Raw genomic sequence first — 72,089 nt, forward strand, 5'->3', positions numbered from 1 at the left:
CCATAATCCAGTTTTTGCTAAAGTTGACAAATTATATACCTCAAATGTGGTCATTATAGGACTAACCCCTAATGAGTGAGTACAATATAAACAGCCACAAAAGAGCACAATTTACTCTTCAGGAGACAACAGGCTCCTTGAGGGAAGAGCTGGGACATCCCATGCTTCAGGCTCACCAAGTAGCAATTGGTAGTGAGGTTGTACTTCTCAGGTATTTAGAGCCGTCGTATAGGTAGCGTGTACTCACTATGGGCATGTTTATGTGGTCTTGGTTTACCACAGTCAGTGTTTGTTGGTTCAGCTCATCCATTCAGGTTTTTTTTTCTGAGATGTGTTTATTAAGATGTATATGTGAGTACACTATCACTGTCATTACACACATCAGAAGAGGACATCCGGTCCCATTACAGATGGTTGTCAGCCAGCATATGGTGGTTAGGAATTGAACTCAGTACCTCTGGAAGAGCAGTTAGTGCTCTTAACTACCATCTCTATAGCCCCTTCCATTCAGTTTTTTACTAGTAACCTAGATTTGCTTTTAATGCTCTAAGTCTAGAGTTCAAAGTAGTATCTGAAAGGCTGACCAGGTAAAGAAAGGGACTGGTTCTTTTTCAGCATTTTATAAGCACTATCTTTGCTTGAAGTTATCTTCTGCTTTTACCTGCTTCCCTCACTGAGCTTTAAAGGAACAAGTTTAAAACTCCCCATGAGGGTTTGGGAACGTGGCTCCAGGGCAGAGTGCCTGCCCATCATATACTAGGCTTCAAGGTGGGCTGTGGTACAAGGGAAGAAAGTGAGCATTGTGTACACACTGCTTATGAAAGTATGTTTGTTTGAAGTTTTTAAGAACCACAAGGTTCTGTGAGACACCCTGCCTCAGTAACGAAAATGGAAAGCCATCTAGGAAGACACCCAAAGTCAAAAATCAGCCCTAAACACACACACACACACACACACACACACACACACACACACACACACACCATATCAGCATACACACTGCACATACATACACACATTCAGGAAAAAGGGTTCCTTTCTGCAATCCAAATGAGCACTTTAGTCTTCTGTGTGCAATCAATCGTCTTGTGTTCTAGAGATCACATTCTCTTGGGAATAAGTGGTAGTTAATACTGGAAAAGTGTGTTTCCCCAATAGATTAGAGTCTTCTCTGGTACGTAAATGACTCACTAAACCATGGATTAGGAGTTTAATGTCACAAATAGCATAGATTTCTTAAGATGTGTCGCATAAGAACTCTCCCAGCTACTAGACCTATAAAGAATATCATTGAAAGAAATTCCTGAGGCTCTCAGCCCAGCCTTTACGTAACCTGCACTGTCTTGTTGAGCTTTACTAAGTCGCTCAGGAATGCCCGATCTACAAAGAGGTTGGTACCTAAACCAACACCTCCCATTTGGTCTGCCATTCTAAAGCGGTGTGTGTGGCATTTCATACAGTTGCATGCTCTCATTCAGTCTTTGACAGCATTATCTCGGTGTTACTCTTACCTACCTAGTACTCAGGTCTGTATTTCTGTTAAAGCACAGTACCATCTTTGGAAACAAAGCCATGCTCTCTCGCTTTTCTTAGAATCAGGATGGAGGTATGGTTTGGCCACATGAGCTGTGCTGTATAGAAATGTAATTCAGGAGCTTATACAATGTAACCTGACTGGGGTCCCGCTTTCTTTGGACACTTCCTACTCTGAACTCCCACTTGCCTCTTAGGGACCCTCATTCAGCCTTAGTTCTCAAGTTAAATTTCATGTAACTTTCTTTTTAATGTTGCCCAAAGTTCTTTGAGATTGGGAATGCTCTGGCCTGTGTTGCTAAGCCTGTGAAACGCTTGTAAAGTCAAAGCCTGTTAAACTGCTAGTTACTTGTTGTTCACAGCATCCCTTACTCTCCTTCTCTTAGTGCTACAGGATATCATAGAAGAAACATCACTGCTAGTCAGAAGGTCTAATGACTGTGTTTGTTATATGTGAATATAACAGAATATACTCATGAAATAATGAAGTTTTCATATAAAAAGAAGCCAAGAGAATTTATAGCCAAGACTTTTTAATATTGGGAATACTTCAAAAAGAAAGAAAACAATTCTAAAAGGAACACCTGAGATACAAGAAAGAGTTATGGGTACATAATTGGATAAATGTCTAAAAAGGTCTTTAATCACAATAAATAAAAATGGAAAATATCACCATTTAAAAAGCAAAAAATATGAGATTAGACTTGAAAAATCTTATTGAAAACCAGCTCTGTACATTTTCTTGAAACTGATCCTCTGCTGATAGGAGATATAAAATTGTGCTGTTCTTTGGGATTTTGGCATTAACCCATGCTATTTAACATATATGTACTATGGAAACCCTGCCTCTCCATGTCTGGTTACATGCTTCAGAAAAGTTACTGCAGATGTGCACTAGGATTCATGTTAGACCAGTAACAGCAACACTATTTGCAACAGCCAAAAAAATTACAAATAGCCCAAAGGTTCACCTATCAAATGCTGGTTTTCATGTCAGCCTGCTTTGCTGACATGGGCTCCAAAGGACAGTGAAAGTTCTGTGTCTCTGAGCGTGAGCTAGTCCAGCATTCAGAGAGAAGCAGGTTTCCCAGCGGTGTGGAAGCTGGCATGACAGCCATTCATCTCTTGTCTGTATACAAAAGAAAGATTCCAGTTGCTATTTAAATGCAAAAAATGGAATGCTTCAAAAATAGGTGTAGGCATCCTGTGGTCTCTGGAGCTCTTGAAGAGCATCCCTGAGACACAGTCTCTGATGTCCTTTGCAATAGGAGCATGCTTAATTTCATAAACCAAAGCCCATCTAGGAAAGAAGAAAAAAAAAAAACATTTTCTCCCGCCCCATGCAAAAGCTTAGAAATGAATGAAGAAAAAAAATTAATTAATGATGTGAATATTAAGAGGTTACTTATCTATTATAACACTGGGCCACAAGTTGACTAATTAAAAGGCATGTAGGCTGAAAGGCTGCCACAAATCTTTCACTTAGAGGGCCATACCTGAAGCCAGTGATTGTGTGTGACAGACTTGGAAGAATGGTACTGCGCAGACTGTCAGATGAAGCATGCTCTTCGGAATTACAACGACGATGGGGTGGCCCACGGGCAAACAAAATGGTTAAACAATACATAATCAAGTTTTTATTTGGTATTTCCTGCGAGACTATACCATTTGCCAGGGAAAGTACTGTATTTTTAATTTGGCTGTATTAATTGTTGACCATGGCTGGCAGAGCCCCAAACACGGACAGATATGAGAGAAAATGGCATCTGGACATTAAAGCTCTGAGTGTACTGGGGGATATGGGGTACAAAAATTACAGCATATATCAGGAATTTTCCAGCTAATGATGTGCGGATGTGGTAGTGCGAGGGAAACAGAGCCAGACTGAGCTTGCTTTGTTCGCTGAGAGAGGCCCTCTGTAACATTCTTTTTAGTTGTGCATATTTGTCTTCATTTGTACAGTACTAACTTTCTTACTCTGTGGAGAAACTCAGTTCCAGCCGGTTGGGCCTAATAATTCTATGGCAATAATTAAAGCTCATGAACAACTGCGTTGTTAACTGCATAGAAGTGGCTTCACAAACTAACCATAAGCTGAACTGTTTTTTAAGTGGCACACCATTACTGTAAAGGGTGCCCATAATTATTTTCTTCAATTTCTCCACAGTTTCTTTTTTAAAGGCATCATAATCATTTATACAAGCAAGAGACAGTGTCTTAAAAGTTTCAGATATGACTGGAGAGTCCAGCCTGAGAGCGATTATAATGCATATTCTTAGCCTATAAATAAATGTCCTTAACTAGTTCTTACCCTGAACATCTGTGATAGAGACTGTCCCACGAACTAGCTACTTTGGGACTTGGTTTTAAAAGTATATAACTAGCCACTTGCAAAGATGTGGTGTTTGAGCCTGGGGATCGTGTTGTTTAAAACAAGATCTCATTTGTGCAGGTCAAGCTGGTATCAGAGCCGTCACAGCCTTTCTACCTCAACCTCCCAAGTTCTGGGATTGTGAGCACAGGCAGCTTTGTGATTTTGTTTTGATTCAGTAGGGCAGGGGAAAGTCCCAGGGTAACACTGATCCTTTCTTCAAAGGTTGGTAAGCCTGGAGCCCTCTCCCTAACAGCACTGATGTCATATGTGTCAAAGTGAAAGACAACGCCTGGCCTTCCCGGGAACTTTGGTGGCAGCGGTAGAGGTCCATCTGAGTGCCTGGTGGCCAGCTCGTGGGCTGTGAGTTCTGACTCTGATATGTAGCTAGCTTGGATTTAGCTCTGGTTACTGTAGGACCCCAAATATTGGGACCCCCATTCTAGTCCAGGGACAGGAAGCACCCACAAACACAAGAATCCTCTCTTGTTGCAAGACGCACGAGGCTTTATTGGCAGAGCTCTAGGCCGACATGTACCTCACACAGTCGACCCTGGGGCTCGGAAGCTAGGGGTTTTTAAAGAAGCAAAGGGTTAGGAGTATGAGGAATTTTGACAAAGGTACGGGATTGGTTCATTTAAACAGTGACAGAAAGATAAAGATTACAGGTCAGCAAGAAGGGGCATCAGGGCTTTGTTCCTGTGGGCTGGGGGCTTATCTTTGTTCACAAAACAACCAGTTGATGTATGGCTGTACCCGGCGCCAAGGGGTAATAGACAGAGGGGAGGTTCCGGCCAGGTGGTGCTGACTCAGACAAGATAGCCCTGCTTGTCCTCGGATTGAGGGGAGGTTCCGGCCAGATGATGTCAACCCAGATAATGTAGCCCTATTTGTCCTTGAATACCTTTTCATCTTTACAGTCAAGATGTTCTTAGGAATGCCTTAACAACAGCCCTGCCCTGGCATACCTGGGGTCTGTTCTGCTTTGTTCTCAGTCCCAGGCCAGGGCCGTGGGCTCTTTAAAAAGTTACAATATTTCATCTTCCTTCATTACTAATATGTTTTGTGCACGCCAGGATATGGGCAAAGTATCCAGACCTATCTCAGAAGGGCCAATGTTATATAAATGGCATGAAATAGGTCCAGAGCTCTTGTGAAGAAGCTCTGGGGTATCCTTGAGCTTCTCAGATCATTCCAGTCTGTCTGCATTAAAGTTGAATATGCTTAGTTATTCATCGTTGAAATTCCAAAGCAGAAAACCAGAGAAAGGTTATGTGGTCTGTAATGATAGCCTAGAACGTTGTTGTTATTGCTGTAGTTGTTGTTACTTTTAAACATTCCTTGAAACTACAATTTTAAGATTGATGGATGGATGGATGGATGGATGGATGGATGGATGGATGGATGGATGGATTGAGGGGCCATGAACAAGCATATGCTAAGAGGACAACCTTTGGGAGTCTGCTCTCTCATTCCACCATGTGGATCTTGACAAGCTCGGGTCATCAGGCTTAGTGTCCAGCACTTTTACCCGCTGATCCATCTCTCCAGCCCTAACAACTCTCTCAGAAGAAGCTGTGGAGTGGTGCCTTTCAAGTAGCTGTGAACTGGAGTTCCACCTATGGAGTATAGCTACTTTTAGGGGCAGATGCCACAGTGTCACCCCGTCATGGTCTCATCTGTGATCGGGTAAGTTTCCAGGGGACTCCTTTAAAAGCCTGAACATGCCAATAACATTTTCTACTGTGTTCCTTTTTGGTCCTCACTAAAGGCGTGGCTGTATTGATGATAAGTGAGTAGGTTCCAAACATCTTTAAATTCAAAAAATTCCTTATCCAAAACAAAGTACATGGATTAATGGGAATGAGACTCAAATACCAGATCAATTTTTTATTTTCCCAAAGTAAATCTTAACTCCTGGAAACATTTTAAGCCCTTAAATGATATCCATGTTATCTTATCTTCATATTAATACGTTTATAACATCTTTAAAATAATGTAATAGAGGCTAAGAAAATGTATGTTCTCATAGTACTTTTGCTGCTTAGCATTAGGAATAAAAAATAGGATGTTGAACATTTTTTCAGGTGCTTCTCTGCCATTCGGTATTCCTCAGGTGAGAATTCTTTGTTCAGTTCTGAGCCCCATTTTTTAACATTATGAACTAACCAGTACCCCAGAGCTCTTGACTCTAGCTGCATATGTATCAAAAGATGGCCTAGTCGGCCATCACTGGAAAGAGAGGCCCATTGGACACGCAAACTTTATATGCCCCACTACAGGGGAACGCCAGGGCCAAAAAGGGGGAGTGGGTGGGTAGGGGAGTGGGGGTGGGTGGGTATGGGGGACTTTTGGTATAGCATTGGAAATGTAAATAAGCTAAATACCTAATAAAAAATGAAAAAGGAAAAAAAAATAGTACCTTTCCATTGAAATAGTAACAACTATAATAAGCCAGATTTAGTTAGCTTTGCCTAACTGGAAAACTGCCTCTCCTTTTCGACAATTGACATTTTCTCTTGGACTGCTTTTTAAGTAGAGGCTGTTAATGATTTAGCCTGTCTTCTAGTCAGATCCCAATAGGAAGCCCCAGTGCCTTAGCCTGGCTTCCCATGGGCTAACTGGGGAAAGGGCATTTCTGCATAAATTGGATGCTTCCTTCTCCCCTGGAGACCAAATATGCTTCTGTTTCCCAATCCCCTGGTTCGTAAACTTGAATCCATTGCTCCATGCTGGAAACTGTCACTTTGTAGACAGCACACATGGAAATCCAGATCTAGGGGTCCCTGACATGCCCATGGGTTTGACGGCAGAGTGAATGAATACATGTATTATCCATTCTTCCTAGTCTGCTGTCTCTGTGACGCTCCAGCTGAAATCAGAAACCAATGTTCCTGTGAGGTGTCCTTCAAAAGTATTTCCTTTGTGCAGCTCCAGTGCACACAGAACCCAAGGGGTTAACAGGAGAGCAGCTTTGAAAGCAACCAAAGGTCACTGCTGGCAAGAGCAAAGACTTTTCAAGCCTGCTTCCCCACCCAGGGGATTGTAAACATTGGCTCCTGGCCACCCGCTGCGTCCCACAGCACAGAACTTCTCTGTGCTCACAGATCATGGTTCTGCTCTTTCATGAAAGCCAGCAGGCATGCTGCTGCCATCCCACTCTCTTGTCTTGCAACCCAAGGCGAGGAGTTCTGCCCTGCAGAAGATGAAGGTGCACCCTGTTAATGGGAGCTTCCTATGCAAGCAAGGTCCTGCTGGTAGTCTGTCTTTCTCAGGTCTAAGGAATGTGTAGAGGGCCCATTATGTTCCACAATTCCTATTACCAGCCATTTGCTAGTAGCTAACAATAATGCTCACATCTCTTTGTCCTTTGGCTCAATCCAGGGCTCTCAAATAAAAAAGCTGGCAACTCGGAAGTGCCTACTGCCCTGAGCCTTGCTTCTTATGCTTCCTTTCTTTAAACAACAACAACAAACCAGCAGAGATCCTTAGTCACCAACAAAGGAATAAGGCTCCCGTATGCATAATTTAAATAAAGTTACCTTCATCTCAGGATCATAGTTCTTTGGTGAAAAGGAACCAAGGATGTACCGACTTATGTGTGCATCAGAAGTCTGCCATCTGCAGTTTAATCATTAGTCTGACTGACTAGAAGAGACTGGAACTCCCAGAGAGATGTGTGGCTTGTATCCCCCACTTGAGCTGTTTAGAATGTTGTAAAGAGTTTTAGTATTATTTGATCTCCCTGAAGATTTTATGGAATTACAGTTATTTCAGGTGATGTTTCTCCCTTCCATGAATTCTGAAGGCAGGAACACATGATCACTTTGATAGACCCACGTATCATAGCAAGTAGAGATATTATCCCTTATGTAATCTCATTTTGATACTGTCTTTTATGTGTGTGTGTCTGCCTGTCTGTCTATATTTTAGGGGCAAATATAGGTCTTATCTTTATGAAATGACCTGTGAGCATATTTTATAATAAATTTGGATGTTGAGCTATAGGAACTCTGTCACTCAACACACATTCCTGAGTGAACAATGTTTCTATCAGTTGTGACAATAACAGTATGGCACAGTTGTACAGCTATGGCTGCTCTCGGCTCTATAGCTGCAATTGGTGCAATGTGTGAGTTTGCCTTTTCCCCTCAGTCTACATGACACTCAAAGGTTTTTCGCAGCCATTTCTGGGATTACAGTTTTGTTTTATGGAATCACAGATTTTCTTAGGTAGTTAACTAATGTCCTGCTGGTCAATATTCTTTTCTTTCAATGTCAGGTTCTTAAGAACATTGCTAGGGTCATGTATTGGTGCATAGTACAGTGTTCAGGTAGTGCCAGTGAGCATGTAAAAAAAAAAAAAATTGAGACAGAGTCTTTCTATGTAGTTCTGGCTGTCCTGGAACTTGTCTGTAGAGCAATCAGGCCTCGGACTCATGGAGATTGCCCTGCCTCGGACTTCCAGGTGCTGGGATAGAAGGTGTTTACCATCCCCCTCCCTCCACTTGTAATGTTCTTCTTAACTATAGGATTCTGTTCTTTGAAGGCTGTATAGAGAGATAATCGGCCACCTTCCTGGTGAGAGCACAGGGGTCCGCCCGGCCCGAGAGGTTTCTCCCTCAGGCTCCGCGGGAGCCACCTTGGTTCCGGGACTCTGCGGAGGGCAGGCTGCACGGGTGAGGGTGTGGAATACAGAGGCCAGCAGTTTCTGGGACAGGAGAGAGCCACAGAGCTTCTGAGGCAGTGCCATCTTCGGCTCCAGACAACCGGCCACCTTCCTGGCCAAAGCAACACAGCTTCTGGGAAAGATCCTGTTTTGGGCCTTCATCTTCAGCCAGGAGGAGGTCCAAACACCAGATAACTGTGCACCTTCACTGAAAGAGGAGAGCTCTGACCACTGAAACTCAGAGGAGAGAGCTAGTCTCCCACGTATGCTGATAGAGGGTAACAAAATCACCAGAGGAACAATCTCTAAACAAAGACAACTATAACAACAAACTCCAGAGATTGGCAGATGGCGAAAGGTAAATGTAAGAATCCTACTAACAGAAACCAGGACCACTCACCATCATCAGAACCCAGAATGCCCACTTCGCCCAGTCCAGGGCACCCTAACACACCTGAAAAGGTAGACCTGGATTTAAAAGCATATCTCACGATGATGGTAGAGGACATAAAGAAGGACTTTAATAACTCACTTAAAGAAATACAGGAGAACACTGCTAAAGAGTTACAAGTCCTTAAAGAAAAAACAGGAAAACACAACAAAACAGGTAGAAGTCCTTATAGAAAAACAGGAAAACACATCCAAACAGATGATGGAAATGAACAAAACCATACTAGACCTAAAAAGGGAAGTAGACACAATAAAGAAAAAGGCAACGCTGGAGATAGAAAACCTAGGAAAGAAATCTAGAACCATAGATGCGAGCATCAGCAACAGAATACAAGCGATGGAAGAGAGAATCTCAGGTGCAGAAGATTCCATAGAGAACATCGGCACAACAATCACAGAAAATGGAAAATGCAAAAAGATCCTAACTCAAAACATCCAGGAAATCCAGGACACAATGAGAAGACCAAACCTACAGATAATAGGAGTGGATGAGAATGAAGACTTTCAACTCAAAGGACCAGCAAACATCTTCAACAAAATTATTGAAGAAACTTCCCAAATCTAAAGAAAGAGATGCCCATGAACATACAAGAAGCCTACAGAACTCCAAATAGACTGGACCAGAAAAGAAATTCCTCCAGACACATAATAATCAGAACAACAAATGCACTAAATGAAGATAGAATACTAAAAGCAGTAAGGGAAAAAGGTCAAGTAACATATAAAGGCAAGCCTATCAGAATTACACCAGATTTTTCACCAGAGACTACGAAAGCCAGAAGAGCCTGGACAGATGTTATACAGACACTAAGAGAACACAAATTCCAGCCCAGGCTACTATACCCAGCCAAACTCTCAATTACCATAGATGGAGAAACCAAAGTATTCCACGACAAAACTAAATTCACCCATTATCTCTCCATGAATCCAGCCCTTCAAAGGATAATAACAGAAAAAAAACCAATACAAGGACAGGAACTACACCCTTGAAAAAACAAGAAGGTAATCCCTCAACAAAACTAAAAGAAGACAGCCACAAGAACAGAATGCCAACTTTAACAACAAAAATAACAGGAAGCAACAATTACTTTTCCTTAATATCTCTTAATATCAATGGACTCAACTCCCCAATAAAAAGACATAGACTAACAAACTGGCTACACAAACAAGACCCAACATTTTGCTGCTTACAGGAAACTCATTTCAGAGAAAAAGATAGATACTACCTCAGAATGAAAGGCTGGAAAACAATTTTCCAAGCAAATGGTATGAAGAAACAAGCTGGAGTAGCCATTCTAATATCTAACAAAATCGACTTCCAACCCAAAATAATCAAAAAAGACAAGGAGGGGCACTTCATACACATCAAAGGTAAAATCCTCCAAGAGGAACTCTCAATTCTGAATATCTATGCTCCAAATACAAGGGCAGCCACATTCATTAAAGAAACTTTAGTAAAGCTCAAAGCACACATTGCACCTCACACAATAATAGTGGGAGTATTCAACACACCACTTTCACCAATGGACAGATCATGGAAACAGAAACTAAACAGGGACACAGTGAAACTAACAGAAGTGATGAAACAAATGGACTTAACAGATATCTACAGAACATTTTATCCTAAAACAAAAGGATATACCTTCTTCTCAGCACCTCATGGTACCTTCTCCAAAATTGACCACAAAATTGGTCACAAAACAAGCCTCAACATATACAAAAATATTGAAATTGTCCCATGCATCCTATCAGATCACCATGGACTAAGGCTGATCTTCAATAACAAAATAAATAATAGAAAGCCAACATTCACGTGGAAACTGAACAACACTCTTCTCAATGATACCTTGGTCAAGGAAGGAATAAAGAAAGAAATTAAGGACTTTTTGGAGTTTAATGAAAATGAAACCACAACATACCCAAACTTATGGGACACAATGAAAGCATTCCTAAGAGGAAAACTCATAGCTCTGAGTGCCTCCAAAAAGAAACTAGAGAGAGCACACATTAGCAGCTTGACAACACACCTAAAAGCTCTAGAACAAAAGGAAGCAAATTCACCCAAGAGGAGTAGAAGGCAGGAAATAATCAAACTCAGGGGTGAAATCAACCAAGTGGAAACAAGAAGAACTATTCAAAGAATCAACCAATCAAGGAGCTGGTTCTTTGAGAAAATCAACAAGATTGATAAACCCTTAGCCAGACTCACTAGAGGGCACAGGGAAAGCATCCTAATTAACAAAATCAGAAATGAAAAGGGAGACATAACAACAGATCCTGAAGAAATCCAAAACACCATCAGATCCTTCTACAAAAGCTATACTCAACAAAACTGGAAAACCTGGATGAAATGGACAAGTTTCTAGACAGATACCAAGTACCAAAGCTAAATCAAGATCAGGTTAATGATCTCAACAGTCCTATATCCCCTAAAGAAATAGAAGCAGTCATTAATAGTCTCCCAGCCAAAAAAAGCCCAGGACCAGATGGGTTTAGTGCAGAGTTCTATCAGACCTTCAAAGGAGACCTAATTCCAGTTCTTCACAAACTATTCCACAAAATAGAAACGGAAGGTACTCTACCCAACTCATTCTATGAAGCCACAATTACTCTGATACCTAAACCACAAAAAGACCCAACAAAGATAGAGAACTTCAGACCAATTTCCCTTATGAATATCGATGCAAAAATCCTCAATAAAGTTCTTGCTAACCGAATCCAAGAACACATCAAAACAATCATCCATCCTGACCAAGTAGGTTTCATCCCAGGGATGCAGGGATGGTTCAATATACGGAAATCCATCAATGTAATCCAGTATATAAACAAACTCAAAGACAAAACCCACATGATCATCTCATTAGATGCTGAGAAAGCATTTGACAAAATCCAACACCCATTCATGATAAAAGTCTTGGAAAGATCAGGAATTCAAGGCCCATACCTAAACATGATAAAAGCAATCTACAGCAAACCAGTAGCCAACATCAAAGTAAATGGTGAGAAGCTGGAAGCAATCCCACTAAAATCAGGGACTAGACAAGGCTGTCCACTCTCACCCTACCTATTCAACATTGTACTTGAAGTCCTAGCCAGAGCAATTGACAACAAAAGGAGATCAAGGGGATACAAATTGGAAAGGAAGAAGTCAAAATATCACTTTTTGCAGATGATATGATAGTATATATAAGTGACCCTAAAAATTCCACCAGAGAACTCCTAAGCCTGATAAACAGCTTCAATGAAGTAGCTGGATATAAAATTAACTCAAACAAGTCAATGGCCTTTCTGTACACAAAGGATAAACAGGCTGAGAAAGAAATTAGGGAAACAACACCCTTCTCAATAGTCACAAATAATATAAAATACCTCGGCGTGACTCTAACTAAGGAAGTGAAAGATCTGTATGATAAGAACTTCAAGTCTCTAAAGAAAGAAATTAAAGAAGATCTCAGAAGATGGACAGATCTCCCATGCTCATGGATTGGCAGGATCAACATTGTAAAAATGGCGATCTTGCCAAAAGCAATCTACACATTCAATGCAATCCCCATCAAAATTCCAACTCAATTCTTCAACGAATTAGAAAGGGCAATCGGCAGATTCATCTGGAATAACAAAAAACCGAGGATAGCAAAAACTCTTCTCAGGGATAAAAGAACCTCTGGCGGAATCACCATGCCGGACCTAAAACTGTACTACAGAGCAATTGTGATCAAAACTGCATGGTACTGGTATAGTGACAGACAAGTAGACCAATGGAACAGAATTGAAGACCCAGAAATGAACCCACACACCTATGGTCACTTGATCTTTGACAAGGGAGCTAAAACCATCCAGTGGAAAAAAGACAGCATTTTCAACAAATGGTGCTGGCACAACTGGCGGTTATGATGTAGAAGGATGCGAATTGATCCATTTCTATCTCCTTGTACTAAGGTCAAATCTAAGTGGATTAAGGAACTCCACATAAAACCAGAGACACTGAAACTTATAGAGGAGAAAGTAGGGAAAAGCCTTGAAGATGTGGGTACAGGGGGAAAATTCCTGAATAGAACAGCAATGGCTTGTGCTGTAAGATCAAGAATCGATAAATGGGACCTCATAAAATTGCAAAGCTTCTGCAAAGCAAAAGACACCGTCAATAAGACAAAAAGGCCACCACAAATTGGGAAAGAATCTTTACCTATCTCAGATCGGATAGGGGACTAATATCCAATATATATAAAGAACTCAAGAAGGTGGACTCCAGAAAATCAAATAACCCCATTAAAAAATGGGGCTCAGAGCAAAGAATTCTCACCTGAGGAATACCGAATGGCAGAGAAGCACCTGAAAAAATGTTCAACATCCTTAATCATCAGGGAAATGCAAATCAAAACAACACTGAGATTCCACTTCACTCCAGTCAGAATGGCTAAGATCAAAAACTCAGGTGACAGCAGATGCTGGCGAGGATGTGGAGAAAGGGGAACACTCCTCCATTGTTGGTGGGATTGCAAACTTGTACAACCTCTCTGGAAATCAGTCTGGTGGTTCCTCAGAAAATTGGACATAGTACTACCGGAGGATCCCGCAATACCTCTCCTGGGCATATATCCAGAAGATGTCCCAACCGGTAAGAAGGACACAAGCTCCACTATGTTCATAGCAGCCTTGTTTATAATAGCCAGAAGCTGGAAAAAACCCAGATGCCCCTCAACAGAGGAATGGATACAGAAAATGTGGTACATTTACACAATGGAATACTACTCAGCTATTAAAAAATGAATTTATGAAATTCCTAGGCAAATGGATGGACCTGGAGAGTATCATCCTGAGTGAGGTAATCCAATCACAAAGGAACTCGCACAATATGTACTCACTGATAAGTGGATATTAGCCCAGAAACTTAGGATACCCAAGATATAAGATACAACTTGCCAAACGCATGAAATTCAAGAAGAACGAAGACCAAAGTGTGGACACTTTGCCCTTTCTTAGAAATGGGAACAAAACACCCATGGAAGGAGTTACAGAGACAAAATTTGGAGCTGTGACGAAAGAATGGACCATCTAGTGATTGCCATATGCAGGAATCCATCCCATAATCAGTTTCCAAATGCTGACACCATTGCTTACACTAGCAAGATTTTGCTGAAAGGACCCAGATATAGCTCTCTCTTCTGAGACTATGCCAGGGCCTAGCAAACACAGAAGTGGATGATCACAGTCAGCTATTGGATGGGTCACACGGCCCCCAATGGAGGAGCTAGAGAAATTACCCAAGGAGCTAATGGGAACTGCAACCCTATAGGTGGAACAACAATATGAACTAACCAGTACCCCGGAGCTCTTGTCTCTAGCTGCATATGTATCAAAAGATGGCCTAGTCGGGCATCACTGCAAAGAGAGGCCCATTGGACTTGCAAACTTTATATGCCCCAGTACAGGGGAACTCCAGGGCCAAAAAGGGGGAGTGGGTGGGTAGGGGATGGGGGGGTGGGGATGGGGGACCTTTGGGATAGCATTTAAAATGTAAACGAGGAAAATACCTAATAAAAAAAAAAGAAAGCTCTATAGAAATAAAGGTTTGTGATTTCACGATTGTGTAGTTTAGAAAACAGTGGCCCAGTGGTATGAAAGAAGTTGTTGATAACACAGACACTGGTGTATCTAGGGAAAACAAACAAACAGTTCTCTGGCCAGAAAGGTGCCTCAGCAGGTTTCAGTGCTGCTACACAGCCTGGTAACCTGGTTTAGTTCCCTGAAAGAGGGCCTCTTTGTGTACATACACATACATACACACACACATACACACTCACACACAACACACAATAATGATTTAAACAGAAGGGAAACCCTGTTCTCTAAGTCTCAGCCTAGAACTTCCTCCCTTGGTGAGTCTATTGCTATCACCTCACGTGGCATGGTATTCCCTAGTGCCCAAAGGTAAGGTTACTAAATGGCTGGTGATCATACCTCAGCAGGTAGGCATCATACAATGAGTGTGAACAGAGGCCTACTCCTCAGGCTGTGGTGACCAGCATTGCAAGCTGTCACTTCAGAGTCACTGCATCTTGCAACTTCTCCTCTCATGCCCACTTAACATGTCACTTTTCATTGCAGTAGTGAAGTCTACTCAGAGCTGTAACAGTATGACCAAAGCTCTTCCCAGAGGCTAATTCATAGCACTAACTGCCTCTATGACCAAATGACAGAGACTGAGTATAAACATAAAAGCCCTTTTATTTAAATTATATTATTGAAATGTATGTTAAGTTGAATTTAAAATACATTCATAAACTATTAGACATGAAAACTTTTAAACAGATTTATCAAACAAGAAAATAGGCCTGAGACATGTTCCCTCACAAAGACTAACTAAAACAATCCTTTGGCAAAACTGACCAGAGAAAAGCAGAGTCTGGGGGCACATTAAAGCACTTCACTGTTAGGTTGGAGAGCTTTTAGAACAACCTAGGGCTAATGACAGACTCAGGCAGGGTAGGAAGAAGTTCTAGCTACACTACCCCTGGGCTCAGCCTCCCTCCACCCTTGTTTCCACTAAGAGGGAAAATAAATAAATAAATAAATAAATAAATAAATAAATAAATAAATAAATAAATAAAAGAAGTTCTAGCTACACTACCCCTGGGCTCAGCCTCCCTCCACCCTTGTTTCCACTAAGAGGGAAAATAAATAAATAAATAAATAAATAAATAAATAAATAAATAAATGTATGTGTCTGCTTTATATGTGTTGTAGTTTCACTTGTAAACAAAAGACCAGGGAAAATATTCCCGATAAAGACAGAAGATAGCTTGGAACTATATGAAATAAATATTTATTTATAATTTTCAATTCACTTTAAGTCACTGTTGCCTCACAAACTTTGTCCTAGGTTTGAGAACTAAGTGCTGGACTGTGTTTGAGGAAACATGCACTGTGCCTGATTGGTTAATGGCTTCATAGGTGAATCAAATGTGGCAAAAATAAAAAAGGAGGAGAAGGAAGAAAGAGAAGAGGAAGAGGAGGAGGAGGAGGAAGAGGAGCAGAAGGCCAGCTGAGAAGGGCACAAGTCCAGTCAAAGGGTTGGCAAGGTAGCTCAGCAGATCTGAACGCAGTACTCTTTAAGAGGACTGCCATCCACATCAGGTGGCTCATAGCTGCTCCATCTCCAAGGCACCTGGATCACCTTCAGCCTCCACAGCACCTGCATCTGTGTACAGTAAAGACCAGTGGTGACAACATATTACTAACCTCCCAGATCAAAATACTTTTCTCTCATGAGGCTTTTCTCTCGTGAGGGAAATCACAAAGCTCTATTTGAAAGTGCTTTGCTGTGGTGGTGCTGGTGGTGGTGGTGGTGATGGTGGAGGAGGTGGTGGTGGTAATGGTGATGGTGGTGGCGATGGTGGAGGAGGTGGTGGTCGTGGTGGTAGTGGTAATGGTGGTGATGGTGGTGGTGGTGGTGGTGGTGGTGGTGGTGGTGGTGGTAGTGGTATTTTGGATCAGTCATAAGATTTGGAAATCCAAGGTTGTGGCATCCACTCACCATCTTAGAAATATACTATGGTTGGTATGTATGGGCTTATCTTTGATAAGAAATAGGCTCTTGGTGGTAGCTCCGGCTAATTAGCACTACTGAAGTTCCTCCCATCAATGCCAGTTAGATTTCTCTCCACGACAGAAGTTACTGAAGCATCCGTTAGTTTGATTGGTGATCACACCTTACCGTCCTGCATCTATGTAATGAGTCTTTTCAGCATGAACCGCACGTTCATATTTGAAATATGTGTCTGTACACACACATGTTCTTCCTCCACATTTGAAACCCTGCTTTCCTCTGTATCTACCTGAGGCTTGTCTTCGAAGCAGTTTACTCCCTCTGCTGGCTCTAACTTTACAATGAGAGCATATCAAACTGGAACTCTGATAAGGAATACTGGGGACTGCTTGCTTATGTCCTTTGTGTTAGGGTTTCTCCAAGATATAAAGTTAAACTCCAAGCCCAAGGAATCAAGAGATGCTCTAAAATTCTTTGAAAACAATAATATAATTCTCACACTAGTGATGAGTTGCTAATTAAGAGAGTCTGGTGTGTAGATTTAGAGTACGCATAGTAGATGCTCAGTAAATGTGAGGTTCTCGGTTGCAATCCTACTTTGTTATACATAGATTATAGGTACCTGGTTGTAGGAGCTTTAGCTCAGCCAGGCTACTTAATGAGTCCTTTGTGTTTCCACTGCACTTCCTGGGTGCCTGCTTACAACTCCAGACTCACTCCATTCGCATTATCCTCTGGGCTATGAAGTCTTCCTAGACAAGCCTGGTCTAGGATTTGTCTTTACAGTCTCAGTCCCTGTTGTGACAGGTTGGTTACTCAGAGAAGAATGTCGTTGATCTTCAACATTACAGGTATCTTCCAGAAGACGTGCAAGGGGCAGAAAGCTTCAGTCATTACAGTTTTCTCCAGCCTACCTTTATCATGAAGACTTGAATAACACTTACCTAAAAATGAGTGTCTCTGTAAGAACAGAAATAGTAGTTAATATCGAGCGATGTGTGGTTGCCATCTCTCTCTCTCTCTCTCTCTCTCTCTCTCTCTCTCTCTCTCTCACACACACACACACACACACACACACACACACACACACACACACACACACACACATACACATGCCTTAATTTTTTTTAAGGAAAAGTGTATTTGGTCTTATTTGCCTGGACTACATTAGTTTGACTGTCAAATTGTATGAGTAGGAACATTCTCACAAGCCCAGCCCTGCACATGGTCCTGGAGCAGGGATTCCTTAGGCATTTTCCCAGGAACGATTAGCTCTGCACAGTGGAAATGAATGCTATGTGAGAGAGAAACACCATTCAGTTTGGAAAATGTCTTGTCCTATGCCTTCAGTTGTCAGTGTGAAGTGTAGGTGTGGAGAAGAGAGATTCCGTATCCAGATTTGTCGATTTAGGACTTTTTTCATAGACTCTCTAGGCTGGCAGTGGCTAAACTCTTAGGAAACAGGAGCCAGATTGTGGTGTGGCTGTGCTGTCTTAGGTCCCCGAGACTTAGGAGGCTGGGCATGAGGGGAGACGCTTGAGCAACCAACCATTTGGAGATTAGCTGCCACAGTATGATGAGACTCACAAAAAGAGGGAGGCAGGAGAAGGGAAGTGGGAAAAGAGAGAGAGAGAGAGAACTTAGATTGAAATTATAGTCTTATTTTTAGAGCTTTATATTCTTAACAGATTGTTAATACTAATATTAACTTAACAGATTGTTAATAAATACAGGCAGTTGCAGTCCACACTAACATGAAGGCTGGAAATGGTTGGGTGTAGTAAAATGAAACTCACACATTACTGGAGGAAGGGGGTTTACGAAGGTCCAAATACTAGCAAAACTGGTAATGTTTACTGAGCATTTGTCTACGTTTTATGTGTACTTACGTAAAACAAGGGCTCATGTCCAGCAGGGGACACACATAAAAAGACTCAAAGGATATTCATGTTCATAGTGACACAGTGGAACAATACTATTGATATGCATAACACGGGCAGGTTTTGCATGTCATGCTGAGCAAGCAGAACCACATAGTGTTGGTGCATTGCATTATCCTTTAGATGACAGCCAAGCAAAACGTATTCCAAGAGGACAAGGGTACCCTGACTAGTTCTGTGATGATGTAAATTCCAGATACCTTGTTCTAAGAGTTGGGTTCATAGGTTAGAATTACATGTAAATATCTTGTCCGTGTGAAGAGTTGTGTATGCCTAAAAATAACTCAAGAAGTTCAGATCTTGATGCTTCTCAGTGCTTGATTAGAAGACCTGAGGTTCATGCCTGTTCCTCTTTGTCTGTGTGCCTTAAACACTGAAACAGTAATGTTGTGTATATTTCTTCTACCTCTCATTGTGTTCTCTTTGTCTCTGTCTCTCTCTCTCTTATTCTCTCACTCTTTCTCTTTTTCCATCTTGTGTATAGGTCTAAGTCTGTGAGCCTGTGTGTGTGCACATGTACAAATGTGAATAGGTTTTATATGTTTTTATTTTTCTCCACAATTTGGAATCAAGCAGTCTGTGTTTTTCTCCTGAGGATTTACCTGCCTAACAGTTTCCAGGTGATGTGGGTCCTGAGGTCTGGTAGTTCCTACTTTAAATACCACTACACTTTGGCTATGTGCTCACAATTGTCCATTCATTTGTATCCCTTGGGCAGATTATAAAGCTGTGGTGATGTCTGGCCTCATCTCCAGAATTATGTGTAATATCTGTCTCTACAGTATTAGTTATCCAGAATTTAGAATTCCTTTTATGAAAACAAGGGAAATACAATCACAGGTGTCTGGTGGGCAAAGTCTTGTAGCCTAGGCTCTTGAGAACAGACCTGGTTAGTCTGCCCTTCCAGCCCGACTGAGTGAACACAGGGAGCCAGGGCACCCTCCATCTGGATGCCTAGCTTCTGGTGTTCTGGGGCCACGATAGCAAGTTGCCCAAGGTTAAGAAAATCCCAGCATTTAGAATGCAGAGTGTGATTTCCATGGTTGGAGTAGTCCAGGATCCATCCTCAGTTCGTGTGTTACTAAAAGCCTATGTTCACAGAGTTCTCTCTTCTTGGGGCCAGGACCTACCACTGGCAAAATCTGCTCTATGAAAAATTGAAGATGAAAGAGAAGGAGGTTATGTCATTTCTGCACAACTTAGAGATGGAGTACATTGAGGCCCGCAAGAACAACCAGGAGCTCAAGAAGGAGATAAATCAGTAAGTTTTTGTCAGGGAGGCCACCACTTGTGAAATGATCATTTCTACCTTCCTTTGTTTCTGGACAGGAGAGTCTGCAGGTCTGAGTCTATCCCTTCTGGTTTTTAGCCATCGCTGTGCCTCGGATGTTTTGGACTCAGTTTTCCTAAGTCTCTAAGACACCCCTCCCAGTGTTGTCCAGACATCCTCAAGAGCCTCTAGATAGGAAAGTGATTCAGACCATGAGAGGGCTATTATGCAGTATTGGGCCTCTGGGGCTCAGGCAGGGTTTTACAGAGCTGAGTGAGATGTAGCACAAGGATAGAATGCCCTCTTTGGTTCTACCGACCTTCCCTGATTGTACTTGCACCCTACTAATTGGTATTGCCCCAATGCATGGGCTGTCATGGGTAGATGGAGATCCCTCTTTCTTTTGGAGAAACATGGACCCTTTTTGGTGTTTGAGCTGCAGCAAAATTTTCTCCTTCCTTGAAATGGCTGTTTGCTCTTTGAACAGTTGTCATGGATGTATTGAGATGGATGTTATTAGGTCTTCATGGGAACCAGAATACAGGTCGGGTTAATGGGACCTGTAAGTAGAAATGGGAGGAGGAGGCTGCAGGATCTTACTATGCAGAGTGTGTTTCCAGTAACCTGCACAGCTGGCTCCTGATGGAGAGGAATCTTATAAAGAAGAAGTTGGTGATATTGAAGCAGGAGAGCAAGAAAGTACAGGCTGATTAGGCCCTTATTCATCAATATTTGGTGGATTTGAACCTGAGTGGTAAAGATGAACAGGAGAAGACCAGCAACCTTGAGACTCAAGAGCATCAGGTAGGGACAAACAATTCGGTCAGCCTATGACTGTCTGATACCATTTGCACATTAGATCCATCTTTGCTTCCACCCACCACCTTTCTGATCCAAACTCCCAAGCAGCCACCCACCTCATGGAATGTAGCTGTTCATTGCTCTATCTTCACACAAGTATTCTGGGAAGTTAGCCTCTTGTGAGACACTGAATTAGCCTCTTGTGAGATACTGTTGCCACTGGCAAGTGTACCTTTCAATTCTCCTTTGATCTGCAGCCCACTAAGGGTGACAGGTGAATAACATGTCACATTCTTGCATGTCCTCATGATAGGTGGAATGCTATGCAGAGCTTTGAGTAAGTTCTGGGTCCTTAGACAGGAGACATGCAGAGGTCATGTGACATCCCAGGTACATGCACCTTGGAGGGATTAGAGCCAAGTATAAATGTCAAATGAGTGCTTCTCATTATCATTGATCTGGGTGGCATGTGGCAGTCTCCTTTCTTTTTGTAATCCATTGAGGTCTCTTCCTTTGCCATGTTCTGGGTTGGAACTGATAGAAGCCTGAGTTGATCTTTGTCACTCCATGGTTTTGTGACTGTTGTTGAATACTTTGCCCTGTCTGCAGATTTAACATCCATAATTTCAGTGAAAATATTAATGTTGACTGTCAAGTACAGTTCAGGTGATGGGAGGCATCAGCCTGACAGCTGCCATGCCTGTCCCCACCAAGTCTGTGTCTTAGTAATTGCCTTCCTCTTGTGGGTCTCAGAAACTGCAAGAGAGCTGGGATTGCCCACAGCCCAAGAATAGAGCATCTTGCAGAATGAGTTGCCACCCCAAGAGCCCCCTGCTGAGCACCATCCCCAGCATCCACAATCTTCCTTGGATGAATCTTCTTCCATAGAGTTCATTTCCTTAGGGTGAATAGGCCCTAACTAGGAAGCCATGGCTGACTCAGGGTGTTATTCCCTTTTCTCTTCAGACAACTCCCCTTGGCAGAAAACTGAGGTTATTGCACTGCCACCAAGTGTCCAGGAGGAGTAACAGGCTGTAGGTCTGTGCTGCTAAATGTGCAGAAAGAGAAAGCAGCTGAACAATAATTTCATGTTAGAGTTTTGGTTGAAGTTTTGCTTTTTGTTCTTTGAGTTGTTGCTATGTTATTTAGAAGTTATATGTGCTTGTTCTTGTTTTTCATTTTTTTTTTTTGCTTTTACCTCTATATTAATTGAACTTTTAAAACCTGTTTTTTAATCTATTTCTTATGAATAAAAATTGATTTGCAAGTAGTGACTCTTGAAACCATCTTCCTTATTCAGGTGTTCTATCCCCTGCTGTAGACCTAGGATTCACAACCAGAGATGGATCTCTGTAAGTTCTAGGCAGCCAGAGCTACATAGTAAAGTCATAGCCACCTAGGTGTATAGATGGTGATGATCTTTTGTGTTTGGATAATGTCACTTACCCCATGGACACACACTTTATGATGTAATCACTGCCATACTGTATCCCTGCTGTCATGAATTCTCTTACTCCTAACATACAGTACTCTATAACACACATTCATTTATGACCCTGTGGACCAGATACTGAGTAATATGCAGTCATTTCGCTAAAGCTGCTGAGGAAATAAAAACATTCACAAAGGAATATAAAATAAATCAGGAAGGCCAGAGCCATGTGCCTCAGTTTTGCTTGCAGTACAGCATCAGTGGCAATCACACAGCAGATATAATGACCTTCCAAGTCATGCTGGGAAATAGCTTTTGATATATGACCATAAACTTGCTATCTTTTTGTTGTTGCTGATCAGACTTATGTTTATCATTTATGTGAATGGATGTTTTTCCTACTGTGTGTCCTACAGTATGGAGCTCCTCCTGAGAGCAGTTCCCTCAGAGGCCAGAAGAAGGAATCACATCCAGTCCTGGAGATGATTGTTAGACACCATGCGGGTCTTCTACAGAGCAGCAAATGCTCTAACCTGTGAGACATCTCCACACCTCCTGTAGTTGACTTTTGTCCTTCCAGTGCCTGTGCTGTATTAGGTGGACAGGATCAACTCCAATTGAGTGGAGAAATCTCAGAAGACTATAGGTACAATGCCTGACCTGCGCATACTCATTGTCCTAGGCTGCCAGGCATGTATGCAGGGATCTGATGTTACCACTGCTAGTTCTGTATTCAGGATCTTGCCTCAGTATCCTTTATTTTCAGTTTTAGAGCAGATCTTCACCTCTCATGTAGGATGACAATGTAGATTAGGCACTTCGGTAAAATTTAGAATTGAGATTAGCTTCCTAGAAGCTAGATTGGAAAAATGAATCCCTCTTGATAGCATGAAATGTTTCTATTGTTTCTTTTTTTATTAGATCTTTTTAATTTACATTTCAAATGTTATTCCCTTTCCTGATTTTGCCTTTTAAAACCCCCTATCTCCTCCCCCCCTCCCCCTGCTCACCAACCATTCCACTCTGGCTTCCTAGCCTGCACATTCCCCTAAACTGGGACCAAGGGCCTCTCCTCCCATTGATGACCAACAAAGCCATTATCTACTACATACGCAGATGGAGCCATGAGTCTCACCATGTGTACTTTGGTTGGTGGTTTAGTCTCTGGGAGCTCTGGGGGTACTGGCTAGTTCATATTTGCTGTTCCTACTATGGGACTGCAAAGAACATCAGCTCTTTGGGTCCTTTTTCTAGCTTCTCCATTGGGACGTTGTGCGCAGTCTAATGGTTGACTGAGAGCATCCACCTCTTTATTTGTCAAGCATAAGCAGAGCCTCTCAAGAGACATACACACAGAGAGACAGAGAGAGACACACAGAGAGAGAGAGAGAGACAGGGAGAGAGAGAAGGAGAGAAAGGGAACATAACTACAAATATAGAGCTTATGAAATTCCTTGGTTTAGATGATCAGTTGATGAGCTGATGACATGGGAGAACAGGTATTCATCATTGCTGCCAAGCCTAGAAACCTGAATATCTTCCTTGGAATGCACATAGTAGAGAGAACAATCCTCCCACAAAGTGCTCTGTTCTTCATGTTTGTGTGTGTATGTGCATCCATGAACCCATAGTATTTCTTTACAAAATGACTTTTAAGACCATAGTGAAATCTAATGTGGAGGAATCCTGCAGATTTCTATTAGTAATCTCTCATGGCACCTTGCATGTTACACTACTTCAACACACCCTGAAACCTGCCAGTGTAGATGTTCACTGAGAGACTGTGGTATGCATCACCACCCTGAAGATCAGCAATATTTTGATGTATTGCATTCTGCAATTCCTAAGGTGAGACAAAGCCTCATCTCATAGAGAGGTAGGTAGGATTCGCTGTCAGGGAATAAAGGCTGAATTCAGTCAATTTGATACAAAGAGAACTGTACAAAGAATTTGTGAAACCAAGAGCCTGTGTGTTCATTAAAATCAACAAGGTAGACAAATGCTTAGCCAAACTAACTGAAAGGTAGAGAGACAATACCCAAAATAGCAAAATCAGAAATGAAACAGGAGACATAACAATGGACACTGAGGAAATTGAAAGAATCACTAGGTCTTACTGCAGAAGCCTGTACTGCAAAAAACAGCAAAATCTAAATGAAATGGGTGACATACACAGTTATCAATTATCAAAGTTAAATGAAGATCTGGTAAAGTAACTAACAGGCCTATAACCCCTAAGGAAATAGAAACAGTCATCAAAAGTCTTCCACTCCAAAAAAGCACAAGGCCACAAAGTTGTAGTGCAGAATTCTACCAGATATTCAAAAAAGAGTTAGTGCAATACTCCTCAAATTATTCATAAAGTAGAAACAGAAGAAACATAGCTAAACTCATTCTATGAGTTCATAGTCACCCTGATTCAGAAACCACACAAAGACTCAACAAAGAAAGAGGAATTCAGTCCAATTTCTCTTTTTTAACCACTCCGTGCAAATTTACTTATCTTCATAATAAGGAAGAACATGTCTTCATTGTATATTTAAAATTATAAAATTAGATACTGTTATAGGACAGAAGGTAATTGGGTTCATAAGAAGTGATGTGAGGAACATGCTCATGGATTTGGAACCAGTCACGACTATGATGTGTCCTGATTATTGAAAATTAATATCAGAATGACATAGTTGAATGTCTTTAGGAAGGTGACTTGTGGGTGACACTGATCCTAAAATGCCTCCTGTATTTTTGTCTATAGAGAAAAACATAGGAAAAAGAAAAAAATGGGGTACATCCAGGAAACAGGTCTAGAGGCCATTAAATATTCCCAAAGGGAAAGTTTCAAACAGTTGTTTAAAGTGTTTTACCAGGTCGCATGAAAGATATACTTTCAAATAAAATTGGTGTGAAATAGGTGAGTGTTGGAGACCATATCATGAGAAAGTAAGCCTTTTGCAGTTTCCCACCTTAACAAGCCAAATGGCCTTGCGTTAAGGAGCCAGTCGCCTCCTCCTCCCTATTCCCTTCCTGGCACCAAAGACCCTAAAAAGTTGAATTATAGTCCCCTCTTCCTTATCTCTTCCTGACTCCCAAGACTTCTAAGGACATGAGTTATGTGCTGAGCCCAGCTTGACACCCAGGACTGTTAAGGAGGAATCTACACTCTGGAGATAAGACTCAGGATGCCTCCTGCCTGCAGTCTGAATTCAGCCTTCATGTCCCCAGATGCCCACTTCTTTGTTCTTTGTTAATTCCCCCTCAGCCCCTCCCTATTTTCTCTCACTGTGTGCTTATAATCAGGCTCCTAGCCTTCTTTAAACAGACCTTGACAACTCTTTGCTTGGTCTCGATTCTTCCACCCATCCCACCCCCCCCCCCCCGGCCCTTTCTCTTTCAGGTTTGCAGTCCCCCTCATACCCACAAATAACTGGGTCCTGCTGGACGGGACAGGTGAGCGAAAGCTTTACCTATTCTTTCCACTTTCTCTCTATTTTGGGGTTATCCAAAGAACCCTGAAACCTTTCCAACAAAATCTGGGTTTCTACAGGGCAAAGATTGGAAAATGAGTTATGAAAACACATGCAGAGTTCAGTTAAGGGCCTCACTTGAGTGGAGGAAAACAGGAAAGCTCTAGGGGAGCAGATAAGTTATTTTTCAGGGCCTGAGGATCTAAAACCCCAGGTGTCTTGGGAGAGAAGAGAATACTTTGGTGGTATCCCAGCTGGAAAGAGATGGTGTTTGCAAATCAGGATAATAGCAAGAAGTTTAGTGACATAGAAAGATATTCTACAGAAAGGTGTTAATTGAGGGAAACTACTTGTAGTGGCTATTCCTGGTTGTCAACTTGACTATATTTGGAATGAACTACAATCCAGAATTGGAAGGCTCACCAGTGACTCTTATCTGGAGGCTTGGAGATCCTTATCTGGATCTTGGTTTGAAGATCTTGTGCCATAGTGGCTATGGATTCCAGAAGATTGAATCTCCGAGTTTAAGGAACACACCTTTAATCTGGGCTACGCCTTTCATCTGGGATTAAAGGTGTGGTGGAACACACCTTTAATCTGGGCTACACCTTCTGCTGGAGACAATATAAGGACATTGGAAGAAGGGAGTCTAGCTCTTGCTCTTGCTCCTTCACCTGCTTGCTGCGTGAGACTGAGTAACTGCTAGATCCTTGGACTTCCATTCACAGCTGCGACTGAACAATTGTTGGGAATTGGGCTGCTGACTGTAAGTCATCAATAAATTCCTTTAGTATCTAGAGACTATCCATAAGTTCTGTGACTCTAGAGAACCCTGACTAATACACTACTACTGTCATGAAGTTCATGGCAGCAGAGCTGTTCATTTTTTTTTTTTTAGATATTTTCTTTATTTACATTTCAAATGTTATCCCCTTTCCTGGTGTCCCCTCTGAAAAGTCCCTATTTCATACACCCCCACCCCCACCCCCACTCCCTGCTCACCAACTCACCCACTCCCACTTCCCTGTTCTGTTATTCCCCTGCACTGGGGAATCAAGCCTTCACAGGACCAAGGGCCTCTCCTCCCATTGATGTCCAACAAGGTCATCCTCTACTTCATGTGTGGCTGGAGTGTTTGTACACTCCAAGTGTACACTTTGGCTCATGGTTTAGTTCCTGGGAAATCTGTGGGTACTGTTCATACTGTTGTTCCTCCTATGGGGTTGCAAACCACTTCAGCTTCTTTGGTCCCCTCTCTAACTCCTCCATTGGGGACCTTGTGCTCAGTCTAATGGTTGGGTGTAGCCTCCCACAAGCCTGAGCCAGAACTTGACCTTGCTGCCACTAAGGAGATTATCTAGGGTGGAGCCTTCTGCCCTAGATCACTCTCTTGTTCAGCCACTGTTGATGTTCCTCTTCAAGATACTGCTACCTGCTGAGAGCCCCCCCCCCCCCAGCTATTCCAGCTGGTCCCAGACTCCAAGGATGAATTGGCAGGAATGGGCCTCCCCACTCCTTTATAAAGCATGTCCGCCATTAAACACTTGAACCTTGAGCAGACTAGCATTCTTTTGGTTCCATTATTTCTCAACCCGCCTAGGCTCCCTCTTTTCTTTCAGTTCCAAGATGCCTTCCAGGCTCGAACCTGGACATGAGAGCCACAGGCCGGCCCCAACAGTTGGAGGCATTCATCCACCTCTGTATTTGTCAGGCACTGGTAGAACCTCTCAGGAGACTGTTATATCAGACTCCCATCAAGTACTTCTTGGCATCCACAATAGTGTCTCGGTTTGGTAACTATATGAGATGGATGCCCAGGTCTCTGGATGGCCTTTCCTTCAGTCCCTACTCCACATTTTGTCTCTGTATCTTCTCCAATGGGTGTGTGTTCCCCCTTCTAAGAAGGACTGAAGTATCCACACTTTGGTCTTCCTTCTTCTTAAGCTTCATCATGTGGTGTGTGAATTGTATCTTGGATATTCTGAGCTTCAGGGCCAATATCTACTGATCAGTAACTGCATACGGTGTGTGTTCTTTGTGATTGGGTTACCTCACTCAGCATATTTTCTAGTTCCATCTGTTTGCCTAAGAATTTATTAAATTCATTGATTTTAATAGCTGAGGAGTACTCCATTGTGTAAATGTACTATATTTTCTATATGCATTCCTCTGTTGAGGGACATCTGGACTCTTTTGAGCTTCTGGCTATTATAAATAAGGCTTCTATGAACATAGTAGAGCATGTGTTCTTATTACATGTTGGAGCATATTCTGGGTGTATGCCCAGGAATGGTATTGCTGGATCCTCTGGTAGTACTATGTCCAATTTTCTAAAGAACCGCCAGACTGACTTCCAGAGTGGTTGTACCAGCTTGCAATCCCACCAGCAATGAAAGTGTGTTCCTCTTTCTCCACTTCCTCACCAGCATCTGCTCTCATCTGAGTTTTTGATCTTTGCCAGTCTGACTGGTATGAGGTAGAATTTCAGGTTTATTTTGATTTACATTTCCCTGATGACTAAGGATGTTGAACCTTTTTTTTTTTTAGGTGCTTCTCAGCCATCCAGTATTCCTCAGTTGAGAATTCTTTGTTTAGCTCTTTACCCCATTGTTTAATAGGGTTATTTGGTTCTCTGGAGTCTAACTTGTTGAGTTCTTTGGATATATTGAATATTGGCCCTCTATCAGATGTGGGATTTGTAAAGATCTTTTCCCAATGTGTTGGTTGACTTTTTGCATTAATGACAGTGTCCTTTGCCTTACAGAAGCTTTGCAATTTTACAAGGTCCCATTTGTCAATTCTTGATCTCACAGCCCAAGCCATTGGTGTTCTGGTCAGGAATTTTTCCCTGTGCCCATATGTTTGAGGAGCTTCCCCACTTTCTCCTCTATAAGTTTCAGTGTATCTGATTTCATGTGGGGGTCCATGATTCACTTAGACTTGAGGTTTGTACAAAAAGATAAGAATGGATTGATTCTCATTCTGCTACTTGCTGACCACCAGTTGAGCCAACACCATTTGTTGAAAACGCTGTCTTTTTTCCAATGGATGATTTTAGCTCCTTTGTCAAAGACCAAGTGACCTTAGGTATAGGGGTTCATTTCTGGGTCTTCAATACTATCCCATTGATCTACCTGTCCATCACTATGCCAGAACCATGCAGTTTTTATCACAATTGCTCTGTAGTACTGCTTGAGGTCCTGGATGGCTTTTCCACAAGAAGTTCTTTTATTGTTGAGAGTAGATTTTGCTATCCTAGGTTTTTTGTTATTCCAGATGAGTTTGCAAATTGCCCTTTCCAGCTCTTTGAAGAATTAATTTGGAATTTTGATTGGGATTGCATTGAATCTGTAGATTGCTTTCAGCAAGAAGTACATTTTTAGTATATCAATCCTGCCAATCCATGACCATGTAAGAGCTTCCTATCTTCTGAGACCTTCTTCCATTTTTTTCTCCAGGGATTATAAGTTCTCACCAAGGTATTTTATATTATTTGTGATTATTGTGAAGGGTGTTGTTTCCCTAATTTCTTTTTGAGCCTGTTTACCCTTTGTGTAGAGAAAGGACACTGATTTGTTTGAGTTAATTTTATATCCAGCCAGATTGCTGAAATTGTCTATCAGGTTTAGGAGTTCTCTGGTGAAACTTTTGGGGTCACTCAAGTATACTTTGCTATCATCTGCAAATAGTGATATTTTGACTTCTTTCTATGGAATCATCTGCCCCTGAGATTCTCTCTTCTATCTCTTGTATTGTGTTGCTGATGCTTACATCTATGGCTCCTTATTTTTTCCTAGGATATTTATCTCCAGGGTTATCCCCCTTTGTGATTTGTTTATTGTTTCTATTTCCATTTTTAGATCCTAGATGGATATCTTCAATTCCTTCACCTGTTTGGTTGTCTTCTCCTTTAATTCTTTAAGTAATTTTTGTGTTTCCTCTTTAAGGGCTTCTACCTGTTTACCTGGGTTCTCCTGTATTTCTTTAAGAGGGTTATTGATGTCCTTCTTAAAATCCTCTACCAGCAACATGAGATATGATTTTAAATCTGAATCTTATTTTTCACATTTGTTGGGGTATCCAGGACTTTCTGTGGTGGGAGTACTGGGTTCTGATGGTACCAAGTAGTCTTGCTTTCTGTTGGTAAGATTCTTGCATTTACCTTTTGCCATCTGGTAATCTCTGGTGTTAGATGTTCTTGTTGTTTCTGGCTGGAGCTTGTTCCTCCTGTCTGTCTGTAAGCCTGTGTCAGCACTCCCTGGAGGCAAGACTTCCCCTGGCAAGACCAGTGCACAGAGGGCTGCAGAACAACCCCACCTCCCAGGTGCAAATGTAGTCCATAGGACCCTGTCCCAGCTACTCTGCTGCTTCTACAGCCTATGACCTCCTGAGCACACGCACCCTAGAGAATCACTGGAGAAAATAAATCGATGTTGAACATTTCTTTAAGTGCTTCTCAGTCATTTGGTATTCCTCGGTTGAGAATTCTTTGTTTAGGTCTGTAACCCCATTATTAACAGGTTTATTTGGTTCTCTGGACTCTACCTTCTTCAGGTTTTTTTTTTTATAAATTGCATATTAGCCCTCTATCAGATGTAGGGTTGGTAAAGATTTTTTGCAGATCTGTTGGGTTTTTTTGGGGGGGGGTTTGTTTTGTTTTTTTGCTTGTTTGTTTGTTTTGCCATTTTGTCCTATTGACAGTGTCAATACAGAAGCTTTGAAATTTTATGAACTCCCATTTGTCAATTCTTGATCTTAGAGCATAAACTATTAATGTTCTGTTCAGGAAATTTTCCCCTGTACCCATGTGTGGCTCTTCCTTACTTTCATTTCTATCAGTTTCAGTGTATCTGGTTTTATATGGAGGTCCTTGATCCTAGTAGACTTGAGCTTTGTCCAAGGAGATAACAATGGGTCGATGTATGATAGTATCCTTAAGTGACCCCAAAAATTCCACCAGAGAACCAATAATGCTGATAAACAACTTCAGAAATTTGGCTGTATATAAAATTAACTCAAACAAATCAGTAGCCTTCCTCTAGTCAAAGGATAAACAGGCTGAGAAAGAAAGTAGGGAGACAACATCCTTCACGATAATTACAAATAATATAAAATACCTTAGTGTGACTCTAACCAAGCAAGTGAAAGAACTCTATGATAAGAACTTCAAGTCTCTGAAGAAAAAATGGAAGAAGATCTCAGAAGACTCCCATACTCATGGATTGACAAGATTGTATAATAAAAATGGATAGCTTGTCAAAAGCAATCCACAGATTCAATGCAATCCGCATCAAAATTCCAACTCAATTCTTCATAGACTCAGAAAGAGCAATTTAGCACTCTTAACTCTCTACACATACCCTGTTTTCTGCTGCAGCCCTAACCTCACCACTGCGCCCTGTTTCGATTTAAGCTCTCCTGCCTTCTTGGTGAAAGGATTGCACATTGAAGCTGTTGGGGGAGGGTGGAAGAAAGTGGACTTGGAGGAATTGGGGATCCCAGGAGCACAAGCCCCAGCACCACTTCCTGAAACTTCAGGAACCCTGGAAAGGAGAAAGAATAAGAGGACAAGAGGAAGAGAGGGGAGGTAGAATGGAAGATTCTCACTTCAATTCTAACCTGTATTTCTGGAGTTTTATCCCCACAGCCTCAGGGCAGGTTGAAAACACTGTGTTCATTGACAAGATAAAGGATCAGCTATAGCCACAGAAGGGCTGTGGACTGGCACCACCTCACTATCCCACTTTTTCTAACAGTCCCTGCCTCAGTGTCCCTGTCTTCTAGCATCAGCATGGACACAGAGTCCAAGTCAGAACAGCTGACCCCACACAGTCAGTCATCTGTTACACAGAATATCACAGTGGTTCCTGTACCATCTACTGGATTCACACCTGACCGTCCAGGTTTGGTAATCACATCCCCGTCAGACTCTCTTGTGACTATAGCCTCTGCAGCTCAGACTTTCCCTATTTTGGCTCCCATGATTGTCTCAGCTCTTCCCCTGTCTTCCAAGTCCTACAGGTGGTCCCTGACCTCTCCAAGAAGGTAGCATCAACCCTAACTGAGGAAGGAGGTAGAGGTGGTGGTGGTGGAGGTGGCACTGTGGCTCCTCCTAAGCCTCCTCAGGGCTGCAAGAAGAAGTGAATGCTGCAATCAGGGCTTCCTGAGATGAAGGACCTTGCCCCTGGGGATGACAATGACCATCAGAAAGATGGCAAGACCTACAGGAGCAAAGGGAACTGTGGCACAGGAAATAGACAGAGCCTTGGGCACATGGCTCCCATCTCCACCATGAACTTGTTGTGTGACCCTGGGTGTAGGATGGCCTTCTACTCAAGGTCGGACATGCAGATGCACACCCAGTCAGACACTGAGACCAAGCCCCACAAGTGCCCACACTGCTCCAAGACCTTTGCCAACATCTCCTCCCTGGCCCTTATCCACTAATCCTTACCACTCAGGGGCCAAACCCTATAGTTGTAACTTTTGTGAGAAATCCAAATCCTTCTGCCAGCTCTCACATCTGCATTAGCACACCTGAATCCATACTGGTGAGTGACAGACCATACAAATGTGTACACCCAGGCTATGAGAAGGCTTTCGCATAACTCTCTAAACTGCAGTCTCACAGACAGCAGCACAACAAAGATAAACCCTTCAAATGCCACCCACAACTATCAGCAAGCATATACAGATGCAGTTCATGAATCTACACACACAGTGAAACATGCCAGGGTTTATACTGGCACAGTCTGTAGTCGGGCATATTCATCAGAAACATACCTTATGAAACATGTGCAAAACCCTCCTGATCTTCAACAGCAAATGCAAGAGGCAGCAGCAGCAACAGCATTGGCCCAGGCCCAAGCTCAAGCCCAGACCCGAGCCCAAGATTTGCAGGTATCACAGCAGCAGTAGCAGCAACAGAGGCAGCAGCATCAGGAGCAGCCACCTCCACAACCACCATACTTCCAGTCCCTTGGGGCAGCTCACCAGGAAGGGAGTAGTGGGGACAGAAACCTGAACCCTCCATCCCAGTGTTCCTTTGACATGACCCCCTATAAGCCTGCAGAGCATCATACACACATCTGCCTCACTGTTACCTCCAGCACAGTCCAGGTGGAGCACCTGGCCAGCTCTTAGAGATTCATACTGCCTTCCTTTGTCAACTCTTCTTGATAGAAAAGTTCTCTTCTTCCTTGACAAGTCCTGTCTCCAGCTCCTTGGGTCTCAGGCATGGCAATCTTTGCAGGATAACCATCCTTAATTTCAGCTGCTCCTGATTGTCCAAGGAATCCTGAGATGGTAGTGTTATCCATCAGCCTCCATCCAGGCAGAGCTTTTAAAACTGGGGCTTGGTACTTGAGAGAAGGATCTGCTGTGACCTCATATCTTGCCCAATGTTTGAGGGTGTGTACCTTTCTCCCTATTCATCCTCAAACTTGGGGCTGATGGAAGACTAGAGGCTGGCCCTCCCAGATAACAGAGAAGGAACCTCTAAATGTCACCAGCCTTCTGTTCTACGCTTACCTGTAAAAGAACAGATTTTGCACGTGGCCTGACCCCTGTGAGACCTTTTCTTCCCCTTCCATGGTCTCACTTCATATTGGGTGGTGACTATACCTTTTTATTTATAAGGGGACAATAGCTGACTCATGGTCTCCAAGGTGCCAGAGATTCCCACGTGACCAAGGGTGGCTTAAGAGTGTGAGTTATGATTTTTCCTTACAGCCTTCTACCTTCTCTGCCAACCAAGGGCCTATATACTCAGTCTTACTCTCCAGTCCAATGAGCTCTGGGAGTTATGTTAGCTGTTTTCATTGCAATACCATCTAGGCTTTTGCAGAGAAGGGAGAATTCTGGGCAAACACAGGACTGGACTTTGCCTCCCTAGGTACCAGGGTCAGATGCCAGACATGGCCTGCTCATCACCGCCATCTTTGCAGTAACCATTTCTGTGTTTATAAATGCATTATCTCTGAAAATTTTCATATTGATGTTTTATTTTGTCTAATTTTTTTGTCTACCTTGTCCTCTGGCCATAGCATTTTAATTTTCTTTTGCCTTTTAATTTTTCTAATCATGGAAGATATCAGAAAATATTCAAATAATCAGAAAGTATACAGGTGTTATAAAGCAATTTAAAAATGTAAAACTTATGTACAAACTAAGGAGTGTTTTTAGACAATTGTATAAATATAAATTCAAATTTAGGGATGAAAAAGAAAAAAAGAAAAGAAAGATCAATTTGCAAATTCTTCTGGAATAACAACAACAACAAAAAATCCACGATACCGAAAACTATTCTCAACAATATAAGAACCTCTGGTGGAATCACCATCCCTGACCTCAAGCTTTACTAGAGAGAAATCATAATAAAAACTGGATGGTACTGGTACAGTGAAAGGCAGGTAGATCAATGGAATGGAATTGAAGACCCAGAAATGAACCTATATATCTGTGGTCACTTGATCTTTGACAAAGGTGCTAAAACCATCCAATGGAAAAGAAGACAGCATTTTCAACAATTGGTGCTGGTTTAACTGGCAGTCAGCATGTAGAAGAATGCAAATCGACCCAATTTTTTTTTTAAGGCTGATAGATTCCTTCAATTATCTTCTCTAAAACTAGCTTTTGAATTTCCTTGGCCTTATTGTTCACAATGGAGTTTTCCTTTCTCTTTTGTGATAGATAGCTGTGCTATGTCTGTATTGGAAATTATTAACTTTAAGAACTTGCAACACACCATTTCATGCTCTACTGTATTAGAAACTTTCTTTTGAATATTGAATTGCTTTTCTTGTAGACTAGCCCATGTATGTGATTTTCTGTTTCTCTGTTCATGTTTCTAATATACTGCTTTGGTTTCTATGTTAATATGTTTTATAATAGAAGTGGAGAGATTCATTTCTCCTCTTGTCTGCTTGATATTCTGAGTCCTGCATTTATATTGGCATTTTCTCCCTAACCATGAGAAATTTTCTCTTATGATTTGAATAAAAGTTTTTTATGCCTCCAGAATTACATTTTTTCCTTCTTCTATGATCACTCTTTTTAAGTCTGGTATGTTCATAATATTTCAAGTATCTGGAGATTCTTACTTATATGTTGGCATTGTTTTATCATTTTCTTTATTAAAATGATCCAACCTCCACCTCATCTTCAACTTCAGCTATGCTGCCCTCTACTTGATTCATTACATCTGTTGGTATAGCCTCCCATGGAGTTTTTGAATATGACTTATTGTGTTTTATCACGTCCAGAATTTCAGTTGGATTTTGAATACGTATTCACCACATTTAATTGTATTACTGGAGGCTCTGATGAATAAGCTTATCCTTTCCAGTTCTTTTTGCACTGGCTGGCTGGTTCAGCTCAGGTGTTCCAGTTCATATTCCTCTCTAACCTGACTGATTCAATCTGGCTTTTCTCAGCCTCCACTGAACTCTTCTGCTTGGACTCAAACTAACTCTGGCAATTTGTTCTAAACTTCTGGCTCCTTTTTATTCTCAGACTTCCCCTACTTCTGCTGACCTGCACTGAACTGCATAAACTCACAAATGAACTCACCTCCACTGCACTGTACTCACTGCACTGACTCCCACTCACTGACTGAACTGAATTCATGAACTGATTCTGCAGAATTCCAAGACTCTACTCATCACTCCTCTTAAAGAGCTTTTCTCCTGGGAGATGGGAATATCCTATCTCTGACACTTTCCATCAAATCTTTCACTGATTCATCACTTTGTCTGCTCCTCAATTTTATGTGATTGATTGGGATTTAAGGAGAATATTAAATGATACTGGCCAGAGGTAATAAAGTTGTGTACTGAGGGCGTGTCTATATTCCTTCCAGATCACAGAGACCTAGAAGATCTTTGGATGTGATCCCTTGTCAAACAGTCATGTTGCTTGATTCAAATTCTTCTACAAGATTTTCTTTATCATGTACAATTCTTTATTCAGTATCAAATCATTTCTTTATTCAGTTGAGCTGTAAGTGGGAGTGTATACATGTGTGTATGTATTCACTTACAGCTCCTTCAGAAGTTTATTTTCTTAAATAGGAATGGGGAGTAGAGAGGTCACAAAGGAGGAAATGAGATGGCAGTGGTGGTACATGGCTTTAATCCCAGCACTTGGGAGGCAGAGGCAGGTGGATTTCTGAGTATAAGGACATCCAAAGCTATACTGAGAAACCTTGTCTCAAAGAAACAAAAAACAAAAAAAAGGAAGGACTGTGAGGAGTGCAGGTAAAACTAAAAATGTCCAATTGAGGAGTTGTATGAAAACCTAATAAAACAGTAGCTTTCAATATAAATGTGTGTGTGTGTGTGTGTGTGTGTGTGTGTGTGTGTGTGTGTGTGTGAAATTTTCATCTGTATATGAAAATTTTATACATAAGCAATCTAAATGAAAAGCTCATAAAATGAAAGAGAGATAGAGTCCAAACTGGATATCGTTCATTAATGATTGTAGCTGGCTGAAGGCTAATTCATAGATTGCCCAATGTCTCTCAACATCACCAAGGATTGTCTCTAACTCTGCAAACTTCATCCATGAGGTACAATTTTCAGGGCCAAATTCCAGAAACTTTTCATAAAACTTCCTGCATCTGCCAAATTCTCTAAGCTGCAGTTCCACATCTATGTAACCTTTGAATAACTTGTTCTTTGGATATTTCCCTAGGGAAGTTGTCAAAGCTCTTCTGGCCAATGACAAATTCTTCTGTCTTATTTCAAACTGTGCATAATATAACCACATTTTAGCAAATGTGAACTTTGTGTGAGGAATGAGTTGCAAAGATGTTTGGTATACCTGTCTTGTCCTCTCAGGATCCTTGGCCTCCAGCTCTTCGTACAGTGCATAGTTAACCCAGAGGTAGATGTAGCGCTTCCAATGCCTCTTCTCCTAGATGGGTGGCACATTGGCAATGGCTCTCTCATAGACTTCCTGCACAGTGTCAGCTTCTGCCTTACTTTCCACCAAGCATAAATAATGAAACCATGTGTCATAATTGTGTGGATTAGCCTTCACTTCTTCTTCCTACTGGAATCTGCGTTTTCTCACGATGCTATCTTCTACAACCCTCCGGTCACCAAACTTCTTCTCAAAGATGATGTAGTTTTTCAAGAGTTCTTGGGTCTCCTGTTTGGAAATCCTATCCAGGGCATATCTGTAGATAACTTGTACCCTTTCAAATTCTTTCTGATTTTCCTCAAATTTAGCAAAGGCCACATAGAGGTGTTGGTCCATATGCTCATCCCCCAAAACCTCCATCCCTCTCTCATAGACTTTCCGCTCATGAGCAATCGAAGCATGCTTCTCTTCAAACCGAGAATACTTGAACCAGTTCTTCATAGCAGGGTCCACGAGCACAAAGCATTCATAAATGGTGCGGGCCCAATCCACCACTTTGTATCTTAGCTCCAAGTTGATGTAGGAGTTCCAGGCCTGCTCCTCAGGCTGCCATTTCATCCAGCGCTCAAACACCTGCCGAGCACCAGCAACATTGCCCAACATCTCCTCCATGCACGTGTACTTGTATCAGAACTGGTTGACTCGTGGCAGAGTTGTTATGGCACCGTCCCTGATGTTTCAGGCATGCTTGACATGGCGGTTCTTCATCTCCATTTCTGCAGATTTCAGTCAGAGTGTATTAATTCAGTAGTCCACATCTAAAGCATGCTCCTATGTGGATTGAGCCCTTGAAGTTCCTTCAGGCTTTCCTCCCATTGTGCGTATTTTATCCAGTTGCAGTCCTCTTTGGTCTTAGGTTATCTTCAAAAGTCTTTTTTTTTTTCCGGTGTTGTAATCGTTGAATTATTCTTCACCTGTGATCTTCTGGTGAGGTGGAGTGCAAGGAGATCGAGTTCTCTCTCTTTAGCTTCTTAAGAGCTGTTCTGCAGTTATCTGCACCTTGGCTGGAGCTTTGTTTTTGACCTGGGCTACTTTAGGAAGGTGCTGCTGTTTCCCAGCCACGGTGGACGATGCCATGAATGCAGCAGGGGAGCACAAGCTTGCGAGCAACCCTGGCTCACAACTGAACTCCAGCAATGCCGTTCAACAACTGGGCCCTACAACAGAGCCAGACCAAAACACACTAGATCCCCTACGGAGGGGTTTTAACGTAGGGCTAAATGCAAGTCTAGAGTTGATCAATACACTTCAGAGAAGCTATTAATCTAGCTCTGGGAAAGTACTCCTATGACCATAGTCATCAGTTCAAGATTGTTAAGTTCCTTTGATTGCCTTCCAAGTACAGGCTTAAAGTACTTCTCACTGTGTTAGAAACTGCCTGTCTACAAATGTGTATACATCCAATCTTCTAGTATTGGTCAGTCTTCTCTATATTGAGGGAATTTATTGGGATGACTTTCATTCTGTAGTCCCAACTCTCCAACAATGGTCAGCTACCAATACCAAGTCTAGTTGCTCAGCCACACCTGTTGGTCCCAACTAGGCTAGTTGTTTCAGCTGGCTGGCTGTAGAAGTGCTTTACAGCAGCAGTGCTGGCAATGAAATGCAAGCAGGTGAAGGACAGTGAATCTTGCTTCTTCTGCTGGTCTTATATAGATCTCCAGCAGAGGGCGTGGCCAGGATTAAGGGTGTGTCCCACCCACCAAGCCTGGATCTGGGACTTGTTTAGTTGCAAGCTGACCTTGAACTAAGAGATCTCCTTGTCTTCATCTCCTGATCTTAAAGGTGTGTACAACCTGGTTTGGACCTAATCTCCATACCTAGATCCAGGTCAGAAACATGTGTCTTTCAGCTAAAGATCTCCATCAAAGGTGAGCCCTCTAATTCTGGGCTGTAGTTCTTTCCAGATATAGTCAAGTTGATAACCAGGAATAGCCATTCCACTTCTGGATAAAGGGAGGAAGCCCCTCTGACCCTCTTTCACGGTATGTGTTTATACTGAAAATCCTTACTCCCTGCTCTACAGGAGATTTCTGTCATGCCTGAGCTTGCTTCAAAGAATATTCCTGCTCTTTTGCCCTCCCTCTCTCTCTCTATCTCTCTCCCTCTCCCTTACCTCTCTCTCTCTCTCTCTGCATGTGTGTGTGTGTGCGTGCGTGTAAGAGAAAGAAAAAGAGCACTTACAAGCACACATAACACACATCAATCAAAATTTATTAAGGCTTAAATAGCATTTGTTTGATTTTCTTTACTTGTTTTAAATTGTTTAATATCAAGATGGGTATGGTTTAGAGTTTTGTAGTTTTCTTCTTCCTATGGGATAGAGGTCAAGCTAAAAGTTTTCCTGGTTACAGGCTAAAGGACAGACTTATTTGGGAGAAAGGCTTTGTGTTTGTGGAGTTGTTTGTTTGTTTGTTTGTTTTGATTTGATTTGATTTTGTTTGTTTTGTTTGTTTTCAGAGACAGGGTTTCTCTGTGTAGCCCTGGCTGTCCTGGAACTCACTCTGTAGACCAGGCTGGCCTCAAACTCAGAAATCTGCCTGCCTCTGCCTCCCGAGTGCTGGGATTAAAGGCATGCGCCACCACTGTCCAGCTCCTTACTACTTTTTTTTAAAAACCAATCAAGAAATGCCAATATCCCAAATAACATGTGAGTGAAAATCTCAATAAAATATTTAAAGTCAAGCCCATCAGATGGTAAAAGTACAAACTTGAAGAACTTGAAGACTTACCCAAGTTTGATACTAGATTCCACTGTGGAAGGAGAAACTTGTCTCCTGAAAATGTTTTTCTGTTCTCTACATGTGCATTGTGAAGCATGAGCATACATACACACACACACAATTTTTGTTATGGAAATGTTTACTGAGAGAGCCACATATTTGAACATGCTTCTCTCCACCCAAGTTCGGAATAGCTACAGTCACAGTCCTGTGGAATACATACTCCCCTTGAAAACAAAACACGCTCAAAAAGCAAAACAATTAACAAAAATTAACCAAACAAAACGCCAGCCCACACAGATCAAGTTTAGGAAGACAGATGTCATAGGATCTAGTTTCTTCTTGACGTGGAATTTTAACACCAGAAGGGAAAACTAGATAAAATGAATTACCATGCTGTGTGACCTACTGTTGGAGAAGTGACTCGGGCATTTCCAATAATGGTTATAAAGAAGGTATTCATAACAAAGCCGCCTGTCACAGTAGGGATTTGCTGCACATCTCATAAAAGTCTCTTCTTGGTCAAATCACCCTAAGTTCATCCTGATTCAATCCTAAGAAAAGGCTTCATGTGCAGTGCAAGGGACATGGATTCAACTAGACAGCCACTACCCTGCAAGTGACTGGCAGAGGCTATCCTACCTATGCATGCCTTGGACCCTAAGTAGCCAAAATCGGCTTACACTGTTTCTCAAGAGGGGCCAGCTAAGCAACTGTGAATCTGAACCACCTACAGCAGTCATCCTACAGGCTGGGTCCTCTGCACTTGGACAGGACTGAAACTAAAGGTGGGAAAAACCTACCAATGATTCTTCATTTACTATTTTTTATTGCTACTAACACAATCGTCATTGTTGTAACATGAATACATACTATACCATCATAGCCACAGGGCCCATTAAAGGCCCTTGGTCTATACTGTAATAAGCAATAATATTGATCTCTTGTCATCTGCTAGGCAGCAGGCTCAGCATCTCACTTAAACAATATCAATGTGAGGTCTGGATTTTTAGCATCACTGTCAGATAAGTAAACAAAATCTCAGTATGATGGGCCCACTTGTCCAAAGCTGTAGTTAGAACAAGGCGCTGAGAAGCTGTCAGTCATGATTGTGCCCACCCACTCTTCCTTCTCTGACACCACACCCAAAAGGCAGGGTAACAAGCCATCTGCCCACTTCACTGAATTAGTCCTGACCTCTCAGCACTCCGCCACCTAGTGGTCACGGTGATCAATGCTCTACTCTATATGACCAAGAGCAAGTCCTCATCTTGTGAGGTGAGTAAGGACTGAGTGAGGCACAGGGAAGCCTGGGACTCTCAGGCCTCCAGTCATGAGGCTGTGGCTCTCAGCTGGCTCTGAAAGAACCTAGTGGGGAAACCCCCACTCAGCTCCCTATTCGGAATCACGAATAGAACACAATGCCTTGATGTAACAACATGAGGTATTTTAATGGCGGAGCTCCAGGTCGAAACGTATCTCACACAGGAGACAGTGGATTCGACCACGAGGCTCGGAAGCTAGGATTTTTTATAGAAAAGGAGTGGGGCTGGGGGAGGAATTGGCGCGGTTTCACATGATTGGTCCATTTAAACATCAGCAGCCTGTAACATTTAACTTAGGTCAGAGGGGTGGGAGATAGGGAGGCGATGGGCCTGCCCGGGCATGTCCTGGTCTGTTCTGCTATGTTCTCAGCCCCAAGTTTCAAAGCTCACAAACAACTCTTTGGGCTATTTGACATACATTACATGAATCACAGTTTCATTTCCTTTCAGCTCCATGGCCTACTTCCTCACCTTGTCCCAATTTGGTGATGTTCTGAACTCATGCTGGTATAATAGCTATCTTTGCTTTCGACCTTCTAGCTCCTATTAATTCTGTCTATCCAGAAAGGTGACGAACATACTCTGCTTAGAAAGAAAAGCAAGTCTGAAGCACAAGAAAAATAACACTTTTATGCTTTTGTTTTATTTATGTTTTCTATTTTAAACTCCAAATTTTATTCCCTTCCTGGTCTTCTCTCTGGCTCTTCCACATCTCATACCTCCTCCCTCGCCCCTCCTGTGTCCCCAAGAATCCCACACCCACCCCACCAGACCTCTAGACTCCCTTAGATCTCCAGTCACTTGAGGGTTAGGTGCATCTTCTCTGACTAAACCCAGACCCAGCTATCCTCTTCTTTATATGTGTGAAGTCATAGCCACCTAGGGATACACAAGGCGATGGTCTCTTGTGTGTGGATAATGTGGCTTACCCCATGGACACACACTTTATGATGTAATCACTGCCATACTGTATCCATGCTGTCATGAATTCTCCTACTCCTAACATGTAGTACTCTGCAACACACATTCATTCATGACTCTGTGGCCAAATATGGAGTAATATACAGTCATTGCTCTATAGCTGCTGAGGAAATAAAAATATTTCCATGTTTCTCAGTTTTGCTTGCAATACAGCATCAGTGATAACCACACAACAGATATAATAACCTTCCAAGTCAGGCTGGGAAATAGCTTTTGATAGATGCTGTTGTCCTTGACCATCTTGCTGTGTTTTGTTGTTGCTAATTAGGAAGGACATTTGAAGCTCCCCTTTTTGCCATAGCAGATCTAAGAGTATATTGAGGACTTACTTCTTCCAGGTGGCTGTGTGATTATTACTGAAGGGAACTGACTCAGACTGGAGACGAATCAGAGAGTTAATATGCAGAAGAATTAGTCCCGTGCTTCCACAGAGAATTGCTGGCAGGTCAGGGCTTTCTAAGTCCCGTGCTTCCACAGAGAATTGCTGGCAGGTCAGGGCTTTCTAAGTCCCGTGCTTCCACAGAGAATTGCTGGCAGGTCAGGGCTTTCTAAGTCCTGTGCTTCCACAGAGAATTGCTGGCAGGTCAGGGCTTTTTAAGTCCTGTGCTTCCACAGAGAATTGCTGGCAGGTCAGGGCTTTCTAAAGGTCAGCACTAGAGACGCAGGGTAGAGGTTTTGATTATTCCCTGCCACAGGTCCTATGGTTTTGTTTTTTTTTTTTTTTTTTTTTTTTTTTGACACAGGATAAAACCTTTATTGCTGAACATAAAATACCCACCAGAGAGGCCTGGCCATTAACCTCTTCCCTGGGCAGGAGTCCTGGGTAGGGAGGGTTGGGGGCACCAGTCCTACAGCTGCCAATGCCACCACAGGAGACAGGCTGGGATGAACCTCACATGGCACCCTGATGGATGGGGAAACAGGGACAAGTCCTAAAGTGAGGCTGGGTGCCTTGGAGGGGAGGAGGGGCAGAGGGGAGGAGGGGAGAAGGGGAGGGAGAGGAACAGGGAATGGACAGGGCCTTGGCTTGAGGGAGAACAAGGCCTGGGCACACAAAGGCCTCCAGAGGCTAGGAGCCAAGTGGGAGGAGCTATGACTCCTGGTTAGAGCCCCAGCTGGGCTCAGTGGCAGGCTGCTTCTCCTCAGGAGCAGTTGTGGGTAGAGCCTTCATCCTCTCCAGGGGTGAGGGTCTGAGGTAGGTGCGGGCTGGTCCTCAGGGGGCCTCACAGGCGTGGTTTGATGTGTAGCGGCTTCCCTGAGTCCTTGGTGCGAGGGCTCCTGGGGGCCTGGGGCCCAGTCTCAGTCTGTCCTCCTGGGCTTGGGGAGGAGTGCAGGGAGATGAAGGATGGCAGCTTGCAGAGGCCACTGGAGCCTGTTCCTGAGCCTGTCCCAGAGACAGCTTCTTCCTGCTCCAAGGAAGGGGCTGGGGAGCTAGTAGAGGGAGAGGGGGAAGGAGAGGAGGCAGCGGTGGCCTTTGAAGACAGGGTAGAGGTGGAGGCTAATACCCTTGGGGAGGGAGGTGGGGAGGCTGGGGCCTCAGCTCCGGAAGCCAGACCACTGGACATCTGTCTGACAGAGCGCTGAGTAGTAGTAGGCTTCCTGAGTACGTGGCCAGCTGAGGCCTTGCTTCTGGGGGCTCCATCACTGGGCCCAGGGATAGGAGGTGCAGCTGTCCGCCGGCCATGTCGCTTCTGGTTACGATGGAGCAGCTGGCACTGGGAGCCACGGGGACAAATACCCCTGCGGGCAAAGTCAGGACACAGCAGCGTGTGCTTCTTCTTGCACTTTGCACCCAATGGGCAGTAGCCTTTGAGGAAGTCACTGCAGACTTCAGCCTTGCGGGACACGTACACATGGCTGTAGGGGCAGTTGCTGTTGCTGCAGATCCCCTTCAGAAAGTAGGAGCACACAGGCATCTTTTCCTTGGACACATGGTGAGAGAAAGGGCAGGACCCATCTGTCTTCTTGCATGTGCCTCGGACAAATCTGGTGCACACGGCCACCTTCTCAGGGTCATGGATGTAGGGGCAGCATTCGCCACGGTTACACCTGCCAAAGCGGTTGTAGTACATGCAGTACTCTCTCTTCTTCTCTTTCTTCTGCTTCGCCTGCCGGATGATAGCCAGGCTCCGCTGGATGGCCCGGCTGGCCAAGGAACGACTGCAGGTGGTAGCAGGGTCCAGGCGTCCTGTGCGGAGGAGGGTCCTGTTGCCATCACTGGGCCTGCTAGAAGTTTTGGAGAGCTTGTTGGCAGACACCTTGTACAGAACCCCTCCAATGCAGCGGTAGCCTTTGTTGCGCCATCGAGGGGTACCAGGTGGGGCTTTCCCTCCCCCAGTGATTGCTGGACGAAGGCGGTTTAGCACTAGGGACCCACTGGGATGCCACCCCTCACTGTGGCTGGAAGTAGGACACCTGCACCTGGATAATGGGATGCGCCGGGCCCGCCAGGAGGGTAGAGATGAGGGGAAGGATGGAGCACCAAAGGAAGAGCTTGGGGTCTTCTTAACAATGCGGTAGCGGGTCTTGATCACCTTATTGGAGGGTGGAATCCCCATGTGCACACTGGAAGCTTCCTTGGTGGAGAGGTGGGTCCGGCTGGACGGCAGGCAGCAGAGCCGGTGCCTGTTGACCTGCATCAGACCCTTGTGGGGAGTCTTCCTTAGAACCGGGCTATTCTTCCCCCGGAGGGCCTGTCTCCGTCGCTGGGTAAGATGGTTTTTGCTGGTGGTGGCAGTTGTAGGGCTGTTCTTCTTGTCCCCAGGAATGCTGGTATTGCCCCGCCTCCGGATAATCTTGGTCCGGCTCTTCACTTTGTAAGCTGAGAGCTGTGACTCTCCAAAGAGGGGCTTCAAGCTGCTGGGTCCCCCTGCTGGTCTGTCCCCTGACGTGGGCCTAGATGGGACTGGGGAGAGCTGAGAAGTATGGTCCTTGCTGCCAGCCTCAGACTGCCAACGGAAAGAGGAAGAGGAGGAAGCAGACGGGCTGGAAGCCTTCCACTTGTACTTGCTGGGAGAGAGGCCAGGCTTGGATGGTGTGGCCAGTTTCTCCGGCCTCACCTCTGGGTCAACTTTAGGCTGTGGCTTCTCTGTCTTTCCAACTGTACCCAAAGTGGCCTTGTTCCCCCTCTCCAGAGTTGTTCTGGGACTGAGGGCTCTCCGAGCGACCCGTGGGCTCTTTTCTGAGGCAGCTACCCATTTGTAGTTGTTTTTCCGAAACTTGCTGGTTCGACAGGACACGAGCAGTGAGGCCTCCCTGACCTGCCTGGCTGTTGCTGGTCTGACTGAAGCCACCACTGGCCCCAAGGAAGCTGGCTGGTCTGAGTGGCCAGTGTTTGCTCTTTGGTCTCCAATGAACTGTTCAGAATAGCTGGTAGAATGAGGGCCTACCTTCCTGCCCAGAGCCACAGCAGTGTGATGGGGCAGGACAGATGGGAAGTGTACCCTGAGGGCCACTTCATTTTCACTGACTGTCCGCCGATGCTCGGGAGAGCTGTCACTCACCCTGCCCACAGACTTCACTACCCGAGGCTTGCCAGGCTCCTTCTGGCAGACCAAGAGGGGGTCGTCCACACTGTAACCCACCTTGGTTCTTCCTGGCCTTGCAGGCTGCAGTTGTCCACCAGGGACCTCAACCTCACTTCCTTGGGGTCTTTGGCCACTCCAAGAGGGGTCATCACAGCCTTCCAAGGACCCCCGCTGGACCCCTGAAGCATTGATGGCACCTGACTTTGATGGTGGCTTGATCTTAATAACCATATTCTGATCTGGACTGAGCTGGACCTGTCTCTCCAGTACATACTGCTGGGGTTCAGGATGCTGGCTATCCTCAGACCTGAGGGATGTCTGAAAAGCAGGATCGCTGGCTGGGTCAGAAGATTCCACAGGCTGATTCACAAGGGAGTATTTCTTGCGCCACGAAGGGCCATGGTGTGAGGAGAAGCCCCTCCGACTTGGACGGGAGTAGCGGGCGCCAAAGGTCCTGCCACCCGGGAACACGGGTGGCTGCCACCGAGTAGCTGATGAGTTGCCCAGGGCAGGGCCATTGCCGTGGAGTGTTTTATAGTCATCAATTAGACCTGAGAAGGCAGAATCACACGCTCAGTTACCCTGCAGGAGGCGTATCTGCCGCCGCAGCTGCTCCTTTTCCTCCATCTCCGGAGTCCGCCGGTCCTATGGTTTTTATGAACAGATTCTGCCAGAGAAAGGGTCATCTGTAGCACATTGGAAAGTATGTGAAACTCGATTTAGCCCACACTGCCAAGATACTACTATAGTGGTTGGTTCTCCTTCTCCATCTTAGAACTGGAAGGGGCCTGGGTTTTGCTAAGCCTACACACATATGAGTTCTTACAAAATTGTGTGGTTTATTTGGTAAATGCTACCAGATGTATATATACATTATCCTGGATTTTTCTACTGGCACTTGTGAAATAATAATTCATGTCAGCCCTTACCAGTCTAATCTGTCCTTAATGTGCATGTGGACCACAGTGTCTTATTTTCTCTCCCAGGCTGCAAAACATTCCCAGACTTGGAAGCATTTTGTCAGCCATTCTTGACAACCAGTCTTGAGATGGCCACGTTGTCAGCAGAGTGTCTCAGCTGAGTGTCTTGATTCCACCTGCCCTGTAATAATTGTAGATGAATGGGTTTCTAGAACCAGAAATGGAACAGGAGACATAAGAGTGGACACTGAGGACATTCAAAGAATCCTTAGGTCTTACTGCAGAAGCCTGTACTGTAGAAAATTGGAAAATCTAAATGGAATGGGTTATTTCTAAACAGTTATCAACTATCAAAATGAAATCAAAATCTGGTCTAGTAAATAACAGTCTTATGACCCCTAAGGAAATAGAAACAGTCATCAAAAGTCTTCCAATTCAAAAAAGCCCAGGGCCAGATAGTTTTATTGCAGAATTCTATGTGACATTCAACAAAGAGCTAATGGAAGAAACATTGCTAACTCATTCTATGAGGTTATAGTCACCCTGATACCTAAACCACACAAAGTCTCAACATGGGAAGAGAATTTCCGTCCAATTTCTCCTTTTTAACCTTTCCAAGCAGAATTTCTTATCTTGCTAATAAGGAAGAACATGTCTTCCTTGTGTATTTAAAGTTGTGAAATTAGACACTGCTATAGGACAGAAGGTAATTGGGTTTGTAAAAAGTGATGTAAAGTGACAGTGCCTGGCAAATACAGAAGTGGATGCTCACAGTCATCCATTGGATGGAGCACAGGGCCCCCAATGGTGGAGCTAGAGAATGTACCCAAGGAGCTGAAGGGGTTTGCAGCCCCATAGGAGGAACAACAATATGACCTAACCAGTACCCCTAGAGCTCCTTGTGACTAAATCACCAATCAAAGAATACACATGGTGGAACTGGTGACTCTAGCTGCATATGTAGCAGAGGATGGCCTACTCATCAATGGGAGGAGAGGTCCTGTGAAGTTTCTATGATACAGTATAGGGGAATTCCAGGGACAAGAATGAGAGTGAGTGGTTTGGGGAGCAGGGACTAGAGGGGGGATGGTGATTTGCAGAGGGGAAACTAAGAAAGGGGATAACATTTGAAATGTAAATAAAGAAATATATCTTTTTTTAAAAAAAAGAAGTGATGTAGAATAGAGAGAAACATGCTCATAGGGAAGCCAAAAGTTAGACCAGAAAACTTCTAGAACAATGAACAAATTCAGCAGTGTAGCAGGATGTAGAAACAACTGGTGTTAATCTTTCTGATAGTGTTTGGGTAAGATATTGTACTCTTGAAATAGGGAAACTCCATTTACACTCCTTTTTTTAAATATGTAGATACGTATGCTTATACTTTGGGAAGGTCGTATAGTAGTAGGATTCCATACTTTTGAATAGTCTTGTTTTGAAAAATAATTATAATTGATTTCTAATCCAGTCACGTGTGTGTGTGCAAGTGAATGAGAACATGCACATGTACACACTTGCCACAGAATATGTGTGGAGATCAGAAGGCAACGTGTATGAGAGTCAGGGTCCTCTTTCCACTCTGTGTGATCAGGTTTTCAGGCTTGGCAGCAAGGGACTTTACCCACTGAGTCATCTTGACAGCACTTTAAACTTCATGCAACTTCAATTATGTACTCTGGGATATCACCTAAGTGACTTTCATGGGAGGCCACTAAGGGGGATTAGTAATTAGTAATTTTTGCAGGTTTTATATTGCCTTGGACTTTCATGCTCCTTACATTAGTGCATTAGACATTAGGGGCTATTTCATTTTTCAAGTTTTTAACAGGTGCATTCACTTAATTAATATCTTCACATTGTTCTGGTGTAGCTGAGTTGTAGTAGAGTTAAGTGAGTAGTTTACTAGTTAGTTATATCCTCACTTCAGGGTCTGAGAGGGCGCAATGTAGCCTCTATATTATGCCCAGAGGAGAATGCTCACTGGGGAGTAAACCCTCAGTGCTTAGTACACCCATTATGCAAATGTCATACTAACCAATTAGCAGCAATCATCCTTGACTTCTACCACTTTTGGAATCTTATTTAGCACACCTACACTAAGCAGATGTTTCTAACCAAGGTTTTCTCTTAGAATGGCTTGACTTGGGCCAGCTTGATACTGTGTGTAAGTTGGCACCCTTGGCTTCAGAAGTAGTCTCAGTGTTCTAAGATGCCATTTTGTGGGGGAGGGGAGGTTGCAAGTCACTGCCTGGTGGGTCCCACTGACCCTGCCCAGCACACCCTTTCAGCCTGCTCCCTGCCTCAGCTTCACTTCTTATATTGCTGTTATGTGTGAGAAGTATTTTATGCCAGTTTTCACTATACCTTAATGTGCTTGGGTCCACTTGCTTTTTTAAGAGATAACTTGCCAGGTTTAATCAGCTCATTTACAGATCTTTCAAAGAAAGTACATATTATTTTGACTGTTTTCTTTTATAGGGTTTCCTTGGTAAAGTTTCTCATCTCTCATCTTACCCATGGTAATGTTTTTAAGTCTTTCTAAAATGAGTAACATAAATCAGACTCACATAAACAATTTCTGTGGTCTATACACGATATATAAGTATTATGTGAATGTATTCATGTAGTCAAATTTGAGATTATTGTGTATAATATTTATAATATTGCCATCTTTTTGGAACTAAAACATTTTGAAATAATTGTAGATTCACACATCAAAACAATCCACAGACAAGGAATATAACACATTCTTCCAGTGTCTTAGTTTCTTCAGATGGAATCCTCTAGAAAACTGCACTTTGAATCCTCCAACAGGGCATTGATGTTGTCACGGTCAAGATGCTAAATCCTCTCTTCACTACAAGGATTACTTCTGCTCTTTAGTAACCACACCCATGGTTTTAGCTATTGCTTCAGATCCTGGACTTTACTGGTGTCTTAGTTACTTTTCTATTGCTGTGCAGACACACCATGGCCAAATAACTTACAAAACAAAGTAATTAATTACTTGCTGACCATAAACCCACGGTAAAAAGAATGGCAGTAGTCTAGGAGACAGGCATGGTGCTGTAGAAGTAGCTGGGAGCTTATTTCTGATTCACAAGTTGGAGGTAGAGAGAAAGAGAGACAATGACTGGCAGGGGCTTTTGAAACCTTGAGGCCTACCAGCAGGGACATAATTCATCCAACAAGGCCACATTTCCTAATCCTTATCAAAACAGTTCTACCAACTGGGGACCAGGATTTCAAATATCTGAGTCGATATGGACCATTGTTATTCAAACCACTACATCTGGCATCCACTCCTTAACTTTTCACGAATATTATATGAATGTAATCCTTCAGTGTGTTACCTTCTGGCCCATTTTTTGTGTCCAGTTCTATAAAAATATAATCAACTTGTTGTATGTCAATGAATTATCTCACTTTATTGCTATGTAGCATTTCAAAGTACAAATGCTTATGGATGGCTTAACAATCACATTTTTGGAAGGACATCATTTGAGTTGTTTCTGGGTTAATAGTATTATAAACAAAATAGATTCAATTTCTGAAGAACAACCTATAGTCTTGCCAGTAGAATAGATTGTATGGGCATCCCCATGGAATCCCTTTGGCCAACAACTCAATTAAATGTAACCTAATCCCAGCACGGGAAACTTCAATTGACTGACTATACTTAGGAGCCAGTGGCTTAAGCAAGAAGTTAATGAGGCTCCAATAAGTACATACCAGGTGCTCTTTTCTCAAGTTCACAGAAGTAATCTCTAATCCCTGAAAACTGCATTCCCTCAGAGGACTCAATTTAGGCTAGCTAATATGATGCATATAGAGGTGTCAGCCCCATGGACTGACGGTTATAAACAGCCAGTGCTAATTAGTTTCCCAATAAGATAAACCAAACTCTGAAGAAATGTCTGACTCCAAATCTCAAGCACATTAAAAGTGGCTAACATGGCTGTGTTTAAGTGGGTCAGTAGGCCATCAAGCCTACCATCAAAGTCTAGAAGGTGGAGATAGTATTGATAATTGTCTACATAATGAAGAGTTTCATGGGAGTTTGTTTAAAGAGACCCAAGGGACCCTAGCAGTGTTACTAAAGAAGGATCCAATCTGTCTCTTGAATGCTGGTATCAGGCACTTGCTTGTCCAAGTAAGTCACCTTGCCACCTAGTCTCACCTCCTAGCAAATTCAGCTCAGTGATCTACTTAAATTGTTGACCTCTATTGGCCACCTAGACCTCTCGCCTATCATGACATCAGAAGCATGCTACAACAGCAATGGATCTCTAAGAACTACACACTCCTCTTGCTAATTTTCATTATTTTATTTCATCTTATTCAGTTTTTCAAACTCTTTGTTTATTCAGAGTTACAGCTGTTGTTTCTATAGTACTTGCATTTTGTAATTTTAGTGGAACTTCTGAGTTCTTTTCTACAGTGGATAAACCCACCACAAAATTTTGTTAACTTTTCATTGCAGCCTGCTATGCCACAGTTTGTTATGTTTGCCCTTTGGAAGGATTGCAGTGATAACTCATTGAGGCCTTAGTCCGTGTTTCTCTATAAACTAATGATGTTGAACATCTTCATTTGTTGAGTATAATCCCTATTTAGTGAGATGTCTCTTACTGATCTTGTCATATTTCCTATTGAATGTTTTATAATAAAATTTTAATTATGACTTGTATATTAGAGAAATTAGTTCTTGATGAAATTTGTACCTTTCAAGTATGTACTTCTAGCTGGATCACATAACTTGTGCTGTCTTCCATCACAGACTGAAACCTTTTAGTTTAAGGGAATAAAGTGCAGCTCAAAGTAGAATGCATGCCTTATATGTGCAAGGCCTTGTATTCAACATTGAGTTCAAAGCATTTGTTTTCACATTTTTGACAAAGCTCAATTTGTTATTTTTAAATGGGTTTTGCTTTTGACATGGGCCCAAGAACTCTTTCTTTAGCCCTGGATACTAAATGTTCTCCTATGATTTTACCTAAAGGATTATACTTGGACAAAATTATAAAAGCTTTGGACAGGTCCTGCCTAAAAGAAATGCAGGGACAAAGATGGAGCAGAAATAAAAGAAATGACTGACTAGTAACCAGCCCACCTTGAGGCCCATTCCATAGGCAGGCATCAATCTCTGACACTATTACTGATGTTATGTTGTGTTTGCAGACAGAAGCCTAACAAAGCTGCTCTCTGAGAGGCTCTACCCAGCAGCTGACTGAGACAGATACACATACCCTTACCCAAACATGGGACAGAGGTTGGAGACCTCTATGCTGCAGTTAGGAGAAGGATTGAGGTCCCTGAAGGAGATGGCAACCCCACAGTAAGATTGACAGTGTCAATTAACCTAGACCCCTGGAGCGCCCAGAACTGTGCCATCAACCAAAGAAGATACATGGGCTTCTCTGAGGCCCCTGGCAAATATGTAACATAGGACTGCCTTGTATGGCCTCAATGGGGGAGGATGCACATAATCATACAGAGACTTGATGCAACAGGGTAGGGGTCAACCTAGTGGGAGCTGCCCTCTCACAGGGGAAGGGAGTAGGGTATAGGGGGAGGGTGACAGCATTTGGGATGTAAATAAATACAAAATTATAAAACTTTAAAATCCTATAGTATAATGGAAGTTACTTTGGAGTTAATTTTTGAAGTTTGAAGTTTAGGTGGATTTCATCATTTTTGTCCAGGTGTGTCTGGTCACTCCAGTATCAATTGCTTAAAAGGCTGTCCTCCTCCATCAAAGTGCTTTAGATAACTGGTTTTGTGCATGGCTTGGTGTTTATGTTTCTCTTTTGGAAGCCTGCCAAGTATCATCCTGTATGGAAGACATTAGAACATAGGGGTAAAGGCTTCATTTAGACACCAGATCAACTTCTCCATGTTAAATGAGTTGTGTGGGTGTTGTCTATCCTCAGCAATGGGGCCCTCTCTCTAATTGTAGAGAACAACCCATTGTCTTAGCCTGGGTTGTTTGGGGATTTCTATGAGATCCCCTTAGCCAACAGCTCAGTTGAATACAACCCAATCCCAGTACTGGAAGCCTCGTTTCATAGCAAGAGATGGCCAGTTGGGATTTCGTATACCCTGTTATTAGGAGACTTCATCAGGATCAGCTGCATACATTTTAGGATATATGCACAGCAGCGTGTTTCCATATAATTCCTCAAATGGCTTTCAATTCTCTCCATCATTCTTTCCTTCTCTTCACCTTCTTTTCTCCTGTTTCTATCTTCTTTTGCCGACAATCCACCTATGAAATCTATTAAGTTTCCCTCTCCCAGGGAGTTCAATGAGCCTTCCTCAAGTCCCTTCCTCTATGTCTAACCTTTGAGGTCTACAAATTGTAGGTTGGTTTTCATTTATTTAATGGCTAATATCCATATATAAGGAAATGCATGCTATATTTATATTTCCGGATCTGGATTACTAACTCAGAATGAATTATTTTTTGTAATTGCATCTGTATGCATGCAAACTTAATGATGACATTTTTATGATCTAAAAAACTTTATCTTAAAAAATGACTCTTTTTCCATTTAATTTCTAGGAAATTAAACCATTTTAATTATTATCTACCATCTAAAAATGGTTATTGAATACTCCACAATATATTAAGTCTAGAAGTTTTGGTACATGCAAACACTTTCAGGCTCCTTATGCCCACTGTCACCAGTACACATAAATGGGTGTGGCGGGTGTTATGAAGCTGAATAGAGCTGTATATGTACTGCTTAATGCAGGAAATTGCTGTAATTTCCAGCAGTTTTGTCTAAACTGTTTAAATAAAAAACTATGAATAGAGATCAAATACAGGACTGTTTTGAAGAGACTTTCTAAATTATACTTTAAAACATAGTAGCTTTAACTTTCACAAAACTGAGATACAAGAATACTTTTGTTTCACCTTGCATCCCTTCCTAGGAAGTCTCATTAAAGCACTCACTTTTTCTAGGGGTGATTTTTGAATGCTGCACAGGAAAGGGAAGGAAATAATAGTCTTAATTTTTCTTAAAGGACACAAGGAAAATCACTAGATACAACCTAAGGCTAGTGTTTTTCTCTTTCCTAGAGGGAAGGTACATACTGTTACATGAGTGCAGTTACAGCAAGTCTAGGTGTGCTAACAAACCAGGGCACATTCAAGCACAGTAAGATGTGTTTGAAATTAAAAACAAACTCCATGAGGTTTAAGCATTAAAATCACATTCTCAATCTGAATACATGTTATAAAATCAATGCAGAAGTGCTAGCTCACATTTTTTAAAAGATTTATTTTATTTATGTGAGTACACCATAGCTGTCTTCAGACACACCAGAAGAGGGCACCAGATCTCATTAGGGATGATTGTGAGTCACCATGTGGTTGCTGGAATTTGAACTCAGGACCTTTGGAAGAGCAGTCAGTGCTCTTAACCACTGAGCCATCTCTCCAGCCCGCTAGCTCACATTTTTACCATATTACCAAAAGCAATTGGTACCCATGTCCATAAAGGCAGCAACAAAGCAGCTTGTCTATTGAAGATTACTACTGCAAATCAGACTGCATTTAATGCTCATTGTAAAGACACCAACGTTTTCAGAAGTTGGTATCTGTACAAAAGTGTGGCTTATTTCTTCACTTCTGTCCCTTCAAAACTTTTTACGCAGTAATGCTAAAATCCCGAGCTCTGAAATCCTGAGTCAATATAGTGCCACTTCCTTTTGGTAGCTTGAGTTTCATAGTGACAACTGACCTTGTGTATCCATTTTTCTCAGTCGAGTCTCATTCTGTAGCACAGGCAAGTATTTTATCTTCCCAAAGATGTTTTAAGTTATGTTTGAATAGCAGGACTTTTTCTTTAGGGAAGGAATTCAATTGTTCTGCAACATATTAGATGTTACAGGTGGAGCAGAGTCACATAACGTTATCTGTATCCTGTGTAGGCTCACCAGCTAATGTACAAGGATTGGACAGTGTTCCAGTACCACAGTCACAGAAAAACCTATCAGGTCTAATGAATTCTACACATTTATTAACAGCTGAGCAATTGTGTAAATGTACCACAGTTTCTTTATTCATTCTTTTGAAGGACGCATAGGCTATTTTCAGTTTCTAGTTAATATAACTAAAGCAAAAATAACATAGTTGAGTATGTCCTTATGGTAAAATTAAGCATCCTTAGGGTATAGACCCAAGTTGGATCTTGAGATAGATTGATTCTCAACTTTCTGAGGAACCACCATGTTGATTCTAATACTGGTGATGCAAGTTTGCACTCCCACCAGCAACGGAGGACTGTTCCTCCTGCTCCATAACCTCACTTCTGTTGTTGATTTCTGATAGGTCTGTCTTTTTATGTTCCTCCACCATTTTCCCTTGCAGTTTTGAATGTTCTCTTTTAGTTTTGTGTACTTAGTGTTTTGATTGTTATATGTCAAGGAGAGTCTCTTTTCTGTTTTAATTAACTGGTTTTCGGCCTGATTCTTCTACCTTTGCAAGTATTACTTTCTCTAGAATAGGAAATTTTTCTTCTATGGATTAGTTTAAAATATAGCTGAAATACCCAACAAAGGGGAGAGAGAGCCTGTAGAGACCATATCCAGAGGTTAGGCATGGCTTTTCGTTGCGGAGTAGGGCCACCCACCCATCTCAAAGTTTTTAACCCAGAAATATTCCTGTCAAAAGGAAGAACAAGGACAACAAATGGAGCAGAGATTAAAGGAAGGGCCATCCAGGGACTGCCCTACCTGGAAATCCACAATGTCTGCAAACACTAAACCAGACACTCTTGCTGTGGTCAAGGGGCACTTGCTGACTGGAACCTCCCATGATGTTTCTTTGGGAGGTGTGGCCAGCAACTGACCTTCGGAGCCAACCATTAGACTGAGCTCAGGGAATCTGGTACGGGAGCTTCCAGAAAACTGGAGGAGCAGAGATGGATTGCAACTCCATTAGAAGAACAACATCTGCTGGCAGGACCACCCAAGAGACTTGTTTACAAACTAAGAAGTGTACTGAGAAGAAATTATAGCTCCAGATACGTTGTAGCAGAGAATGGCCTTGCTTGCCAGCAAAGGGAGGGGAGGCTCTTGGTCCTGTGGAGGTTTGATGCCCCAGTGTAGTAGGGTGCTGAAACAGTAGGGCAGGAGAGGGTGGGAAGGTGGGGGAGCAACCTCATACAGGCAAAGTGGAAGGGAACAGGGCAGATGGGGTTTGAAGGGTTGGTGGAAGGGTAGGCAGAATGTGGTATACCATTTGAGATGTAATTGAGTGGAATGATTAATACATAAAATTTAAAAATACACATATGCAAGCCATTTAATTTTAACAATACAGACTCAAACACAGATGCTGGGGTGAAAACACGCCAGCTCAGAGAATCAGGGAAAGCACCCAGCTGACCTTCCTACTCTGCTGATCTCTCAGAAGGAAAGCACTCTTCATCCCTCTCCACACTGTCTTAAATATCCTGCAACATAAGAACCTTCCTTTGGTTGAGAAGTGTTCATTCCCTTTGAACTGGTTAATTGCTCTGCCTCTTGACCTGGAGTTCACTTTCTTTTGCTCTGCAGTAAAGGTGTGTGCAAGGGCTGAGCCACAGACAAGAAAGAGCAATAAAGAGAAAGTCCTTGGGTTGAAGTTCTGTGCAAGGGCTGACCTACACAATAAAAAGTTTTGGTTTTTTGGTTTTGTCTTTTTTAGCAAGTAGCACAATCTTGAGTTTACAATGCAATCAAATATCCTGCAACAAAAGTCAGCAATGCTCCCTCAATCATAGAAATCAAGCCCTCTGACAAGTGCTCTGGGAGTTTCCAGGTATGTCTGAGTGCATAACCATGGGAACACCAGGATCCCAAGCACATCAGAACTGGGCTCTTGAACCTGTTGCACATGGCCATCAGAGACCTAAAAAGCACCAAGGAGACCCCTGATCCTTAGCATAAGGGATAAGCTTCTCATCCCTCTTGCCACAAAATTTATAGCAAGATGTCACCATTTCCTGACCTTGGCTCATTGTCCTGTGTGCTTCTGAATGCAGGGGTTGGTGTCCAGGAGTCACCTGCCACTATAGCTACAACCACTTTTTTTTTTAATGTCCAGACCCTATTTCAGATTGTTGCTGTAACATGCATGCCAATCACTTAATAAAATAAAAATAATGACTCAGACCAAGGGCATGGTGATCACATCCTGCTGTGTTCTGAATGACATTGGTTAATCTTACAATGTTCCACAAACAGATACCCATTTCCTGGGGACTTTCCTTGGACACAGCCATTGAGCACATCCTCCTTCCAAAGCCAGGGTTTGTCCAGTCTTGATTGGCATTGCCTAAGTAATTCCTATGTATCTAACTGTTTCCTTTCCAAACCCTTCTCAGAAATGTCTCATCCTACCTTAAAATGAGCATTTCAGCAAATGAGCCATTAAAAACTACTGAGAAATCACACCAGTCTGAATATGCTGAGGTATTGGGTGCTGAGCCATGGCCCCAGACATCTATTTTTGTTAACTTATAAAGAAAAACAAAAAAAAAAAACAAATCAAAACAAAACAAACCATAGGGAGCGCATATGAACTGGTCAGTTCTGATCAGGCCATTTTAGATATAACAGTGCATAGTGAGTCTGAATTGAATGGGTCCTATATAAAGTTTTGTGGAACATTGTAAGATTAACAAATGTCATTCAGAACATAAGAGGATGTGATCACCATGACCTTGCTCTGAGTCAAGTTATTTTTCTATGTCAGTGATCGGCAGGCATATTACACCAACAATCTGAAATAGGGGCTGGACAGAGAACACAATGGCTGTAGCTATACTGGTGGGTACACGCCTCAGCATTAGAAAACCCAGGTCTCTGTGACTAGGGCCGTCATAGCAGTCCTAGGAGGCCCCACTTGTAAGCCTAGCTATTGGAAAATGGAAGTAGGATTATCTGAGCAGAAGGTTAACCTGGCAAGCCAGGTAGAGGACAACATGGGATATGTGAGACCGTGTTTCAGAAAACAACACTGAAACACTGAAGGTCAACCTACCAATTCTTGTCTATTATAAAGAACTTAGCATTCTCTCTCTCTACGAGTCTTTCTTTCTCAAAAGAATGAGAAGTGGAAAAGATCTTTCTATTCTATGGCCCTTGTTCTCTCTTTCACTAGGTCCACATTTAGAACAAATTAAAGTGGGTATCCCCATCTGAACAAATGAGCAATGTCCACTGCTGCTAGCATGATACTGTGCCTATGACTATCTCTAGCTTCCCTGACTGTTGCGGCCCCTGCAGGAAGTATCAGATGCTGAGACCAAATCCCGGAGAACCTTTCAAGGGGCTAGACAGAAACCATGATAGATACTCCACTTCCTTGTTCTTAGATTGAATCTAGCAGACGCAGTGTGAATCTGGTGGGCTACTTAATCATACTTCTTACTCCTACCTCCACCTTTCTGCGTTCAGTACCAGAGATGTTCATGCACCTCCATCCCAGATTTATCTTGTTATACTTCCCAGGGCATAGATTTTCTTTTTATAGAATTGGGTTTAATCAAGCAATTGCTGCCCTCAGTAAGATGTGAAGAGTATCAATAGCATGTGACCACACTGTGTTTCTTTACACAAGTACATGAGTTGAAAATTGAGCATAACTGAGGCCTTTTTGTGCCTAGGCCTGGATCACAGTGAAGGTGGGGGAGCACCCTGGGTTTCTCTGCAGTGACAGAGTGAGGTGGAATGGGCACTGAGCAGTCTGAGCAACACTGCCGAGGCCCCTCATTACAGGTAACATACACATTGTCTGTTCTCCTTCCAAGAAGCTCCTGTTGAGAACATGGACGTAGTCTAAACATGGTAAGTTCATGCAGACCTCTTTCCTAATTATACAAAGTTCTCTCTGACAATGCTTGCCCACTTACCATAACTGTAGCAAGTTTGTTATAAGCCAGCAGTCTATTTCATACATTTGCTCTAATCTGCCTGCCAGCCATGGATGTAAAACAAAACAAAACAAAAATCTTGACTCAGAACAGGGTGATGCTGATTATGTACCATGTTAATTTCTGTATGTTACATTTATTAATCTTCTGAAATTCCAAAATCGATATGTTTCACATAGGACCTGTCAATTTGAAGGTCAAAATCAACTATTATGTCTAAAATGGATTGAGCCAGAGCCCTTGTAGGACAGCACTTCCAAACCTTGTGCATGTGATGTTTGCACTGACCTGGCCTTGAGAAATGTCCAGTACAGAGTTTTGATTTGTTGCCCTGGTTATTCATTGTTGTGGTGTATATTCACTAAACCATCCCTGTTTAACTGAGTTCAGTGTTTCTGTGGTTCGTTGGGTGAACCCTGGACAGGAACCCTTCCTTTCAGCAGCACATAGAACAATGAGTCAAGGTCAGGAATGGTGACATCTTGCAGTAAATTATGTTACAAGAGGGATGAGGGATTTATCCCTTGTGATGAGGATCATTTGTCTCCTTGGTGCTTTTTAGGTCCCTGTTGGCCACGTGCAACAGGTTCAAAAGCCCAGTCGTGATGTCCTTGGGATCCTCTTATTCCCATGATGTTGCACTCAGACATGCCTAGAAACAACCAGAGCACTGTCAGAGAGCTTGATAATATAAGGGGTGGGGGGAAACATTGCTGAATTCTGATGCAGGATATTTGATCGCATTGTAAACCCCAAGATTGTGCTATTTTCTGAAAACAAAAACAAAAACAAACAAACAAAACCCCTTTTTATGGTGTAGCTCATCCCTAGCACAGACTTTTAACCCAAGAGCTTTCTGTTTGCTGTACTATCTTGTCTGGCTCAGGTGTAGCACACACCTTTATTGCAAGACAAAATAAAGTCAACTCCAGTTTAAGAGGCAGAAGAATTAACCAGTGGAAAGGGAATGAAAACAACTAAACCAAAGGAAGGTCTTTAAGTTCAAGGATATTTAAGACAGTGTGGAGAGGGATAAAGAATGCGTTACTTCTGGGAGGTCAGCAGAGTAGGAAGGTCAGCTAGGTGCTTTTCCTGACTCTCTGAGCTGGTTCCTGAGTCTTCATTTGTAAAATGAAATGCCTGGCATGTGCGTGTTTTTTTTTAATTTATTTATTAATTATTCCATTCGATTACATCGCATATGATATACCACTTCCTGGTTACACCTCCACCAACTCCTCAAACCATATCTGCCCTCTCCTCCTCCCCTTTGCCTGGATGAGGGTGCTCCTTCCCCCACCCAACCTTTCCTTCCCTTCTGTTTTAACAACCCTCTACACTAGGGCATCAAAACTCTGCAGGACCAAGGTCCTCCCCTCCCATTGCTTTCAGCAAGGCCATCCTCTGTTACAATGTATCTGGAGCTATAGATCCCTCCTTATACACTCCTGGGTTTGTGGTCTAGTCTCTCAGAGCACTAGGTGGTCCTGCCAGCAGATGTTGTTCTTCCAATAGAGTTGCAATCCCCCTCTGCACTTCCAGCTTTTCCCCAAGCTCCCCCAAGGAGTTCCCTGAGCTCAGTCTAATGGTTGGTTCCAACTGTCAGTTGCAGGCCAGACCTCCCAAAGAACTGTCACTGAGATTCCTGTCCACAAATGCCTCTTGACCACAGGAACAGTGTCTGGTTTGGTTTCTGCAGATAGGATGGATCCCCAGGTAGGGCAGTCCCTGGATGGCCCTTCCTTCAGTCTTTGCTCCATTTCTTGTCCCTGTTCTTCCTTTGCTCAGGAACATTTCTGGGTTAAAAACTTTGAGAGGGGTAGGTGTAACCAATCCTTGACAGAGGGCAATGGCCCGGGTAGGGGTGGGGTGGGGGTGGGCAGAAGCACACCTATCCACTGGAGGTGGTCCCTACAGGTTTAATCTTCCCCTTCTCTGAGCATTTCGGCTAAAGTCATCTCCTTTGGGTCTTGGGAGCCTCATGTTTCCCTGATGTCTGAGACCCTAAAGAGGCTATCCTCTGTTCCTCACCCCCCTACCCCTACATATTTTTGTTTGATTTCCTGACCATCTGTACCCCTCTCCCAACCCTTCTAAGTACCTAATGCTGCCCCCCTTATTTTCTCCCCCTCCACTTTCCCTGCCAGTTTCTCACTCTACCTCCACCTACCATGATCATTCTGTTCTCCCCTTAATGCAGGACTGAAGCATCCATACCCTGGTCTTCCTTCTAAGCACCATATGCTCTGTGGGTTGTGTCATGGGCATTGTGAGCTTTTGGGTTAATATCCACTTATCAGTAAATACATACATGACTGTTCTTTTGTGTCTGGGTTGCCTTACTCAGAATCATAGTTTCTAGTTTCCTTCCAATTGCCTGTGAATAGTATGAAGTCATTGTTTTTAATCGCTGAGTAGTACTCTATTCTGTTAATATACCACATTTTCTGTATCCATTCTTCGGTTGGGAGTCATCGGTCTTGTTTCCAGCTTCTGGCTATTATAAATAAGTCTGGTATAAACATAGGGGAACATGTGTCCTTGTTATGTGTTGGAATATTTTGGGGGTATATGCCCAGTAGAGGTATAGCTGGGTCTTTAGGTAAAACTATTTTCAATTCTTTCAGGAACCACCAGATTGATTTCCAAAGTGGTTTTACCAGCTTGCAGTCCCACCAGCAATGGAGGAGTGTTTCTCTTTCTCCACAGCCTGTCCAACATCTGCTGTCACCTTCAGTTTTGATCTTAGCCATTCTGATTGGTATGAGGTAGAATCCCAAGATTGTTTTGATTTGTATTTCCCTAATGACTAAGGATGTTGAACATTTCTTTAAGTGTTTCTCAGCCATTTGAGATTCCTCCATTGAAGAGTCTCTGTTTGGCTCTGTACTCCACTTTTTAATAGGGTTATTTAGTTCTATGGAGTCAAACTTCTTGAGTTTTTTTGTATATTTTAGATATAAAGCCTCTATCAGATGCAGAGTTGGTGAAGATCTTTTCGCAATCCGTGGGTTCCCATTTTTTCCTATTGACAGCGTCCTTTGCCTTCCAGAAGTTTTTTAATTTTATGAGGTCCCATTTGTTGATAGCTGATCTTAAAACATAAGCCATTGTTTTTCCATTCAGGAAGTTTCCCCGGTGCTCATGTATTCGAGGGTCTTCCACACTTTGTCTTCTATTCGATTCAGCATATCTGGCTTAATGTGGACATACTTGAGCAACTTTGACTTAACCTATATACAATGAGATAAGAATGGAACAATTTACATTCTTCTACATGCTGACTGCCGATTGAAACAGCACCATATGTTGGAAATGCCTTCTATTTTCCACTGGATGAATTTAGCTCCTTTGTCAATGATCAAGTGACCACGGGTGTATGGGTTCATCTCTAGGTCGTCAATTTTTTTCCAACTCTGTACCTGCCTATCTCTGTACCAACACCATGCAGTTTTTATTACTATTGTTCTGCAATACGGCTTAAGGTCAGGTATGGTGTGATTCCCCCAGAAGTTCATATATTGTTGAGATTATTTTTCGCTATCTTAGGTTTTCTGTTATTCCAAATGAATTTGCAAATTGCTCTTTCTAACTCTATGAAGAAATGAGTTGGAATTTTCACGGGGATTGGATTGAATCTGTAGACAGCTTTCAGGGAGGTGACCATTTTTACTATGTTAATCATTCTAACCCATGAGCTTGGTAGATTTTTTCAATCTTCTGAGTTCTTCTTTGATTTCTTTCTTCAGGGATTTAAAGTTCTTGTCATACAGATCTTTCACTTGCTTGGTTAGACTCACAACAAGAATTTTTATATTATTTGTGACTATTGTGACTATTGCAGGTATATGCCTCAGCTTCCTGTCAGTACAGGGAGAACATTAGCAGGGAGTCAAAGGCTGTAGCCCATGACATCAGCAATCCCTTTTTGGAAAATCTATTGTCTCCTGGAGAGTTCTTGGCATCTCCTGTGATGTCACCAGTGTTGTAGGAACAAGCTCACTTAGGATTCACTCAGTGTCTATCCACTACATTGGTGGACATGTTTTCTCGACTCAGCAATCTTTTTGGGAGAGCCAATGTGGATGAGAGAGAGGCCAGAGAGAGGAGGAAGGAGGCTGGCCTTCCATCTGAGAGTAATGAAGGACGAAGGAGGTAGACTTGGAGAATGTGGAGTAAGTCCTGGGAAGTGGATGTTGAGCTCCCTGGAAGGGGTGGCCTGAGATGGCCTTTCTAGTAATGAGGCACAAGAACTGGAGTCTCTGAGTAGCAAAAGAATTTCCATAATTATCAAAATTCTTGAACATCAAGAATTTCAGAACATTACTTTCTCCATCCCCTAAGCAGGAGTTGGCAAGGCCAAAACTCTTATGCTAAGAACTCTAAGTATTTACATTCACTGAGTATTGTGGGTGTTACATGGGGACACAATGAGACCATCAGGAGTCACAGAGTGTCTAACCTATGCCCTTTTAGGGAAGGGCATGACTGTATTTCACTCTCAGGGTTCTTTAACTTCAGTGGCTATTTGGGAGTAGTACAATGGAGAAAATTGTGCTCCAGGCCATGACCTCATGTTCTCAGAATGACTCTGACATCCTGTCCATGACAGTTCCCACTTTACCTTTCTTTATCACCACTTGTGAGTGGCAGGCATTTTGATACTGTAACCACAGACCTGTCAGAGTAGATACACCCAGACAGAGATGGGATCCTATTGCTACTTCTTGAGTGTTTGGTGTTTCAGTAGGGGGAATTGATAGTATTTTGACCATGTTCTTCCACTGCATGACTTTTAAAGCCCACATCCTGGTCTAGCATAACTGGGTAGGAGATCTGAGCATCTCCAAGCACTAAAGTACTTGAGAATAGTGATTTTACCACCTGACTTGTGAAACCACAGAACTGATGGCTCTGAAGCCAAATTGCACTCTGTTCAGTTGATAATCATCCTGCATACAGTCCACCTGAGACTGTTCCCTATGACGTGAGCCTTCTCTGGGTACAATGAAGTCAAGCTGTGTGAACAACTTTTTTTTATTAGATATTTTCTTCATTTACATTTCAAATGCTATCCCCAAAGCCCCCTATACCCTCCCTGCTCCCCAGCCCACCCACTTCCACTTCCTGGCCCTGGCATTCCCCTGTGCTGGGGCATATGATCTTCGCAAGACTAAGGGCCTCTCCTCCCATTGATGGCCAACTAGGCCATCCTCTACTACTTATGCAACAAGAGACACAGCTCTGGGGGATACTGGTTAGTTCATATAGTTGATCCCCTTATAGGGTTGCAGACGCCTTCAGCTCCTTGGGTACTTTCTCTAGCTCCTTCATTTGGGGCCCTGTGTTCCATCCAATAGATGATTGTGAGCATCCACTTCTGTATTTGGCAGGCACTGGCATAGCCTCACAAGAGATAGCTACATTAGGCCCTGTGAGCAACATCTCTTTTTTTTTTTTTTTTTTTTTCCGAGACAGGCTTTCTCTTCATAGCCCTGGCTGTCCTGGAACTCACTTTGTAGACCAGGCTGGCCTCAAACACAGAAATCCGCTTGCCTCTGCCTCCCAAGTGCTGGGATTAAAGGCATGCACCACCACGCCTGGCTTATGAGCAACATCTTGCTGGCATATGCAATAGTGTCTGGGTTTGGTGGTTGTATATGGGATGGATCCCCAGGAAAGGCCGTCTCTGAATGGTCCTTCCTTCAGGCTCTGCTCCGAACTTTGTCTCTGTAAGTCCTTCTATGGGTATTTTGTTCCCCATTCTAAGAAGGAACAAAGTATCCACACTTTGGTCTTCCTTCTTCTTGAGTTTCATGTGTTTCAAATTGTATCTTGGATATTCTAAGTTTCTGGGCTAATATCCGCTTATCAGTGAGTGCATATCATGTGAGTTCTTTTGTGACTGGGTTACCTCACTCAAGATGATATCATCCAGATACATCCATTTGCCTAAGAATTTCATAAATTCATTGTTTTTCATTGCTGAGTAGTACTCCATTGTGTAAATGTACCACATTTTCTGTATCCATTCTTCTTTTGAGGGACATCTGGATTCATTTCAGCTTCTGGCTATTATCAATAAGGCTGCTTTGAACATAGTGGAGCATGTGTCCTATTACAAGTTGGAACATCTTCTGTGTATATGCCCAGGAGAGGTATTGCTGGATCTTCTGGTAGTACTATGTCCAATTTTCTGAGGAACCACCAGACTGACTTCCAGAGTGGTTGTCTGTGTGAGCATCTTTATAAAGTAGAGAGCAACTGAAAAGTGCATGCAAGTAGACTCTGGCCTTATTGTGTCCCCTTAACTATTATGAATTATGTCTCAGTTATAATTATGTCAGTGGGTGTGGCAAGGGGCAAAGTACTTGAGTACATGGCCTGTTAAGTGAGTGCAGGTGAGCATTAGTTCTGTTTACTTTGGCTTCTTCCAACTATAGGGCATTTGTTTGTGAATCATTGGGATGGTACAGTTTTGAAGCATGTTTCCAGCACTCTTCCTCCTCTTTTCAAACAACGTTTTTGTTGTTGTTGCTTAAAACAGTTTTAGATGTGTATAAAAATTATACTAGTAGCCCATAAAGTTCTTAAACATGCTGCATACAGTTTTCTGTAGACAAGGAGGAGGCACTTGTTGTAAGCCAATCTTTTTAATAATGTATTTGTTCTTTTACAATTTAACAAATACTGTTCATATTCTACTTTCTTCTTATCCCCCTCTCTTCCAACAAGTCCCCCAACTACTTTCATGTCTTCTTTTGTTTTATTTTATGGGACTTTGCTGGAAAGGGGGGGCTTGCTGCATTTAATTAGGGTTACCTGCCTGGGAAAGGGCTTATTTACTTGAGCAAAGGCAGAGACTAGGGAATATAACAGGAACTGAAAGGTAATGATCCTGTTTTAATGTATCTTTAATTAAAATTCATAAGCTGAGGCTATGGCTCTGAGGGCAAAAGGACTTGCATGTACCACAAACAGACACATATTGCACACACAATGTTCACCACTGTAGTGATATGTATAGTAAAGCCTTTATGTCTGACTTTAAGTGAAATGTTTCAGCAAAGCCTTTGCTATGTCTTGGGTCAATCAGTAGAGGCTGAGAAATTGTTTTGAGACTGTTTGAACCTTGAAGATATGTTGCCTATCTAGAGAATCTGCACTTGGTACTGCATGAGAGCCTGTAGCTGCACCAGCCTTAAGACCTAAGACACTCCTGGCCAACCTGGAGTTCATACTTTGATGATGTCAATGCCATGGTCAAAAGGGACTGAGATTTGGGTGGGTTGTCTGCTCTCGTGGGCAGCAAGGACAAGATAACTTTGGTAGCTGGAATCTTTTCTGGCCTCAATTAGCCTTTCAATAAAGTAACTGGAATTAGCTAGCAGGTGCCAGTCTTTTCCAAGAATGCTGAATTCCTCTGCTTCTTTGGAAAATGAAGCCTTAGCATGTTGGTGAGCTTCTCTCTCTACTGCAGCACTATGACCAACATCAATCAATACACCACTTATGCCATTTTCCATAGTGTTTATCTCTCATTCCCTGTCTGTTCCAGGATACCACATTGTACTATGCTATCACAGCTCTTAGATTCCTCCTGTCTGTGCTGACTTCATTCTCAATGGCCTCTGCAGTTTTTGAGGTGAAGTACTTTGTTGGATGCTTCTCTAATGGAATTTTTCTGCTGTTTCTCATGAATTCACTAGGACTGTTTGGTTGGGGGTGGGCAGAATGATCTATTTGCCATATTTGTCCCAGAACCATTTCAGGGTCCTCCGTAACTACATAGCAAGGTGAAGGCCAGCCTGAAATACAGGAGACCCTGTCTTCAGAATAATAGAATTACAAAATGTATCATGTTACTGATCTCAACAATCTAGCTTACATTAACTCATGAAGAGCAGTTTAACTATCATTTTTGTTTGATTGGTTGGTTGATTGCTTTGCTTTTTTGTTTTTAAGAAATGGTTTCTCTGTAGAGCCCTGGCTGTCCTGGAACTCACTCTGTAGACCAGGCTGGCCTCAAACTCAAAGAGATCTGCCTGCCTCTGCCTCCTGAGTGCTGGGATTAAAGGGGTACGTCACCACCACCCTACTTAACCATCCAATTTTTAAAAGGCTTAGGAACAAACCTGTCTTTGCATTTGGGATTTTTTTTTTTTCAGATTTGGAGGCAGTTGGATAGATTTCCATTTTACCATCTACTTATAAGAAAAGAAACCTGGAGAAGTTGGAGATTTGAATATTTCAATTAGGAATATTCAGTATATTTTGCCTATTTTGCTTCATCATTTTGAGACACATTGTGCATGTAAGTGTAACAAACAATGGTGGTGCACGCCTTTCATTCCAGTACTTGGGAGGCAGAGGCAGGCAGATCTCTGAGTTCCAGGCCAACCTGGTCTACAGAGTGAGTTCCAGGACAGCCAGGGCTACACAGAGAAACCCTGTCTCAAAAATAAATAGATAGATAGATAGATAGATAGATAGATAGATAGATAGATAGATAGATAAATAGATAGATAAATAGATAGATAAATAGATAGATAAATAGATAAATAAATAAAGTGTAACAGACAGAATGTTTGCCTGGCCTACTAATCATCAGGCCTTGATTCTATCTCCTACAAAATACAAGAGGCACAACATATAGCCAAGTACCACTTGAGCTCACAGAGAGTGGTGGGAATGGGAGTGGTTGACACTTGATGCTTTTGTCATTTTTATACTGTCTTTACCAATAAGGAAATAGGTTAGTAGCTCATGGTGCAAACACACCTTCTGAAATCCAGACCACTGTGTATACTCTTAATTCCACTAAGATGTCAGCAACCAAATTATACATAGATTTCTTTTTCTTTTTTTTGGAGGGGGGGAGGGGTTTGAGACAGGGTTTCTCTGTATAAAGAGTTTTCTGTATAAAGTTCTCCTGGAACTCACTTTGTAGACCAGGTTGGCCTCGAACTCAGAAATCTGCCTGCCTCTGCCTCCCAAGTGCTGAGATTAAAGGTGTGCGCCACCACACCTGGCTATACATAGATTTCTTAAGATTATATTTATTTAATTAGTGTGTTTACATGTGTGGTAATGACACTGTCACTAATGGAGGTGACAGGACAACTTTCCGGAATAAATTCCTCCTATGGATCCTGAAGATGAAGTTTGGGCTTGGAGGTGTATGCCACCACCTGCTGAGCAGTCTCCCCAGGCTTATAATCTGCTATTTTGTAACTCATTATCAATTTTTTCTCAGTTAATATCAAAGTTAATATAGTGTATACCTGACATAAACAGACTTAATTTAGTTGCCAACAGTAAGATTTTATATTTAAAATTATCCTCTAAAACTGTCAACAACAATGTTTGTGTTGATGCCTCTGACAGGAGGGTGGTATATTATAGTTTCACGAGAAACCTCCATTGCAATAATTCAAGTCAGGCCATACCATTATCTTTCTGTGTATGTCTTACAAAAAGATGTGAATCTTCAACTGTGTTAGTTTTACCTGTACATTTTAATATCAAAATGAACACAAGCTCCTGTAATTAAAAATGATGCTTTTGGCTGGCTTTGTGGCCTGTGCTTTCTGGAAGCAGAGGGAGTGGGATCTCTGTGATTTCAGGGCAGCCTGGTCTATGTAGTGAATTCCAGGAGAGCCAGAGCTTCGTAGTGAGAATCTGTCTTTTTTTTTTTTTTTTTTTTTTTTTCGTTTTTCTAGACAGAGTTTCTCTGTGTAGCCCTGGCTGTCCTGGGATTCACTTTGTAGACCAGGCTGGTCTCGAACTCAGAAATCTGCCTGCCTCTGCCTCCCAAGTGCTGGGATTAAAGGTGTGCGCCACCACTGCCCGGCAAGAATCTGTCTTTTAAAAAAAATACATTTAAAGAGAGGCAATTTCTTTAAAGAAAATTAAACACACTATACAAACCATGTTTTAGGGGGAAAACCTGGTATGGTGTTCAGTGCAGACTCGACCATGGAGAACCTTAGCACCTAATCAGACCTCCAAGCTGGGGGTAAAGATGCCCTCCTGTAATTCTGGCAATAGGAAACTGAGGCAGGAAGATTGCCAGTACAAGACCAGTGGGAGCTGGGTAGTGAAACCTTGTCTCAAAAGGATAAAAGTAAAACCACACTGCGCTTAGTGGTACACACTTTTAGTCCCAGCGCTGGGGAGGCAGAGTCGGATGGGTCTTGTTGAGTTCAAGGCTAGCCTGGTCTACTTACTGAGTTCCAGGGCAGAGAGGGCTGCATAGTGTGATCATCTCAAAAAAGAAAAACAGTTGTTGGGGACGGCGGTTGGAAAGAGACCTCCTCTGATAAAAGTCTTGCTTCCTTTGCATAGGATGCAGGTTAGATTCTCAGCAGCAACATGGCGGCTCACACCTGTCTGTAACTCCAGCTCTAACGCCAAAGGAGGCTACAAGCGCAGGTTCGTGTATGCGTATGCCGGCAAAACAACCATACAAAGTAAAAATTTGGTGTCAAACCCTGTTCACCAAAAACCTTAAAATCATCATCTACCACCACCACCCACATATAGGACCCAGGCACATCTTTGTTAGGTTTCAACCCTGGGACAAATAGTTGAAGTGCCTGACACTCTTGGACTTCATTTCCCAGAAGCAGCTGTTGTCAGTTGTTTCCTTGAGTTGCATGCTGGGACAACATTTGTGCAACTGCGTTTCCATGGATACCTCCTAGCCTCTCCTAGAAAAGTTGAGAGGTAAACTGAAAAAAAAATTTTTTTTTACCCATTGTAACTGTTGGTCACTGTTGGCATTTAGTCTAAGCTCCACCCCACAGTTACCTGGCAACAGCTAGATATGCCTGACTCATTGTAAAGAGGCTGCTTGCCTTTCCTCACTCTCTTGCTCTCTTGTTTTTGCTCCCTTCTCTTCTCCTCTTACCCCTGCTCCTTACCCTCTCCCCCACACACACACACTCTTCCCGTGCTCATGGCCAGCCTCTACTCCTCTAATCTCTCTCTTTCTCTCTGCCTTTCTCTGTCTCTACTCCCTCAACTCCCCTGCCCATACCCTGAATTAACTCTATTCTATTCTATGTTGTGTAACTGGTCCCTCAGGGAGAAGGGATTGCCTCAGCATGGGCCCACAGAGGAACCCCCTTCCCCTACACTTTACTAAATATATCTCTAGTTTCTCTTTCTTTTTATAAAATACAACAGTTGCCGTGTTTGCACGTATGCAGTGTGGTTGAAGGTGTTAGCAAATGCTTAGGCTGTACTCACTATCATGAGACGAGTTTAATTCAGCATTTGTGCTGTGTATATGTGATGTACATCCATGACGCATGGGGACACGTGTCATCACTGCAAGACAGACCCATAATTATGACTCACCTGTGAATAGAGTATCTGAGCCCCTTGGAATTTTTTCAAATTGGGTTATGCACTCTTCTTTTCCTCTCTTTTCTTACAGAAAAAAATATGGCAAACAGAGATGGCTCAGTCAGTAAAGTTGTGAGACCTTTCTGGAATGTGAACTCTGCTGCCAATGAGCGTGGGAGAGAAGAGATATCATAGACTGAAGCCAGGATGGCTCCAGAAAGGCTTCGATCCCAGGTCTAATTTGCATTCTTATATTATACTCTAAATCCACAAGGTGAGGCTGGCAAGTAAGTGAGATTTTACAGTGGCCTGTGAGTCATCAGGTTAAGGACAAGGACCCATTGTTTCAGCTATGTCTCCAGGTCATTCTGGATAGCAAGTGAAGTTGTGCTTAGCAACTAGGCAGTACAGCCAGTGCTTCAAGTGAAATCGCTAAATAAATCATTATTAATAATTCTTTCTACCTAATTCGACTTTAGGGATTCCTACTCCTGGGATTCATAGCATAGCCAGTGTAATCATACTGGCAAACCTCAGCCCCAGTGTACTGGCTAGTTTTGTGTCAACTTGACACAGCTGGAGTTATCACAGAGAAAGGAGCTTCAGTTGAGGAAATGCCTCCATGAGATCCAGCTGTAAGGCATTTTCTCAATTAGTGATCAAGGGAGAAAGGCCCCTTGTGGGTGAGACCATCTCTGGGCTGGTAGTCTTGGGTTCTATAAGAGAGCAGGCTGAGCAAGCCAGGTGAGGCAAGCCAGTAAAGAACATCCCTCCATGGCCTCTGCATCAGCTCCTGCTCCCTGACCTGTTTGAGTTCCAGTCCTGACTTCCTTTGGTGATGAACAGCAGCATGGAAGTGTAAGCCGAATAAACCCTTTCCTCCCCAACTTGCTTCTTGGTCATGATGTTTGTGCAGGAATAGAAACCCTGACTAAGACAAATTGGTACCAGAAGTGGGGTATTCCTGTGACAACCTGGACCATGTTTTGGGGAGGACTGTGGAAGGACTTTGGAACTTTGGGCTTAAAGATCCATCCGTTGTTAAGAGCTCTGTCGGGTGTTGTGTAGGAGCTTGGAAGATAATGTTGAGAACACTGCAGAAGATGTAGGTCTGGTTTGTGAAATTTCAGAGGGAAAATTAAAGACTCTTTTCAGGGCCATTGCTGTTTTGAATGTGAAGATTCTGTAGTTCTGGTTAGCTGGGGCTGAAGAATCAGCTGTGATTAACAAGATACCAGAACTACTAAAGCAAAAACTTTGCATTACTGGGACTATTGATGCTGGTTAGCTGGAGCTAAGAAATTAGCGGTGATTAAGAAGAGACCAGCATCATTGAGGTGACATCTTCTGGGGAGTGTTTTCTGAAAGCACAAAGAGGCTGTGTTCCAGAGATGGCCAAGGTTGTACTCCTGCTGCAGCAGGACTTGGTAATATGTAAGGGTCACCCAGGTGGTACTGGTTTTGAAGGCATGAAGGGGTCACGCAAAGCAGCTGAGGCTCGGCACTGTGAGAGGCCATGGAAGTCCATTGGTGAAGGTGCAGCCTCAGTTGCAATTGAAGGCCCAGGACTGAAGGGGTCATGCAGTGTTTTGGAGATGCCAGTACCATGAGATGACCACCAAGAGCAGCAGCAGCAGTTGAGTACAGGCATCTGGAGCCTAGAGGATGATGCCTGTGCTACAAAGGGCCTGGCTGGAGAAGTGACCCAAGCCCTTGGAGGAGCCCAGAAAATCGTGATGTTGGATCCCAGACATTGGACGGTTGGGAGATTGACTTTTGCTTTTGATTGTGACTGTGCCCTGATATTTTCCCTCTTGAAGGAAGAAACTGTTTTAGTGGAGCCCACAGTTAAGAGACTTTTAATTGTAAAAAGACTTTGGATTTTAAAAGAGATGGATATTTTAAAGAGATTGAAATTTTAAGAATATGGAAATGCTGTGGGACTTTTAAAGTTATTTAGATCTTGGGGATGAATAAGATTGTAAGGGTTGAGGCTTACTAGTAATGGTTTTTGTGTGTCAAGTTGACAAGGGGTCAATTGTACTGGGCTAGTTTTGTGTCAACTTGACACAGCTGGAGTTATCACAGAGAAAGGAGCTTCAGTTGAGGAAATGCCTCCATGAGATCCAACTGTAAGGCATTTTCTCAATTAGTGATCAAGGGGGAAAGGCCCCTTGTGGGTGGGACCATCTCTGGGCTGGTAGTCTTGGTTCTATAAGAGAGCAGGCTGAGCAAGCCAGGTGAGGCAAGCCAGTAAAGAACATCCCTCCATGGCCTCTGCATCAGCTCCTGCTTCCTGACCTGCTTGAGTTCCAGTCCTGACTTCCTTTGGTGATGAACAGCATTATGGACGTATAAGCCGAATAAACCCTTTCCTCCCCAACTTGCTTCTTGGTCATGATGTTTGTGCAGGAATAGAAACCCTGACTAAGACAATATAATAGCATACTTAAGTGGCCCCAAAAATTCCACCAGAGAACTCCTAAACCTGATAAACAACTTCAACAAGGTAGCTGGATATAAAATTAACTCAAACGAATCAGTGGCCTTTCTCTACTCAAAGGATAAACTGGCTGAGAAAGGAATTATGGAAACAACACCCTTCACAATAGTCACAAATAATATAAAATACCTTGGTGTGACTCTAAGGAAGTGAAAGATCTGTATGATAAGAACTTCAAGTCTCTGAAGAAAGAAATTAAAGAAGATCTCAGAAGATGGAAAGATCTCTCATGCTCATGGATTGGCAGGCTTAATATAGTAAAAATGGCCATCTTGCTGAAAGCAATCTACAGATTTAATGCAATCCCCATCAAAATTCCAACTCAATTCTTCATAGAGTTAGAAAGGGCAATTTGCAAATTCATCTGGAATACCAAAAAACCCAGGGTACCTAAAACAATTCTCAACATTAAAAAAAAAAACTTCT

At 42.7% G+C, this 72,089-nt stretch overlaps 5 pseudogenes across 1 annotated transcript in view; 2 read left to right on the top strand and 3 right to left on the bottom strand.

Moving 5' to 3' along the window:
- Gm18198 (predicted gene, 18198) lies at positions 31,072 to 32,619 on the top strand (annotated as a pseudogene).
- On the bottom strand, positions 35,953 to 37,479 carry Gm6727 (predicted gene 6727; annotated as a pseudogene).
- Gm7353 (predicted pseudogene 7353) lies at positions 42,183 to 45,598 on the bottom strand (annotated as a pseudogene).
- On the bottom strand, positions 49,576 to 49,932 carry Gm44451 (annotated as a pseudogene).
- Positions 49,933 to 61,780: 11,848 nt separating this feature from the next.
- Positions 61,781 to 72,089, top strand: part of Speer9-ps1 (spermatogenesis associated glutamate (E)-rich protein 9, pseudogene 1) — a 16,847-nt pseudogene continuing 6,538 nt past the window's right edge. Inside the window, exons 1-3 of the transcript NR_001583.3 lie at positions 61,781 to 61,983; positions 68,156 to 68,242; positions 69,252 to 69,394. The product of NR_001583.3 is annotated as a spermatogenesis associated glutamate (E)-rich protein 9, pseudogene 1 (transcript). The remainder of the gene's footprint in view (positions 61,984 to 68,155; positions 68,243 to 69,251; positions 69,395 to 72,089) is intronic.

This window comes from Mus musculus, chromosome 7 (genome assembly GCF_000001635.26).
Source record: "Mus musculus strain C57BL/6J chromosome 7, GRCm38.p6 C57BL/6J".
Classification (NCBI taxonomy): Eukaryota; Metazoa; Chordata; class Mammalia; order Rodentia; family Muridae; genus Mus; species Mus musculus.